This window comes from Cajanus cajan, chromosome 11 (assembly GCF_000230855.2).
Source record: "Cajanus cajan strain Asha chromosome 11, NIPB_CcT2T_4, whole genome shotgun sequence".
NCBI lineage: Eukaryota > Viridiplantae > Streptophyta > Magnoliopsida > Fabales > Fabaceae > Cajanus > Cajanus cajan.
In genome coordinates this window covers 20,669,476-20,741,564 of record NC_138527.1, presented here as the reverse complement: position 1 = coordinate 20,741,564, position 72,089 = coordinate 20,669,476, and the positions used below count along the sequence as shown (strand labels likewise).

Below are 72,089 nucleotides of genomic sequence, written 5' to 3'. Positions count from 1 at the left end.
GGTGTGACAACACTAGTGCAATAAATTTGACCAAGAATCTAATTTCGCACTCTAGGACAAAACATATTGAGATAAGACACCATTTTTTGAGAGATCATGTTCAAAGGAATGATTGTGTTGTAGAGTTTGTAGAGACTAGCAAGCAACTAGCTGATATTTTTACAAAACCTCTACCAAGGAAAAGATTCAACCAATTGAGAATTGAATTAGGAATAATCAATGAATCATGCTTGAATTGATTATGCTTTGAGAGTGAAAGTTAGAGATGTGTAGAAGTGAGTGTTCAAGTGACAAATTAGACTTGGTGTAATTTGAAGTGTTAAAAGCAAAACCTCTCTAGAATAATCGATTATTTTTAAAATATAATCGATTATCTTAAGTAAACCTATGAAAATAATCGATTATTTGGGTAATAGTCGATTATCTAGAACATGAAGAATTCAAAGAGCCACTGGAATAATCGATTATTTGGGGAATAATTGATTATCTGGTAAGAAGAATCTAAAGTGTCACTGTAATAATCAATTATCTTGGGAAATAATCGATTATCTGAGTAGTGGAATCTGAAAGGCCACTGGAATAATCGATTATCCTATAAATAATCGATTATCTGGGCAACGTTAGGAGAAATTACCTTCTGTAATAATCGATTATCCTGAAAATAATCGATTATCCATATCAGATTGCGTTTTTAAGGGTATTTTGCTGATGCAAATAATCGATTATTTGCATAAATAATCGATTATCTGGGCGGCTTTTGAAATTCCTGAAACATTTAAACGGTTAAATACGCGCCAAACCCTTGGAACCTCCTATAACTCCCACTCAGAAGGTGTTTAGGGCATAAACCTTCTCCTCTCTCATTTTCTCTCATTCTCTCTCAAACCCACAAACCCTAACTCTCTTAAACCCTCTCAAATCTCTCATTTTCTTCATCTTCTTCAATACCCATCCATGGAATCTTCATCAAAGAGACCAAAGAAGCTTGAAGTGAGGGGGAGCAAACATCCTCTACCCTCTGGGCAGCTGATTATGAAATGGTTTGCTGATGAGAAAGCTCAAGAGTACTATTTTACGTGGTACGCCGGGCAGAGAATCATTCCTCCAAAGACCCTTAAACTTGAATGGTTTAAGAATGAGGGCTTTAGTTTTCCAACCCTGCTGGAGCACCAAGAACTGGGCAAGTTTTTGGAAATGGATGGTCCATACTATCCTGAGTTAATCAGGTTATTTCTTTGTTTCGCCTCGAGCAATGAAGGTATCATGCAATCGGTGGTGAAAGGAAAGCTGATTAGGTTGGACGGACCAACTTTGAAGGCTTCTGCGGGACTGAGCGGCACTGGACGGGAGAAACCCCAACCTTTCAATTTTGGGGATTTTGAAGAGCTGACTACCTTCTGGGATTGTCAGAGAAATCCGGTGAACACCAACTATGAGAAGTTCCTGGCAGGAGGTATGAAAAAGAATTCCCGATTAATTTCCTTCATTATTGCTTGGATGTTGAAACCTAGGTTGCATAATCATGCTCAAATGTCAAGAGACGACATTCTATTGATGCATGTTATTAAGAAGAAAATCAAGATTGATTGGGTATCAGTTGTAAATGATTGTATTTGGAAGGCAAGGCGGAAGGAAGATGGACCAATTCCATATGCTCTTTTGTTATCCAAGATTTTTGAGAATGCTGGTGTTGATTTATCTGGGGAAAGAAAAATAATTTTGCATGCTTCGAACAAAATAGAGAAGTCTTCTTTGCATCACATGGGGATGCTTAAACAAGAAGACAAATGGGTGTTCAAAGGAGATGTACCTCCTACCCCTGAGCCGGCAACTGATGAAGACGGTGTTCCGTCCCATGATGAGGATCAGCCACCACAGGTGGAAGCTGAACCTGGAGGGGAGCCTGAAGCGGAGCCGAAACCGTTTTCACCTTTTGAGCAAATAATGATCAACAAGATTGATGCGGTAATGGAAATATCGAGGAGACATGAATCTTTGTTTTCTGGTATTCTTGACAGGTTTGATGATCTTGATCATGAAGTGAAGCTGCTCAAGACTCATCTTGGCATACCAGAGGATGAAGATTGATCTTTATTCTGTTTCTATGCTTAGTTTTAATTAGGAGTTTAAATTCTATTGGTGAACAATTATTTTCGATTTGGTTGTAATAGTTTAAGTTTGGAACAATTTATCTGCTTTATGGTGTTGAACAATTAATTTATGGTGAAATTTGGAGTTTATTTTGCTGATTTGTTGTTTTGGATGTGGCACCAAATTCTGTTTTGCTTGGCTGATGCTGCAATGTTTTGTTTCTGAGAGCATGTGTGAATGTTATGTTTTTGAAATTTGATGTCTTATGAGCAAATTGAGTCATGGTTGATTGATGCTTATAATACTCTGTTTTGAGTATTGATAGTTTTTATTTTGCTGGTCGGTTTGACATTGTGTTAATGTTTTCTTGGCTTGACTTGTTAATGGATTGTGGTTTATTGGTGCGCAATTCTTTTCTAACAATTTTTGGATTGCTGAACCAAAAATTTTGACTTGGACATGGCTTATATTGTATGAAACATAACTAAATTTGTTTTTGATAATGCCAAAGGGGGAGAAAAGGTTGTGTGTGTATAGTTGTTGTTTTTGCAGGTATTGTGCTTGTGTGTGCATTGTGCAGGTTTTGTATTATGATGGAATTCAAGGCACAATAGTTGGAAAGGTTGAAGCACAATAACTTGGATTGACATGATTTGAGTCATGGGTTGTCATCATCAAAAAGGGGGAGATTGTTGAGCTTAGGAGAGCTTGAAGCTTAAAAGAGTTTTGATGATCACAACATGTGTGTACAACAACGACTTGGAAGCACAAAAACAAAGTCAGAGAAAGTCAAGAAAATGTTATGTAATAGAGCTATGTAATAGAGTTTAGAAAATAAATTATTTTGAATGAGTTTTTATGTTGTGTGTGCTTAGTATGCTTTGTGCATAAGTAAATTCTTTATCTGAGCTAAGTAGAGAGTGTATGATGATGAGCTAAAAAGGTTAGAAAGTTATTTTGAGGCTTAAAACGAAGTTTTAAAAACTAACTCAAAATAATCGATTATCGTTAAATATAATCGATTATTCCAGCAATAGGCAAAATGGGATGCCTTGTTGCAATAATCGATTATTTTCCAAAATAATCGATTATCCCAGGAACAACTCTCTGGAATAATCGATTATCCAGCAAAATAATCGATTATATTGTTCTTGGTCGGTTTCCAGAAAACCTGAAGAACAAAATAATCGATTATTCTTTAAAATAATCGATTATCTGTGTCTGAGACTTTTATAAATAGTTTAAACTTTGAGAAACTTCAGACATGAGTTAGAACTGATAATCAAATTGAGAAAAACGTTTTTGTGGAGTCTTTGTGACATCTTGGAGAGTTTTCTTTGTGAATCCAAGAAGAGAAACGTTTATGAAAAACTTTGAAAGAAGATCATCATTATCATATCATTCTTAAAAGGGGAAGATTAAGATTTGCTTCAAGAATTCCAGGTGAATTCGTTCCTTTATTCTTTGTGAATACTTGTAAATCTTGAGAAGGGTTTCTCAAGTGGTAAGGTTTCTTGTAGTGGGTTTCTACAAGGGGTGCTTTCTTGGAGTCAAGAAAGTGATTATCTTTAGTGTTGAAGTATATGCATGTGGGTGTGCTTGTAAACCTTCTTACTTAAGATAGTGGAACAAATCTTAATCAGGTGTTGATTAAGGACTAGATGTAGGTCAAATGTGTGTCGCCACCGGCCCAAACGGGCCTCGGCGGTCGCGAAGACGGTCGAGCTCGCTTTTTATTTTAGTTTTGAAAATGTATTGGATTATTGGAACGACTTGTTCTCAAACTGAGACCTTGTCGATCTTATCCAATTTATTTATTAAAATGTCTCACCAATCCATATTAATCCCAAGCGGGACCCTCCATGGATTAGTGGTTTTCGTAAAAGGAGGGTTCGTGGAGTCGCCACCAATGTTTTACTCAAAACATTGGAAAAAGGGATAAGGCAATTGATTTTATAAATCAACTTTGGCCATTACAACCAGAGTTGGGTAAGGGAGTCGGTTACGCGTGGGGAAGGTGTTAGCACCCCACAGCGCCCCTTTCGGGTTCCCTATGACAGATTATTTTCTAAAATAACAACGTAAAATTACTAAATTACCCCTATTTATTATAAGCGATTATAAATTAAATATCTACATGATGACAGTTTAAATATGCACACAGAAAGCAGTAAAAGGAAGGATTTAAGAAGAAACCTCTTGAAGCGTGCTTTTATATATTGAGTAAAACTGGGAAGCTTTTTGGCGTTCCCTCGCTCTACAAGCTCGCTCGCTCCTTCCTAAAACTTTTAACTATGGAAATCCGGAGGATTTCCCTTCGACTAGGTTCGATCCTCAAGCAAAAAGGCTCGGGGCTCAAGAACTTTGTCGGATCAACTCTCCGAGTGATTTCTAGGGCAGAACACTGCTCAAAAACCCCAGAATACTCAAGGAGAGGGTTGAAACTATCTGAAAAAGTGTGGAATGACGTCCAATTGACGTCATATTTATAGGGAATAGGCGCAATACGGCCTACAGAAGCAATACGGCCGTATTGAATTTTTTGAACTTCAATACGGCCGTATTGAGTTCAATACGGCCGTATTGAAATTCAGAAATTTCAATACGGCCGTATTAAGTTCAATACGGCTGTATTGAAGCTTCAATACGGCCGTATTGATTTCAGTACGGCCGTATTGAAGTTTTAGAAACTTCAATACGCCGTATTGAGTTCACGGCGGCCGTATTGAAGCTTCAATACGGCCGTATTAAGTTCAGTACGGCCGTATTGGGCTTCATTCCCTCCACTTCCTTATTTTGAGCTATTCTAAGACCTCTAGACCTACAGAGAACCCTCCTAGGGCCTTCCAGGAGTCCTTCTGGCTGATCTTCCTTCAGTCTTCGAGAGTCTTCAAGCTTTATTTCCGACCCGGACAATTTTAGGGGTCTACAGCTGCCCCCCCTTTACTTAGTCGGACGGCCTTTTGGTGTACCGGCTGACAAGTAAAGGAGTTGACCCAATTGTCCGGGTGATGCGCCGACCTTCTGACTTGTAGCGTCTTCCGGTGGAAAATTGTCGAGTAGCCTCTCCAGGTTTTACTTTGCTTGCTGCCCAAGCTGGAAGCTGTGAATACCGCCTCTCCAGGCTTAGCTTCACTCTTTGTTCGAGCCGGAAGCTAAGTACCCTTGTGACAACGGTAGCAGTGTGAGTTTCGCCTCTCCAGGCTTAGTCTCGCTCTTTGTTCGAGCCGGAAACTAAGCACCTTTGTGACGACGGTGAGCAGTGAGAGTTTTGCCTCTCCAGGCTTAGTCTTGCTCTTTGTTCGAGCCGGAAACTAAGCACCTTTGTGACGACGGTGAGCAGTGTGAGTTTCGCCTCTCCAGGCTTTGCTTTGCTTGCTGCCCAAGCTGGAAGCTGTGAGTACCGCCTCTCCAGGCTTAGCTTCACTCTTTGTTCGAGCCGGAAGCTAAGTACCCTTGTGACAACGGTAAGCAGTGAGTACCCCCTTTCCAGAGATAGCTTCGCTCATTGCTCGAGCCGGAAGCTGCATACCTCCGTGTTTGTGACGACGGGGGTAGCGTGAATATCTCCTTTCCAGGGATTTGTGATGATTTTGTCTCCACAGTCCACGATGCTGCTTCGACGGTTGTTTTTTTTGATTTTGTGCCACTAAGGGCTGGATAACGCAGGGATCCGTCTAGGGGATGTGCAGTCATTCACAGGTTCCTGTGCCCCAACTTGCATTGCATTGTTGGTACCCTTGGGGAATTTCTGACTCCTTGGGGTATAGACACAGATGCTCTTTCTCTCTGAGTTGAGCGATGCCTTATGTTTGGCTGACGTCCTTTTGACGTTGGTGGAGTATCCCGGTTATCCTTATTCGGGTAACTCTTTTTAACTCTTGGATTTTGTTGCCTCTGTGTAGGCTGTTATCCGCCAGGGGATTTTGTCATTGGTTGTGATTGGCCTCTTCTGTTAGGCAGATCATCTTGATATTCAATGATAGGCTGAGAGCCGGATTCCGCTTGGGGAATGATTATTGATCTTTTTATGATTTTTCCTTTTGAAGGAGTGCCTCTTAGTAGGCGATTGGGGAATGAGGGATCTTATGTATCCCAGAGTATTATTTAGGAAGCCTCTGCAGGCTTAGCCTCACTCAGCGCTTTGAGTCGGAGAGCTATCTTCCACTGAGGAAGTGTTAAGTCCTTTGACTTGTATATACTGTTTGGATGATCGCACTTCCATTGGGGATTGCGTCGGTTTTGCTTTGATAGCTCTTGCTGGGGATTTTGAATCCAAGAGCATGAGTTGAGGTTTTCTCTGGGGAGTATTATTTCTGCGAGCCTCTCCAGGCTCAGTTATTCTGAGAGTATTTTTTCGGCAAGCCTCTCCAGGCTCAGTTATTCTGTACAAATTGTTTGTTGGATTTTCTGTATCCTTGCATTTTTGCTTGCTACTGTCATACACAAGCAATTTTCTATTTTTCTATTTTATGCGGTTGCCTCATGATAAGGTCTTTGAATGTGCGACTAATGTGTGTGTGATGCACAAATACAATTTTTTATTTTTGTTCATTTATTTAGAAAAGTGAGTGGCTCTCCCTATCCTCTTCTTCTTGGAGGACTTTCTGTCATTGACGCGAGGGAGTATTTTTGTGAGCCTTTATGCAGGAGATTATGGATTTTACAGGAACCCCTCCAATTTTCTTTTATTGACCGATTATTAATGGAATTTCGTACAATTTTTATGAAAAACCAATTCAGAGGCATAATCACATGGTCAAGAAAGAAAAGAAACAAATGGATATTTTTATTGATATTCACAAGTGTTTTTACAGAAAGGTTTACAAAGGGAAATTTCTGAAGAATGGCTGGCCAGGGTAGGCTATATACATTGGGCTTAACAATTATATCTGTAATTGCTGCCCTTCCCGTTCCCTAGTTGCTTCGGGTGAGATGCCTGAGCCAGGAGTGTAGATGCTGCAAGACGCTTGCTTCTAGAAGATTATCACTTGAACCGCCTTTCGGTTTTCGATTCAAGTGATCGTTGCTTGCTTTACTTTTTGCATCTTATTCTTTTGCCCCTAATTTTTGCCTAGGACATGTCCTAGCGGGGATAATTTTGCCTTTGTTTTGCCTAGTACCCTTGTACTGGCGGGCTTTTTGTTTTGCCCTAACTTTTGCCTAGGATGCCCTTTTTGGGTTTTCATCCTAACGGGCTGATGCAAGCAACGTCTTCAAGCATAATACTTCTTTACCACGTCAGCGTTGACTGGGTATCGAAGTTCTTCTCCGTCCATGTCTGTGAGAATCAATGCTCCTCCGGAGAAGGCTCGCTTCACCACGTATGGTCCTTCGTAATTTGGGGCCCACTTTCCGATCTTGTCCTTTTGAGCTGGTAGCAATTTCTTCATCACCAGCTCTCCCTCATGGTAAATTCGAGGATGGACTTTCTTGTCAAAAGCCTTTTTGATCTTCCTTTGGTAGGCTTGACCATGGCATATGGCGTTCAGTCGTTTTTCTTCGATAAGGTTCAATTGGTCGTGTCGACTTTGAACCCATTCTGCCTCGGAAAGTTTTGCTTCCATGATTACTCTCAGAGACGGTATCTCGACTTCAACCGGCAGAACTGCCTCCATTCCATAAACAAGGGAGAATGGAGTAGCTCCCGTGGATGTACGTACTGAAGTCCTATAACCATGGAGAGCGAAGGGTAGCATCTCATGCCAGTCTTTGAATGAGACAACCATCTTTTGTATTATCTTCTTGATATTCTTATTGGCTGCCTCGACTGCCCCATTCATCTTTGGTCGATATGGGGAATAGTTATGGTGCTGAATTTTGAACTCTTTGCACAGTTCTTCCACCATCTTATTGTTCAAATTGGATCCATTATCAGTGATGATTTTGTCGGGAATACCGTATCTGCATATGATATTCTTTCTGATGAAGGATGTTACCACCTTTCGGGTCACATGAGCATACGATGCCGCTTCTACCCATTTGGTGAAATAGTCAATGGCCACAAGGATGAACCTATGTCCATTGGATGCCTTTGGCTCGATGGGTCCAATAACATCCATGCCCCACATTACGAATGGCCATGGTGAAGCCAACACATTGAGTGGCGTTGGTGGGACATGAATGTTGTCGGCGTATGCTTGACACTTGTGGCATTTCCGGACGTATTGGTAACAATCCTTTTCAATGGTCGACCAATAATATCCTGCTCTGAGGATTTTCTTAGCCATTGCAGGCCCGGGGATATGGGTACCGAAAACCCCCTCATGTATTTCTTTGATTACATTTTGAGCTTCGACTTGGTCTATGCACCTCAACAAGACCGAGTCATAATTCTTTTTGTAGAGGGTTTCTCCAATCAACAGAAATCCCATGGCCCTTCTTCGGATATGCTTTTTATCATTATCGCTAGCCATATCAGGATATTCCCCTTTTGACAGATATTGTTTGATGTCATGGAACCATGGATGATCGTCAACAGCTTCATCTATCAGTAGGCAGAACGCTTGCTTATCGTGCCGCCGGATATTGATGATGGGCATTTCATGCTCCTTATCCAAGGCGAACATCGATGATAGTGTAGCAAGGGCGTCAGCGAACTGATTTTCCTCCCTTGGGATATATTCAAAGACGACATTTTGAAAGAATTGTATCAGGTCTTTGATATGTTCAACATATGGTATCAGCTTAGGATTTCGGACTTCCCATTCACCTCGCAGTTGGTGGATGACTAAAGCCGAATCTCCGAATACTTTGAGCTTTAGGATACCATTGTTGATTGCTGCTTGGATTCCTAACGCGCAAGCCTCGTATTCGGCCATGTTATTTGTACAGTCGAAGTTGAGTCTTGCCGTTAAGGGGATATGCTTTCCTTGTGGGGAGATTAATACTTGTAGACCCCTAAAATTGTCCGGGTCGGAAATAAAGCTTGAAGACTCTCGAAGACTGAAGAAGGATCAGCCAGAAGGACTTCCAGAAGGCCCAAGGAGGGTTCTCTATAGGTCTAAGAGGTCTTAGGATAGCTAAAAATAGAAAATAGGAGGAATTGGGACCAATACGGGCTGCTTGGGGACCAGTACGGCCTGTATTGAAGTTTTGAACTTCAATGCGGCCGTACTGGACTCAATACGGCCGTATTGAAGATTTGTGAACTTCAATACGGCCGTATTGAGTTCAATACGGCCGTATTGAAGAACAAATTCTCAATACGGGCCGTATTGACCCCAGCGCCCGTATTGCTCCTATTTCCTATAAATATGGCGTCATTTGACGTCAATACACACTTTGGAACCATTTCTTGACTCTCTTATTGAGTGTTCTGGGGTTTTTGAGCAGTGCTCTGCCTTAGGAACCTCTCTAGGAGTCGATCCGACGAAGTTTTGGAATTCCGAGCACTTAGCTTGGAGATTCGAACCTAGTCGAAGGGAAATCCTCCGGATTTCCATAGTCAAAAGTTTTTAGGAAGGAGCGAGCGAGCTTGTAGAGCGAGGGAACGCCAAAAAGCTTCCCAGTTTTACTCAATATATAAAAGCACGCTTCAAGAGGTTTCTTCTTAAATCCTTCCTTTTACTGCTTTCTGTGTGCATATTTAAACTGTCATCATGTAGATAGTTAATTTATAATCGCTTATAATAAATAGGGGTAATTTAGTAATTTTACGCTATTATTTTAGAAATAATCTGTCATAGGGAACCCGAAAGGGGCGCTGTGGGGTGCTAACACCTTCCCCACGCGTAACCGACTCCCTTACCCAACTCTGGTTGTAATGGCCAAAGTTGATTTATAAAATCAATTGCCTTATCCCTTTTTCCAATGTTTTGAGTAAAACATTGGTGGCGACTCCACGAACCCTCCTTTTGCGAAAACCACTAATCCATGGAGGGTCCCGCTTGGGATTAATATGGATTGGTGAGCCTTTTAATAAAATTGCTCGTTTGACGAGGTCTCAGTTTGAGAATAAGTCATTCTAGCAATCCACATTTTCAAACAAATAAAACGAGTCCGACCGTCTTCGCGAATGCTGAAAGCCCGTTTCGGGCCGGTGGCGACAGATGGCGACTCTGCTGGGGAAGCCTTGAGAGTCAGTCCCATTTAGTGACAGATTATTTTTAACAAATAATAGTTAAAATTACTTCATTACCCCTCGCTTGTATTATAACATGCTTTATTACATGGCTTTAATAACTGTTGTTTGTTTAAATTCCGCAATTGTTTGAAATACAAACTGTACACAAACCTTTGCACACAACAGTTCCCTCTATACCCGGGGGCATGAGTGGTAATCCATAGGGAGTGGATGTTAGTACGGCCGGTTGATGGGTTTATAGGAGCCTATGAGACCGTTGTCGGAAAAACATCACTCAAGGTGATAACCATGAACTCGAGTCCGACAGTGCGTTGGAACTTTCCATCGACTTACGACGAGAGGAATTGGGTCCCTATAATGGGGGCACCTTGGGGGCCTTTGACCAAGTGAGAACAGTTAGATCCTCCTTGAATATGCACTTTTCTGCAGGAGACCCCCACCTCGTGATTCGCTCGTGACTGTTCGTGGATGAGTGAATTGTTTGTGTAAATGCTTATGTGCAATTGTTTGTGCATTAATAAATAACCTCGTGATAAGGTCTAAGAATAATCCCCATGCATGAAAATACCATGACATGAGAGGAAAAATCATGTGTGAAAATATAATAAAAGTGAGGAGCATGTACATCATTATCAATAATACCTCATGCATCCTCATCATCATTTATAGGTTCACTAATACCCTCTCGATGTGAGTGAAAGAGACCCGTGACTATTAAGATTCTCCGTTGTGGAGAGATAATAGCCTAGGGAGGGTGATAAACTTTCATCTTAAAAAGGCAGCGCCTCAAAGATGAAAGATTATCAAGCTCACATCAAGAGTGTATTCATATCATAAATAAGCTAATTAGAATAAACATTCATTTTAGAAAGTGGCTGGTCATCTCTCTGTCCTTACGCGCGCACAGAGAATCAAGAAAATGGAAGCGCTAGAGGAACAAAACAAGAAGCTCACGACCGAGCTTTCACAGCTCAAAGAGCAGATGGCGCAAATGTTGGAACTCATGCGTCACCATAACATTCATGGATCTCATCACAGTGACCATGGGTCCCATCATGAGGGAGAGGAGGAGGAGCATGAAAAAGATCCTCCACATGCCATACCTCTTGGGGCTGGAATCATGATTAAAGAGCCCGAGGTTTCAAAAGAACAATTCCACGCCCTAGAGGATCGGTTGAGGGCTATGGAGGGGCATGACTTCGATATTAAAGATGCCGCCGACATGTGTTTAGTAAGGGATATTCAATTCCCTCCCAAATTTAAAGTGCCAGATTTCCCGAGATACGTGGGATCGACTTGCCCCAAGAGTCATCTCACCATGTACTGCCGAAAGATGGCTGCATATGCCACAAACGAAAAGCTCTTGATCCACTGCTTCCAAGAGAGCTTGGCTGATACCGCGCTCAACTGGTATATGCAGCTAGATGGAAATCTAGTACACACATGGAGGCAATTGGCTGACGCCTTTCTCAAGCGCTACAAATACAACATCGACCTAACACCCGATAGGTCAGATCTTCAAGCCTTGAGAAAGAATAATGATGAATCTTTCAAGGCGTACGCCCAACGTTGGAGGGAGTTGGCGGCACAGATAGAGCCCCCGCTGTCAGATAAGGAGACGGTGTCCCTATTCATAAACTCGTTGACCGGTCCCTATTATGACAAGATGATAGGGAACACGACAACACTCTTCTCGGACATCATCACCATTGGCGAAAGAGTGGAACAAGGGCTGAAAAGTGGGAAGCTAGCTGGGCTTTCCCAATCATTTGAAGCCAAGAAGACCTACGGGAAGAAGAAGGAAGGAGGAGTCAATGCCGTAAATATTTCTTCATCTTCTTCCACTTCGAAGTCAGGAAAGTCGCAATTCACCCCTGTGAAGAAGTTTGATAAACTTCCGACCACCTACAGCGATCTCCTGCCGAAGCTAGTAGAAGCCAAACTTCTAGCTTACGTTCCACTAAAGAAGATTGATCCACCTCACCCCTATTGGTACAAACCGCAAGACAAATGTCTATACCATTCGGGGGCATCGGGGCATTCAACGGAGAATTGTAGAGCTCTCAAAAATAAGGTCCAAGACCTTATCGATGCAGGGTGGATCACTTTTGATTCAACAGCGCCCGACGCGAGCAAAAATTCTCTACCAAAGCAGGAGTAGAGAGAAGAACAAGCCACGATAGGGCCCCTTCATATTTCTCTTTTAGGGACTCATGATCAGTACCCGAGATCATGAGAACCTTTTCATGTAAATAAGGGTTTTGTACAGTTTTATATACATACATCAATAAAGAGGCATTTTCACATTACTCTTTTTTTGTTCTTTTCTCTCTTTCCTCATTAACATTAATAATTCTAAACCTAAATAGAACCAATAAAATAATTATGTCTGTAATTGTTCGCTCTGACCGGGATCCGAAGGTGAAAGGGTTGAGTTGGACAGTGATGAGGAGACCATTTCTCCGGATCTGCAAAGATTGCTAGATTAGGAAGCTCGTCAAGAGAAATTGGAAATTGTGAATTTGGGGCATGGCCGAAAGATATAAGAGGTCAACATGGGGACCCATATCAGTGATGAAATAAGGACACATGTTTCCGCTATGATTATAATAAAATCATTCTTCATTGCTTCTTTTCTTGCTTATAATAAAATTCTAAACCACATTATTTTTAACCCTGTTTGAATAAACATGAATGAGGTTAAAATCATCTTAATGATAATAAACCCACATCATTTTTATGTGGATGTGTGTGTGACAACTTGGAGCACCTTTTCTTGGCATCAATAAGTGCCATCATGGATAAAAGAAATCCTAAAGATAATAAGCTCGGCAGGAAACCCAAAAAGGGGACTGCGCAAAAATAAGAGCAAAAGACCCGCTAGGAATCCCACGAAAGGGTGACCTAGGCAAAAGATAGGGTTACAAAAATAAACAAAAACAAAGGTCCGCTAAAACGCCACAAAAGGGTGTTTTAGGCAAAAATAAGGACAATCAAAAAACAAAAGAAATCCATGATGGTACCATGAACCAAATTCAAAAAGAAAGGTTCAAGGGAAGCTATCCAAGTTGTCGAATCACAACACGATTTTTTAACTTCATAAGTGTTTAATCAAACAAGCCTAAACACTTAAGCCTACCTTGGCCACCCATTCTTACAAAAACCATTTTTGAAAAAATAAATCCCCTCTAAAACACAAACTTCAGAATAAAAATATCTTTCTTTTCTTTTCTCTCTTGTCCCAAAAGGATTTTAGGATAATCTAGTGGAAGCACGGAGAAATAAATCATCACTGATAATGGATCTAATCTGAATAATAAAATGGTGGAAGAACTGTGCCAAGAATTCAAGATCCAACACCACAACTCTTCCCCATATCGGCCAAAGATGAATGGGGCAGTCGAGGCAACCAATAAGAACATCAAAAAAAAATATAATGCAAAAGACGGTTGTCTCATTTAAAGACTGACACGAGATGTTACCCTTCGCTCCTCATGGCTATAGGACTTCAGTACGTCCATTTACAGGAGCTACTCCATTCTCACTCGTTTATGGGGTGGAGGCAGTTCTACCCATCGAAGTCGAGATATTCTATCTAAGGGTAATCATGGAAACAAAACTTTCCGAGGCAGAATGGGTTCAAAGCCAATATGACCAGTTGAACCCTATCAAAAAGAAACGGCTGAACACCATATGCCATGTTCAAGCCTATCAGAGGAAGATCAAAAAGGCTTTTGACAAGAAAGTCCACCCTCGAGTCTACCATGAGGGAGAGTTGGTAATGAAGAAATTGCTACCAACTCAAAAGGACAAAATCGGAAAGTGCGCCCCAAATCACGGAGGACCATACGTGGTAAAACGAGCCTTCTCAGGAGGAGCATTGATCCTCACAGACATGGATGGAGAAGAACTTCGATACCCAGTCAACATTGACGTGGTAAAGAAGTACTATGCTTGAAGACGTTGCTTGCATAGGCCCGCTAGGATGAAAACCCAAAAAGGGCGTCCTAGGCAAAAGTTAGGGCAAAATAAAAAGCCTGCCAGTACAAGGGTACTAGGCAAAACAAAGGCAAATTTACCCCGTTAGGATACGTCCTAAGCAAAAGTTAGGGGTAAAAGAATAAGATATAAAAACAAAGCCAGCAACGATCACTTGAACCGAAAACCGAAAGGCGGTTCAAGTGATAATCTTCTAGAAGCAAGCGTCTTGCAGTATCTACACTCCTGGCTCAGGCATCTCACCCGAAACAACTAGGGAAACGGGAAGAGCAGCAATTACAGATATAATTGTTTAAGCCAAAAATGTATAGCCCACCTCGGCCAGCCATTCTTCAGAAATTCCCTTTGTAAATCTTTCTGTATAAACATTTGTGAATATCAATAAAATATCCATTTGTTTCTTTTCTTTCTTGACCTTGTGATTATGCCTTTAAATTGATGTTTCTAAAAATTGTACGAAACTCTTAATAATCGGTCAATAAAAGAAAATTGGAGGGGTTCCTGTAAAATCCATAATCTCCTGCATAAAGGCTCACAAAAAATACTCCCTCGCGTCAAGAGAAAGTCCTCCAAGAAGAAGAGGATAGGGAGAGCCACTCACTTTTCTAAATAAATGAACAAAAATAAAAAATTGTATTGCATTTGTGCATCACACACACATTAGTTGCACATTCAAAGACCTTATCATGAGGCAACCCCATAAAATAGAAAAATAGAAAATTGCTTGTGTATGACAGCAGCAAGCAAAATACAAAGATTCAGAAAATCAACAGCATCATACAGAATAACTGAGCCTGGAGAGGCTTGCCGAAAGAATACTCTCAAAATAACTGAGCCTGGAGAGGCTTGCCGAAAAAATACTCTCAGAATAATTGAGCCTGGAGAGGCTTGCCGAAAGAATACTCTCACAGAATAACTGAGCCTGGAGAGGCTTGCCGAAAAAATACTCTCAGAATAATTGAGCCTGGAGAGGCTTGCCGAAACAATACTCCCACAGAATAATTGAGCCTGGAGAGGCTCGCCGAAATAATACTCCTACAAAATAACTGAGCCTGGAGAGGCTTGCCGAAATAATACTCTCTCATAATAACTGAATTTAATTTCTTTAGCACTTTTAATTTCTGTACAGCAAAAGCCAAAAACATAAAAAAGGCAAAATACAGAAAAAGCCAAATCAGAAGAAAAGGCAAAATACAGAAAAAGCCGAAAATAAAAAAGGCAAGGATATAGAAAATCCAACAAACAATTTGTACCGAATAACTAAGCCTGGAGAGGCTTACCAAAATAATACTCCACATCCTCCACAGTATGCAGAATAACTGAGCCTGGAGAGGCTCGCAGAAATAATACTCCCCAGAGGGAACCTCAGCTCAAGCTCACGGGAAAATCCCCAGCGAGAGCTATCAAAGCAAGATCGACGCAATCCCCAATGGAAGTGCGATCATCCAAACAGTATATACAAGTCAAAGGACTTAACACTTCCTCAGTGGAAGATAGCTCTCCGACTCAAAGCGCTGAGCGAGGCTAAGCCTGTAGAGGCTTCCTAAATAATACTCTGGGATACAATAAGATCCCCAAATCCCCAATCGCCTACTCAAGAGGCATCCCTGCAAAAAGGAGAAGAAAATCAAAAATATCAATAAGTATTCCCCAAGTGGAATCCGGCTCTTAGCCAAACATCGAACGTCAAGCCGATACGCCTAACAGAAGAGGCTAATCAAAATCAACGACGAAATCCCCCAGCGGATAACAGCCTACACAGAGGCAACAAAATCCAAAAATTAAAAAGAGATACCCGAATAAGGATGAACCGGGATACTCCACCAACGTCAAAGGACGTCAGCCAAACATAAGGCATCGCTCAATTCAAGAAGAGCATCTGTGTCTACACCCCAAGGAAACAGAAATTCCTCAATGGGTACCAACAATGCAATGCAAGTTGGGGCACAGGAACCTATGAATGACTGCACATCCCCTAGACGGATCCCTGCGTTATCCAGCCCTCAGTGGCACCAAAATCAAAATCAAACCGTCAAAGCAGCATCGTGGACTGTGGAGACAAAAATCATCTCAAAACCCTGGAGAGGGCAAACTCACATTGCCAATGTCGTCAAGAACACGGAGGCAGACCCTGGAGAGGGCAAACTCACCCTGGAGAGGGCAAGACTCACGCACAAGTCTGGAGAGGCGACGACTAATACTCACCCCGGAGAGGGCAAACTCACCCTGGAGAGGGCAAACTCACCCTGGAGAGGGCAAGACTCACGCACAAGTCTGGAGAGGCGACGACTAATACTCACCCTGGAGAGGGCAAACTCACCCTGGAGAGGGCAAGACTCACGCACAAGTCTGGAGAGGCGACGACTAATACTCACCCTGGAGAGGGCAAACTCACCCTGGAGAGGGCAAGACTCACGCACAAGTCTGGAGAGGCGACGACTAATACTCACCCTGGAGAGGGCAAACTCACCCTGGAGAGGGCAAGACTCACGCACAAGTCTGGAGAGGCGACGACTAATACTCACCCCGGAGAGGGCAAACTCACCCTGGAGAGGGCAAACTCACCCTGGAGAGGGCAAGACTCACGCACAAGTCTGGAGAGGCGACGACTAATACTCACCCTGGAGAGGGCAAACTCACCCTGGAGAGGGCAAGACTCACGCACAAGTCTGGAGAGGCGACGACTAATACTCACCCCGGAGAGGGCAAACTCACCCTGGAGAGGGCAAACTCACCCTGGAGAGGGCAAGACTCACGCACAAGTCTGGAGAGGCGACGATTAATACTCACCCTGGAGAGGGCAAGACTCACGCTACCAAAGTGACTAGAAGCGCGGAGGTATGCACCAACCTGGAGAGGCTACTCAACAATTTTCCCACCTGAAGACACTACAAGTCGGAAGGATGGCACATCACCCGGACAATTGGGTCAACTCCTTTACTTGTCAGCCGGTACACCAAAAGACCGTTTGACTAAGTAAAGGGGGGGCAGCTGTAGACCCCTAAAATTGTCCGGGTCGGAAATAAAGCTTGAAGACTCTCGAAGACTGAAGAAGGATCAGCCAGAAGGACTTCCAGAAGGCCCAAGGAGGGTTCTCTATAGGTCTAAGAGGTCTTAGGATAGCTAAAAATAGAAAATAGGAGGAATTGGGACCAATACGGGCTGCTTGGGGACCAGTACGGCCTGTATTGAAGTTTTGAACTTCAATGCGGCCGTACTGGACTCAATACGGCCGTATTGAAGATTTGTGAACTTCAATACGGCCGTATTGAGTTCAATACGGCCGTATTGAAGAACAAATTCTCAATACGGGCCGTATTGACCCCAGCGCCCGTATTGCTCCTATTTCCTATAAATATGGCGTCATTTGACGTCAATACACACTTTGGAACCATTTCTTGACTCTCTTATTGAGTGTTCTGGGGTTTTTGAGCAGTGCTCTGCCTTAGGAACCTCTCTAGGAGTCGATCCGACGAAGTTTTGGAATTCCGAGCACTTAGCTTGGAGATTCGAACCTAGTCGAAGGGAAATCCTCCGGATTTCCATAGTCAAAAGTTTTTAGGAAGGAGCGAGCGAGCTTGTAGAGCGAGGGAACGCCAAAAAGCTTCCCAGTTTTACTCAATATATAAAAGCACGCTTCAAGAGGTTTCTTCTTAAATCCTTCCTTTTACTGCTTTCTGTGTGCATATTTAAACTGTCATCATGTAGATAGTTAATTTATAATCGCTTATAATAAATAGGGGTAATTTAGTAATTTTACGCTATTATTTTAGAAATAATCTGTCATAGGGAACCCGAAAGGGGCGCTGTGGGGTGCTAACACCTTCCCCACGCGTAACCGACTCCCTTACCCAACTCTGGTTGTAATGGCCAAAGTTGATTTATAAAATCAATTGCCTTATCCCTTTTTCCAATGTTTTGAGTAAAACATTGGTGGCGACTCCACGAACCCTCCTTTTGCGAAAACCACTAATCCATGGAGGGTCCCGCTTGGGATTAATATGGATTGGTGAGCCTTTTAATAAAATTGCTCGTTTGACGAGGTCTCAGTTTGAGAATAAGTCATTCTAGCAATCCACATTTTCAAACAAATAAAACGAGTCCGACCGTCTTCGCGAATGCTGAAAGCCCGTTTCGGGCCGGTGGCGACAATACTATTCCAATCCCCTGTCCAAGCATGTTGGAGGCTCCATCAAAATACATGGTCCACGCATCATCTTTTGGTTCTTCATGTTGTATACTCATTATATGCTCATCGGGGAAATCATCCTGAAGGGATTGGTAATCATTGGTCGGCCCGTGTGCTAGGTAATCAGCTAGGGTACTACCCTTGATGGCTTTTTGTGTGACATGTATAATGTCGAATTCTGATAATTGTACTTGCCATCGGGCGATCTTCCCAGTGATTATTGGCTTGTCGAACACATACTTAATTGGATCCATTTTGGAAACCAACCAAGTAGTATGCCTTATCATATACTGCCTGAGCCTTTGTGTTGCCCATGCTAACGCACAGCAAGTCTTTTCTAATGGCGTGTAGCGGGTTTCATAATCTAGAAATTTCTTGCTCAAGTAGTAGATGGCTCGTTCTTTCTTTCCAGTTTCGTCCTGTTGCCCTAGCACGGCTCCCATGGACTCATCAAGCACTGTTAGATAGAGGATTAATGGCCTTCCTTCGACAGGTGGCACCAATACTGGTGGATTGGCCAAGCACTGTTTGACCTTGTCAAAAGCTCGTTGACAATTCTCATCCCAAGTTTCGGAATGATTCTTGCGCAATAGCTTGAATATTGGCTTGCACGTGTCAGTCAACTGTGCGATGAACCTTGCAATGTAGTTCACCCTGCCAAGGAATCCTCTTATCTCCTTCTCGGTTTTAGGAGGAGGCATTTCCATTATTGCCTTTACTTTATCGGGGTCCACCTCTATGCCTTTTTCACTAACGATGAACCCGAGAAGCTTACCCGACCGGACTCCGAAAGTACACTTAGCCGGATTTAGCTTAAGCTGATACTTGCGAAGCCGATTGAATAATTTTCTCAAATATTGAATATGGTTCATCTCGTCTTTTGACTTCGCGATCATGTCATCCACGTATACTTCAATTTCTTTGTGGATCATATCGTGGAATAGCGTCACCATCGCTCGTTGGTAGGTGGCACCCGCATTTTTAAGTCCAAAAGGCATCACCCTGTAGCAGAAAGTTCCCCAGGGTGTAATGAAAGAAGTTTTCTCGCGGTCTTCTATATTCATCTTGATTTGATTATACCCCGAGTATCCATCCATAAAGGAATAGAGTGTGTTTGTGGCGGTGTGATCCACAAGTGTATCGATGTGGGGCAAGGGAAAATCGTCCTTTGGACTGGCACGATTCAAATCCCTATAATCAACACACACTCTAACCTTCCCATTCTTTTTGACGACTGGCACAATGTTAGCCAGCCATTCAGGATACTGGGATACAACCAAGAATCCCGCGTCCAATTGTTTTTCTACCTCCTCCTTAATCTTTAAGGACCATTCGGGCTTGATTCGTCGAAGCTTTTGCTTAATGGGTCGAAACCCCTCTTTTAAGGGCAACTTGTGTTCGACAATGTTGGAGTCCAAACCGGGCATATCATGGTACGACCATGCAAATACGTCCTTGTATTCCCTCAATAATTGAATCAATTGTGTTTTTATTCCATCACTGATACGGGTCCCAATGTTGACCTCTTTCAATTCTCGATCCTGCCCCAAATTCACGGTCTCCAATTCTTCTTGATTCGGTTGGAGTAGACGAGCTTCTTGATCTAGCAGTCTTTGCAGATCCGGAGAGATGGTCTCCTCATCACTGTCCAACTCAACCCATTCACCCTCGGCTTTCGGATCCCGGTCAGAGCGAGCAATCACAGACATAATTATTTATTGGTTCTGTTTAGGTTTAGAGTTTATTAATATTAATGAGAGAGAGAGAATAGAACAAAATGAGAGAATAATGTGTGAAAAAAATGCCTCTTTATTGATATATGAGTGTAAAACTGTACAAAACCCTTTATTTACATGAAAAGGTCCTCATGATCTCGGGTACTGATCATGAGTCCCTAAAAGAAAAAATATGGAGGGGCCCTATCATGGCTTGCCTTTCTCTCTACTCCTGCTGCGGTAGAGGATTCTTGCTCACGTCGGGCGCCGTCGAATCGAAAGTGACCCACCCAGCATCGATAAGGTCTTGGACCTTATACTTGAGAGCTCTGCAGTTCTCCGTTGAATGTCCCGGTGCCCCCGAATGGTATAGACATTTGTCTTGTGGATTGTACCAATCGGGGTAAGGTGGATTCACTTTCTTTGGTGGAATGTAAGCTATAAGACGCGCCTCCACTAGCTTCGGCAGGAGATCGCTATAAGTGGTCGGAAGTTTGTCAAACTTCTTCACAGAGTTGTATTGCGATTTGCCTGACTTCGAAGTGGAAGAAGATGGGGAAATGGTTACAGTGTTGACTCCTCCTTCTTTCTTCTTCCCGAAGGCCTTCTTAGCTTCATATGGTTGGGAAGGCTTAGCCAGCTTCCCACTTTTAAGTCCTTGTTCCACCCTTTCTCCAATGGTGATGATGTCCGAGAAGAGTGTCGTTGTGTTCCCTATCATTTTATCGTAATAGGGACCAGTTAACGAGTTGATGAATAAGGACACCGTCTCCTTATCCGACAGCGGGGGCTCTATCTGTGCCGCCAACTCCCTCCAACGTTGGGCGTACGCCTTGAAGGATTCATCATTCTTTTTACTCAAGGCTTGAAGATCTGACCTATCGGGTGTTAGGTCGATGTTGTATTTATAGCGCTTGAGAAAGGCGTCGGCCAACTGCCTCCATGTATGTACTAGATTTCCATCTAGTTGCATATACCAGTTGAGTGCAGTTTCAGCTAAGCTCTCTTGAAAGCAGTGGATCAAGAGCTTTTCATTTGTGGCATATGCAGCCATCTTGCGACAGTACATGGTGAGATGACTTTTGGGGCAAGTCGATCCCACATACTTTGGGAAATCCGGCACTTTAAATTTAGGAGGGAATTGAATGTCCCTCACTAAGCACATGTCGGCGGCATCTTTGATGTCAAAATCATGCCCCTCCATAGCCCTTAGCCGATCTTCGAGGGCGTGGAATTGTTCCTTTGATACTTCGGGCTCTTTAACCATAATTCCAGCCCCAAGGTGTACGGCGTGTGGAGGATCTTTTTCATGCTCTTCCTCCTCTCCCTCATGATGGGACCCATGATCACTGTGATGAGATTCATGGACGTTGTGATGACGCATGAGTTCCATCATTTGCGCCATTTGGTCTTTAAGTTGTGAAAGCTCGGTTGTGAGCTTTTTGTTTTGCTCCTCCAATGCTTCCATTTTCTTGATCTTCTTTGCGCGTGTGAGGACAGAGAGATGACCAGCCACTTTCTAAAAATGAATATTTAATCTAATTAATTTATGGAATGAATACGCTCTTGACATGAGCTTGATAACCCTCCATTTTTAAGGCGCTGCCTTTTTAAAATAGAGTGTTACCACCCTCCTTGACTTATGATCTCTCCTCAACGGAGAATCTCGATAATTATGGGTCACTTTTACTCATGTCAAGAGGTATTGGTGAACCTAAAATGCATGGTTTATGAGGATGCATGATATCTTTATTGGTAATGATGCACATGCTCCTCATTTTTATTATATTTTTACACATGGTCTTTCCTCTCATGTCATGGTTTTTTCATGCATGGGGATTATTCTTCAGACCTTATCACGAGGTTATTTATTAATGCACAAACAATTACACATAACGAATGCACAAACAATTCACTCATCCACGAACAGTCACGAGCGAATCACGAGGTAGGGGTATCCTGCAGAAAGGTGCATATTCAAGGTAGGTTCTAACTGTTCTCACCAGTCCAAGGCCCCCAAGGTGCCCCCATTATAGGGACCCAATTCCTCTCATCGTAGGTCGATGGAAAGCTCCAACGCACCGTCGGACTCAAGTTCATGGTTATCACCTTGAGTGATGTTTTCCGACAACGGTCTACGGGCACCTATAGACCCATTCGACAACCGGCCGTACTAACATCCACTCCCTATGGTTAATCACTCATGCCCCCGGGTATAGAGGGAACTGTTGTGTGCAAAGGTTTGTGTGCAGTTTTTATTTCAAACAATTGCGGAATTTAAACATACAACAGTTATTTAAAAGCCACATAGATAAACATGTTATCATACAAGCAAGGGGTAACGAAGTAATTTTAACTATTATTTGTTAAAAATAATCTGTCACTAAATGGGACTGACTCTCGAGGCTTCCCCAGCAGAGTCGCCATCTGTCGCCACCGGCCCAAACGGGCCTCGGCGGTCGCGAAGACGGTCGAGCTCGCTTTTTATTTTAGTTTTGAAAATGTATTGGATTATTGGAACGACTTGTTCTCAAACTGAGACCTTGTCGATCTTATCCAATTTATTTATTAAAATGTCTCACCAATCCATATTAATCCCAAGCGGGACCCTCCATGGATTAGTGGTTTTCGTAAAAGGAGGGTTCGTGGAGTCGCCACCAATGTTTTACTCAAAACATTGGAAAAAGGGATAAGGCAATTGATTTTATAAATCAACTTTGGCCATTACAACCAGAGTTGGGTAAGGGAGTCGGTTACGCGTGGGGAAGGTGTTAGCACCCCACAGCGCCCCTTTCGGGTTCCCTATGACAGATTATTTTCTAAAATAACAACGTAAAATTACTAAATTACCCCTATTTATTATAAGCGATTATAAATTAAATATCTACATGATGACAGTTTAAATATGCACACAGAAAGCAGTAAAAGGAAGGATTTAAGAAGAAACCTCTTGAAGCGTGCTTTTATATATTGAGTAAAACTGGGAAGCTTTTTGGCGTTCCCTCGCTCTACAAGCTCGCTCGCTCCTTCCTAAAACTTTTAACTATGGAAATCCGGAGGATTTCCCTTCGACTAGGTTCGATCCTCAAGCAAAAAGGCTCGGGGCTCAAGAACTTTGTCGGATCAACTCTCCGAGTGATTTCTAGGGCAGAACACTGCTCAAAAACCCCAGAATACTCAAGGAGAGGGTTGAAACTATCTGAAAAAGTGTGGAATGACGTCCAATTGACGTCATATTTATAGGGAATAGGCGCAATACGGCCTACAGAAGCAATACGGCCGTATTGAATTTTTTGAACTTCAATACGGCCGTATTGAGTTCAATACGGCCGTATTGAAATTCAGAAATTTCAATACGGCCGTATTAAGTTCAATACGGCTGTATTGAAGCTTCAATACGGCCGTATTGATTTCAGTACGGCCGTATTGAAGTTTCAGAAACTTCAATACGCCGTATTGAGTTCACGGCGGCCGTATTGAAGCTTCAATACGGCCGTATTAAGTTCAGTACGGCCGTATTGGGCTTCATTCCCTCCACTTCCTTATTTTGAGCTATTCTAAGACCTCTAGACCTACAGAGAACCCTCCTAGGGCCTTCCAGGAGTCCTTCTGGCTGATCTTCCTTCAGTCTTCGAGAGTCTTCAAGCTTTATTTCCGACCCGGACAATTTTAGGGGTCTACAATGTGGAGTGGCTAAACCAGTATAAAAGACTTGTGCAATCTTCTTCTACCTTATCTTTTGCTTTGAGTAATTTCTTGGTTTAATGTTAAAGAAGATAATTCTTGATTAACAAGTGTGTGTGAATATTGATGGTTTAAATCTGAATTAAATCATTACACTTGAACCTCATTATTTTGTAATCAAGAGAGCATATTACATTCATACTTCCATAACAAGTCTTTAAAGGAGCTTCATTTGAGAATTCAGTCTTAGAAAAGTTTAAGTGAAATAAAGATCTTAAATACTCTGATAAATTTTTAAAGGGTCATAGAATCCAATTCACCCCCCTCTTGGGTTGTGCCATTCTTTTCTAACACACCAATGATGAAAATAAAGAGCAAAAAACATGAGAAAAAAGCAAGCTTCATAAATGTTGAAAAAGTTAAAGCATTTTTAAAAAAAAATATAGCAAAAAAAGGCAACCTTGAATCATGAAAAAGCCAAAGCTAAGAAAATAAAGTTCAAAAAAATATTTCTACCACAAGATCAGCGCCTGGAGAGGCATCACAATACTCACGTGGCAGGGGCAACACTGGAATCCTCACCAGCCATCCACTTCTCTACCCACCAACACAGGGGCATATCAAACATCTCCTGCCTATCCACTTGGGGGCAATCTTCCATCCCACAACGCCAATAAGAAGACATCAAGTATAAGCCCAGAAAGGGTTGCTAGCTCCCAAAAACTAGTACAAGATCAAAGAGGGTTACGTGACCTTAGCAGTGGGCCGGCTGAAGCCTTAAAATATCAGTCCAGCTTGGAGAGGCTAAGCTACGAAACTACTTCAACAACAAAGAGGGTTACCTAACCTTAGCAGCGGGTCGGATGAAGCCTTAAAATATCAGTCCTGCTTGGAGAGGATGAGCTACGAAACTACTTCAACAACAAAGAGGGTTACCTAACCTTAGTAATGGGCCGGCTGAAGCCTTAAAATATCAGTCCAACATGGAGAGGCTGTACGAAACTACTTCAACAACAAAGAGGGTTACTTGACCTTAGCAGTAGGCCGGTTGAAGCCTTAAAATATCAATCCAGCTTGGAAAGGCTGAGCTACGAAACTACTTCAACAAAAAAAAGGGTTACCTGACCTTAGTAGTGGGCCAACTGAAGCCTTAAAATATCAGTCCAGCTTGGAGAGGCTTGTAGACACCCAATTTCGTTTGAGGGCATACAAACAAGGAAATGGACCTCTATTATGAAGGGAAGGAGCTCCCGAAGCATGCAAACAATAAGATAGGACATCAGAAGGCCTAAAGCTCAAATAAATTGGTTTTAGTGGCCTGGAATAGGCTGTTCCAAAATCAAAACGGGCCGTTCCAAGCCACAAAAAAGGCCTAAAAACCTAGGCCAAAACGAACTGTTCCAAAATCAGAACGGGCTGTTCCAAGCCACAAAAAAGGCCTAAAAACCTAGTCTGGAATGGGCCATTCCAAAAATAGAATGGGCCGTTCCAAACCAGGAAGAAGGCCTAAAAATCTTAGGCTGGAACGGGCCATTCCAAAGCTAGAACGGGCCGTTCCAAACTGCTAAAAAAGCCTAAAAACCTAGTTTTGAAACGGGCCGTTCTAGCACTCTAGAATGGGCCATTGTAATTTCAGAACGGGCCGTTCCAGGGTAAGTATTTTACAGATAACATTCAAATCCAGAACGGGCCGTTCCGGATTTGGAACAGGCCGTTCTGGCACCCTTTCTGATGCTTATAAATAGACAGCTTGGGCACAGTTCTCAAGGCTCCAAAATTTTGTCCAGACTCTTTAGAGCTTAAAATTTCTCTCTTTTTCTCTCTCTCTCTTTTGTATTTCTTGAGATTTTGTGAGGCATTGTAGTGTGAAAGGTTGCCACAAAGCACCTAAAATCTTCCGGTTTTGAAGATTCAATAGAGCTCATTCAAGAGGTATTTTAGTTAATCTATTTCTCTCTTTTTTATTTCTTATCTATAATAAATATTGTTATATTAAAAATAATCATGTAGACATTTTAGGGTTAATTGTATAATTTAAATTTCATGCATGTAAATAATTATTAATAAAAGAGAATTTAATATTTCTATTATTATCATTTATAATGCTAACTTCACCAAAGGGTACCAATTAAGGGCATTGTAGGGGTGCTTAATACATTCCCTACACGTAACCGACCCCCAAACCGAATTCTGGTTATCAAGGCAATTATTGGATTTTTAAAAACCTTTTCTTTTTCTAATGTTTTGAGTAAAACATTAGTGGCAACTCCATTAAATCATTTTTTCAAAACCATTAATTAAGGATTAGTCTGGTGTCCAGGCATTTCATAATTGATAAGACTTTTAAAAGGATGTCTAAACCATAGGTCGCGAGATCGGAAATTTTCGGGTTGCGACAGATGGCGACTCCACTGGGGACGTTTTAAGAGGGTCACGCCCAATAAATGATGAAGTTAGTAAAATACGAATAATAATTTAAATATTTTTCTCCTTTACTTTATTTTTTTATTTGTTTGGCTTTCATATCTGTTTGCTTGTTTAAGTTCTGCACCTATTTGAATAAAATTGTACACAAACCTTTGCACACAACAAATCCCCCTACACCCGGGGGCATGAAGGTATTAAACATAGGGAGTGGTTGACGTACGACCGGCCCAAGTTTGGCCTTGGAGCCTGCGAGCCTTGTCGGAAATCACACTCAAGCTGATAACCAGTTACTCTAGCCCGAAATACTGCGACAGACCTTAGAGTTTGGCAGATGAAGGCTACAGAGATACTGAGTCCCTATAATGGGGGCACCTTGGGGGCTTAAAACCAGTGAGATTAGAACCGTCCTATACAATGCACTTTTCTTGCAGGGACCACAAACCAAGGATTTAAACGTGGTTGTTTACGGGTGTACATTTGTTTGAGTATATGTTTGTTGTAATTATTTGTGTTTATTTATTTCAAATGGATAAGAATTACAAACAAATAGATATTAATAAAAAAAAAATATGATAAAAAATTTAACTCCCTTCTATATACCTAAACCTCAAAGCATCATATACGATAGTTTATTTAAAAAAAAAAAACAACAAAAACAAATAAATATATAGCAAAAATCATGCATCTTTTAGTTTAGCATATACACTCATTAGAAATCGAAGGCACATAGTATGCAAAGATTTTGGAGAAAGGAGAACATTCTAAAGTACAAGAATCGTGTGCCCTTATGCTGAGAGTGAGAGGCCTACTAGACTTTGGACTCTCGTCATCCTTTCAGCAGAAGGCAAAGTCTACATTTTCTCAGACTTCTTGCAATCTAGAAAGATGTCATTCCTCAACTCAAATAGGAGATTATTTGAAATTTCAAAAAAGAGGCACACAAAAAAAAAAAAGGAAATTGAAGCAAAAAAAAGAGAGAAAAGAATTTGCTTAAAAAAAATAGTTTGGGAAGCTAAAGAAAACTCCGCTGCTGAACGAGAAATCATGAACTTAGGGAGTTTGAAAAAATTGATAATAAGCACCCTTACACCTCCAATTCATTATCAAATCACTCCAAACCACATCTTTCTTCTCTGACTCATCAACCTCCTCAATAAAGATGAAAATTTTGGCAATCACCAAAATAGTGGAGAACCTGAAGATCCTATTGACGGTTACTTTTGATGGGAATAACGAGAAGAGAATCTAAGAAGAAATGAAGACTAATTACAAGTCAACGAACGGGCAAGCGTGTATATAGGGACATCATTCAAGCATGAGCTTCTGTAGCCTGTGACAACATCATCAAAGTGCACCGAAAGATCTTGTACAAAGAATGTTCTCTAAACAAACAAATCAATGAGAATGATATTTGTTGAATTTCTCAATCATCTTTGCATCCTATTTTGCACCTCATATAGATAACATGTCTTCCTGGTAAATAATAAATAAGAACAAAAAGGGAAACCTATCCTGTGCATGTTAATCAAATAATGAGATCACTGGTAATCAAATGCGAACTCGACACATCAAATCGGGAAACACTTATCAGTAATTAGGGGCATCACAGACCCAAATCGACGATTCAAACAACGAGATTTTCCCATGACGAAATGACAATTGTTGGGATAGGAGGAATGATCAAGAATGGAAGAATCCTTGCTTCTAGGGAATTACAAGACAAAACCTAATTGAGAAATAAAGGCATTGCATGACAAAAACCCGCTAAGATAAAAACCCGTAAAGGGCATGCTAGGAAAAAATTAGGGTGAAAAAAAAGAGAATCAAAATCCCGATAGGATACCTCCTATGCAAAAGTTAGGGATATATAAAAATAAGAAATATCTACCTGAGTTGGAATCGAAAGGCGGCTCGAGTATTTCCTTCGAAAGCAAGAATTCACAAAGGTTTCACTCCAAATGCAAAACATCGACGTTCAAGCAAGTGGAAAGGTTTTCTTTTGAAATTATCAAATCATTCATGACTCTCTAGGGGGCAACCTCTGTCTATCTCTTTGTGTATGAATCACGAACTCGAGGCATGCCCGGGCCTTCAAGCTTTGTTAAAGGGGCACATGTAAATTGAAAGTACTATTTTAAATGCCATAGCACTCTTTCGTTTCTCTTCCCCCTCTAAATATTCACTCTAGGCCTCATCCAAACAAAATGTATTTGCAAAAAAGATGTTACTCGATAATAGCATGGAAAGAATAACAAGGGAACAATCAGGAATCTAAACATGACTAGGGTTTAATAAAAATAGGGTGTCCCACACAAATGCTGCAAAAATGAAGGCCCGACAGGAAACATACTAAGGGGGCTGCGCAAAATTAGGGAAAGATCCGCTATGGGGCCCATAATCAAAAAGGGTAACCTAGGCAAAAGTAAGGATCAAAAGAAAAATGTCTGCTAGGAAACACATCTCAAGTGACCTAGGCAAAAGTTAGGACGTTAAAGCAGCAACTTGAGTTGAAAACTGAAAGGCAGCTTAGGGTAATCATTCAATCAGAGCGCGACCCCAAGTCATCACCCTACTTTCCAAAAAGGCTAAAACACAATGATAGCTTTCTTGCAGCAAATATGTTTTGTTTAATAACCCTAAACACCAAAGCCTACCTTGGCCAGCCCTTCTTCTAAAAAACTCTTTTTGAAAAATCCCTTCTAACAACCCTTTCGAAAAAAACAAAATAATAATAATAACATTCCTTCCTTCTTTTCTCTTGACCCTTATGGCATTAAAATGGTACCAAAAAGATACATGGAAAATGCACAGTGAACACTCACAAAGAGAAGACAGAGATGTCCCTGAACAGAGTTTGGAGACGCTTGACTACACATCGACTAGATAGTCAAGAAGCTACTTAAACCTTGGGTTTAAAGGAGTATATCCTAGCAATAATCACAAACGACATGGATAAATAGGAATCGTCAACATTAACCTTAACGCGCACAGGTTAATTTCCCAACAAAAATTGAATTGCATGTTTAGGACTAAACACATGAGCATAAACTACATCGCATGCATATGAGGTAGGGACATATGAAAGGGCGTTACATAAAAAAATGGAAGAAATAATGAAATCATTCATGTCTTGCATTTTCATTGCATCCATACATCCATGCATTCTACTGGGTCAAAGGAGTCATCAGCATAAGGCACTCGTAAAAGCTAAATAGCTAAGCATGAGCCGAATGGTGTCCAATGGCAACCCTAAGTGATTCTATGTGCGCACTAAGCAAAGACATATCAACAGTGGAATAGAATAGAATCAACCAAATAAACAAGCCCATAAGCATGAAGAGGCTATCGCGCCCTACTCCTCAATTGAATGAAGGATGATCTAAGAGAATGCCAAGACCAGGAACAACTTCCTAACCAAAGACAGGAGTGGCTTCCAAAATAATACTCATCAATAAAGATTCAACAAATAACATCATGGGAATAGATCCCTCCACCAATGATGACAATAAAAAAGAAAAAACAACATGAGAAAAGGCAAGCTTCGTAAATGTTGAAAAAGCCGAAGCATTTAAAAAAAAAAGCAAAAAAAGGCAAGCTTCAAACATGAAAGAGTCGAAGCTAAACAAAAATGAAATTAAGAAAAAATCTACCAAAAGCAGACGCTTGGAGAGGCATCACAATACTCAAGTGGCAGGGGCAACATTGGAATCCCTGCCAGCCATCCACTTCTCTGCCCACCAACACAGGGACACATCAAACATCTCCTACCCATCCACCAAGGGGCAGTCTTTCATCCCAAAACACCAACAAGAAGACATCAAGTGCAAGATCGAAAAGGGTTGCTAGATCCCAAAAACTAGTACAAGAACGATAAAAGTTACTAGATCCTCAAAACTAGTACAAGATCGGTAAAGGTTGCTAGATCCTCAAAACTAGTACAAGATCGATAAGGGTTGCTAGATCCCCAAAACTAGTACAAGATCGGTAAGAGTTTCTATATCCCTAAAACTAGTACAAGATTGGTAAGGGATGCTAGATCCCCAAAACTAGTACAAGATCGGTAAGGGTTGCTAGATCCCTAAAACTAGTTCAAGATTGGTAAGGGTTGCTAGATCCCCAAAACTAGTACAAGATCGATAAAGGTTGCTAGATCCCCAAAACTAGTACAAGATCGGTAAGGGTTGCTAGACCCCAAAACTAGCATTTGGCCGGCTAAAGCCCTAAATATCAGTCCAGCATGGAGAGGCTGAGCTCAGAATATACTCCCTCTTTAACAAGCTACAAATAAAGGAACACACTATCATGAAGCAAGCAGAAGTAGTAGGATGCATCGACATCAAAGCCAGAAGCCTAGATGGTACAAGTTTACCATCCTTATCACCCGACAGAGCATATAAACCAACACTTAGCTGCTCTTAGGGACAAGGATATAGGTAAACACCATCTACCCGAAGGAATTGGTGTGGGGGCATCTACATTATTGAAGTAAAGGAGAAGATTCAGACACAACAAGCGACATGGGGCATTCACATGGATCTTGAAGCCTAGATGTTTTGGTTTACCATTCTTGAAACCCAACAGAGCATACAACCCAACACTCAGTTGCTCCAAGGGGCAAGGATATAGGGAACACTGTCTACCCGAAGAAGACAACGTGAAGGCATTTATTGTCAAAACAAGAGTGAAGATCTGAGTTTTCACCTCACTATCACAAGAGAAACAATGAAGCTTCTACTCGAAGACTGAAGATCAGGTGTACAATTTGTCAACCTTGTTACCTAATAGAGTACGCAACCAATGCTCAACTGCTCTAAAGGCTGAGGATACGAGCAAATACACCTATCCAAGGGAAACAACGTAGAAGCACCAAAGAGATAAAGATAAGACCCGAACAAAATGTCTACGTCTTTACTTGCCTTTGGAAAAGTAACACATTACTATTCCAAAGGACAAGTAAAGAGGGGTAGCTGTAGACACCCAATTTCGTTCGGGGCATACAAACAAGGAAATGGACCTCTGTTATGAAGGGAAGGAGCTCCCGAAGCATGCAAACAACATGATAGAACATCAGAAGGCCTAAAGCCCAAATAAATTGGTTTTAGTGGCCTGGAACGGGCTGTTCCAAAATCAGATTGGGCCAGTCCAAGCCACAAAAAAGGCCTAAAAACCTAGGTCGGAACCAACTGTTCCAAAATCGGAACGGGCCGTTCCAAGCCATAAAAAAGGCCTAAAAACCTAGTCTGGAACGGGCCGTTCCAAAAATAGAACGGGCCGTTCCAAAGCCAGAACGGGCCATTCCAAACTGCTAAAAAAGCCTAAAAAATTAGTTTGGAACGGGCCGTTCTAGCACTCCGAAACGGGCTGTTCTAGGGTAAGTATTTTACACATAACGTTCAAATCCAGAACGAGTTGTTCTGAATTTGGAACGGGCCGTTCTGGCACCCTTTCTGATGCGTATAAATAGACAGCTTGGGCACCATTCTCAAGGCTCCAAAATTTTGTCCAGACTCCTTAGAGCTTGAAATTTCTCTCTTTTTCTCTCACTCTCTCTCTTTTGTATTTCTTGAGATTTTGTGAGGCATTGTTGTGTGAAAGGTTGCCACAAAACACCTAAAATCTTCCTGTTTTGAAGATTTAATAGAGCTCATTCAAGAAGTTATTTTAGTTAATCTATTTCTCTCTTTTTTATTTCTTATCTATAATAAATATTGTTATAATAAAAATAATAATGTAGACATTTTAGGGTTAATTGTATAATTTAAATTTCAAGCATGTAAATAATTATTAATAAAATGGGATTTAATATTTCTATTATTATCATTTATAATGCTAACTTCACCGTAGGATACCAATTAAGAGCGTTGTAGGGGTGCTTAATACCTTCCCTACACGCAACCGACCCCCGAACCCAATTCTGGTTATCAAGGCCATCATTATTAGATTTTTAAAAACCTTTTCTTTTTCCAATGTTTTGAGTAAAACATTGGAGGCGACTCCATGAACTCATTTTTTCAAAACTATTAATTAAGGATTAGTCTGGTGTCCGGGCATTCCTTAATTGATGAGACTTTTAAAAGGATGTCTAAACCATAGGTCGCGAGATCAGAAATTTTCGGGTTGCGACAAGGTTGAGCTACGAAACTACTTCAAAAACAAAGAGGATTACCTGACCTTAAAGTGGGCCGACTGAAGCGTTGAAATATCAGTCCAGCCTAGAGAGGCTGAGCTACAAAACTACTTCAACAACAACGAGGGTTACCTAACCTTAGTAGTGGGTCGGCTGAAGCCTAAATATCAGTCCAGCTTGGAGAGGCTGAGCTACGAAACTACTTCAACAACAAAGAGGGTAAGGATGGCAATGGGGTGGGTCGGGTACGGGTTTCATGATAACCGTCCCCGTCCCCGCTAGTCAAATCCATCCCTATCCCTGTACCCGTACCTGTCAAGTATATGATTTTCATCCCCATCCCCGTCCCTGCGGGTATCGGGTATACCCGTACTCGTACCCGTCAATTTTTTTTATATATTTCTTTTTTATTTATAAAAAATATGATATTTTTAAATTATTTTTTATTATATTATAATTATAATTAGGTTATTTCTCTATCTCACATTATAATAAATAATCACACATAAAAAATATTAAAATTCTTTAATATAATTAAATTAAAAGTGGGTATTAAATTAAAAATGGGAACGGGGACGAGTACGGGTACAAGTATTGGGCGGGTAAGTTCATACCCGTACCCGTACCTGATGTAATATATCAGGTTTTTCCCGTAGCTGTACCCGTACCCAGTCAAACCGGGTATTCCCTGTCAAAGTCGGGAAGGGTTCGGGTATTACCTGCGGGTACGGGTATATTTGCCATCCCTAAAAGAGGGTTACCTAACCTTAGTAGTGGGCCGGCTGAAGCCTTAAAATATCAGTCCAACTTGGAGGGACTAAGCTACGAAAATACCTGAACAACAAAAAGGGTTACCTGACCTTAGAAGTGGGCCGGTTGAAGCCTTAAAATATCAGTCCAGCTTGGAGAGGTTGAGCTACGAAATTACTTGAACAACAAAGAGGGTTACCTGACCTTAGTAGTGGGCCGGCTGAAGCCTTAAAATATTAGTCCAGCTTGGAGAGGATGAGCTACGAAACTACTTGAACAACAAAGAGGGTTACCTGACCTTAGCAGTGGGCCGGCTGAAGCCTTAAGATATCAGTCCAGCTTGGAGAGGTTGAGCTGCGAAACTATTTCAACAACAAAGAAGGTTACCTGACCTTAAAGTGGGTCGGCTGAAGCCTTGAAATATCAATCTAGCCTGGAGAGGCTGAGCTACGAAATAACTACAACAAAGAGGGTTACCTGACCTTAGAGTGAAAGGGTTGCTAGATCCCCAAAACTAGTACAAAGAGGGTTACTTGACCTTAGAGTAAAAGGGTTGCTAGATCCCCAAAACTAGTACAAAGAGGGTTACCTGACCTTAGAGTAAAAGGGTTTCTAGATCCCAAAAACGAGTACAAGATTGAAGAGGGTTACCTGACCTTAGAGTGAAACAAGCTACAAATAAAGGAACACATTATCACAAGAGAAACAATGGAGCTTCTACTCGAAGATTGAAGATCAGGTGTACAGTTTGTCAACCTTGTTATCCAATAGAGTACACAACCAATACTCAACTGCTCTAAAGGGTGAGGATACGAGAAAATACACCTATCCAAGGGAAACAACCACTACAAAAAATTCGTCATTTTGCGGCAGTTTTTTTTTTCATTTTGCGGCGGTTTTCGCCCCCCTCAAAATAATTAATGGCATTTTACAAAAACGCTGCAGTTACGTTCGCCACTAGCATTATGCGGCGATTTTTACCAACCTCCGCTACCTTTTTCATTCTGCGGCTTTTTGTTTAGCAGGGGTTTTTGACCTCCTCAATTTGAATGATTTTTTTTAATTTCACAATATATTTTATTTTTTTTAATCTAAATTACATTTAACCTGTATACAAAATAATAAGGAGGTACTTATAACATAATCCAAATTCCATTGTTTAGTGGGGTTTTTGACCTCCTCAATCTGAATGATGTTTTATTTATTTCACAATATATTTTATTTTTTTAATCTAAATTATATTTAACCTGTATACAAAAAAATAAGGAGGTACTCATAACATAATCCAAATTCCATTGGATAATATTAAGTTTTTTATAAGAAAAAAAATTAATGGGAATACAAACTATCAATAGAAACCCATAATATAGACAACAAGATTCAAATAAAAAAGACAATAACAACATAAAAAATAATGGGAATCAAACATTTGATATCTGTGGCAACAAGATCACATTGAGTAGACAATTTAAATTCAAATTTTTGCTCCATCCATAATAGTAATGGACAATGGATTGATAGTAAGGAAAGTTACATAACTACAAAAGAGTAACAACAATCAAAGCTAATTCATAAGTCCAAGTTGACAGCAAATACAACACCACAATATATAACCAAAAGAAACTACGTTTTTACAACACTATAAATTCAAAAACCATGATAACCTAAAGCAGTCTACAATATAAGAAACTAGGTCTAAATATTAGACTGGCTATTCAAGTTGCTACCCCTAGATGATCCTCTAGCATCTAACGGCGATTCAGGTTCACTTCCAACGTCACTAGGCTGAAATAAGAAAAATAAATTAGTATCAGTACAATTTAGAGGTAAAGGAAGTGTAATTTGGTCCTAATATATAATTCCATAATTCAAGTGCAATCTCCAAGATCAAACTAATAAAAATCTTAAGAAATAAAATGAATAAAATTGTCACTTGTTGAAGCAACAAATAAGAGAAAGAAAAAACAAGTAACCTAAGCCTATGCAATCACATCCAATGTTACATTCAATCACCAAATAATAAGTCATAATACTTACCTGTGAATGAAAGAAACTAGCCAATTCATCAGGAATTTTTCCTTCCTTCATTATTGTATAGGCCTTAAGGGCATTCAATGTTCCTTGTAGTTGGGATTCCAAAAGATTGAACTTTTGTTTGCACTGGTTAGAACATGATGATGATGAAGCAATATTGGATGAAGAGAGGCTCAAATCACTAATTCGAAGTCTAGTATTACGGAATGTATTAGTAGGAGCTGCCCCCATACCCATGCATCTCACTCTCCTAGAGTGTTCTGGCCCAAACACTCTACCAACAACATCATTAGGAGAAATTTCAGATTCATCTGTAGTGCTTTGGGTCAGACCAACTTCAATTTGTTCCTTTAATATGCATGCAAATCAATAACAAAGTTAAGAATATTGAAATGTGAAATTTATGAAAACAACAAACAAAGGTTATACTTACCCCTATTGTCTTTGTTGCATCATTTACATAAGATCCATCCTTTCTCTTATGAGTTTCAATAAATAGTTTTCCATGACTAGGATTTTGACCAGTTTCCAAAAACTAATATGGGAAAAGAAAAGGTAAAAATGGGTATTTAATTTTGTAAAGTAGTAAAAAGTTTCAGCTTTAGTGTGATTACCATCTCATGCCTTCTTCTTGCATTGGACTTAGAACCACCTGTATGTGGAATTTTTTGCTTGCCTCAAATTTCTTTATTCCTTCTACAAAGCTCCTATGAACAATGTTAATCTCATGGTAAGGATCAAATATTTAGGGATATTAACAAAACACCAAGAAAAGTATCAAACTCTTACTAATGTCGATGGTTTCATACGATAATTAACAAAATGAGCCCATTGATCCTTATCTATACCTACTGGCACATTACTTATAATTTCATCTCTAGTCTTGGTAGGATCATTGAACTCATTCCATAAACTTTGCCTGAAGGCAGCCCACTTCTTTCCAATACTAAGCTTACAATATTGTATTGCAGTAGCTTCAATGGTCCTAAAACAATATTTTGGCTTAAAAATAAAATAGTCAGTTTTTATGTCATTTACATGTATCAGTAAAATAAGTAGCAATAAAAAGTAATATATGCATAATATTACATACCTTTAAGATTGTTAAATAACAATCATCAAAGTAACATTTAGGCATGCCTGTTTTCCCTGACCACCTTTCAAAATTGATTGGAAACAAGTTACAATCAGTTGCTAAGATTCCACAAAATCCAGCAAGTAGGCCTTGTGCTTGTCCAAATGCTTGGCCTTGGTCATCAAACTCCACAACGATGCGTTCCCCACTAGGTAAGTTATTAACTTCCCTAACCTTTATCTTAATCTTCTTTATAACTCCTTCTGAGTCTTTAACAAAAAACCAATTGACTTAATCACAAGAAAATAATTAAAAACAAAATATCAATCAATTACAAATATATGTAATGTATATACCTATGGCATCAACATTCCAATGTTGTGAAGACTCACGATCAGTACGTCTAGATGTTGGAGCTTGTTGTGGGAACTCTTCTTGTGGGGTTTCTTCTTGTGAAACCTCATTTGTTGGTGAGGAATCTATTGGTGGTGAAACATTTGATGGGACTTCAACAGATGGTGAAGGTTCTCTAAGATTTATTGTTGGTGAAGAATGTGCTTGAGCTTGTGTTACAGGATTAATATCTCGTTGTGGTTGAGGTGCTGACTTTAGTGGATTCTGAAAGCGTTTAACCTTTGGCATGGCTGCATGTTATATGATAAAAAAAAAAGATAAGAGGTAAGATATATAACAAATTTGTAAATGTAACTTAAACATGTTATAATAATGAAACAACATTTTCAATTATAAAATATGAAACCATTACCATTAAATAAAGCACCATATTAACCTTGCTTTTAATTCAAATGTGTGCTGCTAAGTTTGTAGCAATATTTGTCTCAATTATATCATCATCTAAGTGGTTTGTAGCCAATTGTAAAAATTCATCATTAAGGCCAAAAAATTGGTCAAGCTCTTTTTGTTGGTATGGCTCATTCTCATATATTTCATCTTTTACATCTTCTCCCATTACATATAAGTCTCTTGGCTTTAGATGTACAGCAACACTCCATCCTTCATTAACCACATCATCAACATAATACACCATTTGTGCTTGAGATGCTTCAATATAGGGTTCATGTTCTTCACGATCACCAACATGAATCAATCTATTAAAATTAACACAATTGAAATTCCAGTCATCCTTCTTATATCCTCTATGATGAGTAGCATTAGCCCATTTACATTTTAGAAGAATAACCTTGAATCGACCATAATAGTTAATCTCAATGATGTCTTCTAATTTCCCATAATATGGTAAGTCTGCTTGCCTTAAGTTTCTATCAACACTACTTGCAACACAAGATGTGTTAGAGGTTAAGAAAACTCCACTTGTGTTTTCAACCCTTCTTCCCGAGCTAAAGTTCGAAATTTGAACCCGTTGATATTGTAACCGGTAAATCTTCTTGCATTATCTAATGGGCCTCGTGCTAGAAACTTTATATCAGCAGACATTGTGTTTATTGAATCTGGATTCATAATCTAGAAAGAAAAGGAAGTAATAATGTTTTCGATTTGATAGTAAATATGAAAAGTAGAAAGAAAACTACTTATTTACTACGCACCCTTTTTTGAAACCAATCAACAAACTCCCTATTGACTCTTTTTTCTATATCTGTATTTGAAGGTCTTCTTCCCCTTGTACTCCTCTTTATGAATTGTCTAAATTCACTACATAAACAAATATGCTTATAATTAATGAGCATGGCTAGAATATTACAAATAATATAATGAAAATTAATTTAATGTTAACCTCATTTACTTACTCCACAAAGGGCATGACAATTGCATAATTTAAAAGCACATATCTATGAGCTTGTAATTTTTCCATTTGAGTTAAAGTGAACATTGAGGAAGCTCCTACTGGTTTACCCATTCGAGGGAAGATAGAGGACATTTCATGTGTCTCATTCTCATTTGGGTCATCACAAACACGTCTAGGCCTATTAAACCTTGTCTCTATATCTTCTATGTATCGTGAACAAAAAGCAAGAAACTCTTCAGCTAAGTAACCCTCAGCTATAGAACCTTCTGGTTGTGCCTTATTTCGTACAAAAGACTTTAAATGACCTAATTCCCTATAAAAAAAAGAATGGATAATATAATTAGGCTAAAGAAGTGGAACTTATTTGAAAAAATACCTCAAAAAGTATTTTTTGTTTACCTTTCCACAGGATACATATATCGATAATGCACAGGTCCTCCCAGCTTTGCTTCATCTATTAGATGGACAGTTAAATGAATCATAACTGTGAAGAATGATGGAGGGAATAACATTTCTAGGTGACAAAGTGTAACAACAATCCGATCTTGGAGCTTATCAAGGTCTGAAATGTTCAAGCATTTATCACAAAGAACTCTAAAACATGAGCAAAATTCCACCAAAACTACAGTCACATGGGTTGGCAATAAATTACGAATAGATAATGGCAACAATTGCTCTATAATAATATGGCAGTCATGACTTTTTAACCCAAAGATCTTTTTTTGCACATCATCAACACATCTTGAGATATTACTCGAGTACCCATCTGGTACTGTAACATTTTTCAGATTTGCAAGAAACAACTTTTTGGCTTCACCTGTCAGTGAATATAAAGCAAGGTGATATGATCCTTTATCATCTGGCCAAAGGTCAGGCTTTATGCCCATATCTTTTAGATCTTTTCGAGCATTAAGATTATCTTTTGATTTTGACTTATCGTGGAGCAAAGTATATATGATATTGTCACATACATTTTTTTCTATATGCATAAAATCTAGATTATGATGCAACAAGTTGGACTTTCAATACGGAAGTTCAAAGAATATACTCCTTTTATTCCATTGCTTAGTTGCTTGTCTAGGTCTTTTTACTCTACCATGTTGCATTGCTCCTCTCCCAAATGTAACATTAAGACTTTCCACTTGCCTTAAAAGGTCAACCCCTGATAATTTTAATGGTGGATTTCGTTCCTCTGTGCTTCCATCAAATCGAACACGATTCAATCTAAATCTATGATTTGTGCTCAAAAATCGACGATGACCCATAAAACACCATTTTTTACTGTGAGGAAGTCGACAAGGTTCTGCGTCAAAGTTACAAGTTGGGCAAGCCAAACCTATATGTGTATTCCAACCAGATAGAATACCTAACCCAGGAAAGTCACTAATTGTCCACATAAGAGCTACTCTCATTTTAAAAGTTTCATTTAATGATGAATCAAATGTTTCCACACCATTATCCCATAACTCAATTAACTCTTTAACCAAGGGTTGTAAGTAAAATCTATATTATTTCCAGGCATCTGTTTGCCTGGAATGATCATTGATAAAATGAAAGAAGTGTGTTTCATACATATCCAAGGAGGAAGATTATATGGAATCAAGAACACTAGCCAAATGCTATATGCAGAACTCATGGTTCCAAAAGGATTGAAACCATCACTAGCAAGGCCTAAGCGAACATTTCTAGGATCTAAAGAAAACTCAGGGTGTGTCAAATCAAATGTCTTCCATGCCTCGCCATCCCTTGGATGCCTTAACAACCCATCTTTGTTGCCCCCCAAAACATGCCATCTCATATGCTCAGCAGTCTTACAACACATTGTAGACCCCTAAAATTGTCCGGGTCGGAAATAAGACTCGAAGACTCTCAAAGATCGAAGGGAAGTCAGCCAGAAGGACTCCTAGAAGACCATAGGATGACTATCTGTAGGTTTAGAGGTCTTAGAGTAGCTAAAAATAAGGAAGTGGGAAGATTGGAGCTCAATACGGCCTCCTTGGAGTTCAGTACGGCCGTACTGCACATTTTGAACTACAATACGGCCGTACTGAAACCAATACGGCCGTATTGAAGTTTTTGAACTTCAATACGGCCGTACTGAATTCAATACGACCGTATTGAAGTTCAAAAACTCAATACGGGCCGTATTGACTCCAGAGGCCGTACTGCGCCTCATCCCTATATATAGGACGTCATTTGGACGTCATTCCACACTTTTTTGACACTTCCCACAGTGTTTTGACTCTCTCCTTGAGTGTTCTGGGGTTTTTGAGCAGTGTTCTGCCCTAGAAATCGCTCTAAGAGTCAATCCGACAAAGTTCTTGAGTCACGAGCCATTTGCTTGAGTCTCGAACCGAGTCGAAGGGAAATCCTTTGGATTTCCATAGTCAAAAATTATTTTTAGGAAGGAGCGAGCGAACTTGTAGAGGGAGGGAGCGCCAAAAAGCCTCCTAAACTTCATTGAAATATATAAAAGCACGCTTCAAAGGTTTCTTTCTTAAAATCCCTTCTTTTACTGCTTTCTGATTGTTGCATATTTAAAATTGTCATCATGTAGATATTTAATTTATAATCGCTTATAATAAATAGGGGTAATTTAGTAATTTTACATTGTTATTTATAAAATAATCCGTCATAGGGAACCCTAATGGGGCGTTGTGGGGTGCTAACACCTTCCCCGCACGTAACCGACTCCCTTACCCAACTCTGGTTGTAATGGCCAAGGTTGATTTATAAAAATCAATTGCCTTAAATCTTTTTCCAATGTTTTGAGTAAAACATTGGTGGCGACTCCAAGAACCCTACCTTTTGCGAAAACCACTAATCCATGGAGGGTCCCGCTTGGGGTTAACATGGATTGGTGAACCATTTTAATAAAATTGTTAGTTCGACAAGGTCTCAGTTTGAGAATAAGTCGTTCTAACAATCCACTTTTTTCAAATCTAAAAAGAGTCCAACCATCGTCGCGAATGCCAAGGTCCGTTTCGGCGGGTGGCGACAGATGGCGACTCCACTGGGGAAGTCTCGAGAGTCAGTCCCATTTAGTGATGGATTATTTTTAAATAATAGTTTAAAATTACTTCATTACCCCTTACTTGTATGATAACATGCTTTATCTATTTGGCTTTAATAATTGTTGTATGTTTAATTTTCCGCAATTGTTTGAAATACAAATTGCACACGAACCTTTGCACACAACAGTTCCCTCTATACCCGGGGGCATGAGTGGCAAGCCATAGGGAGTGGATGTTAGTACGGCCGGTTGTCGAATGGGTCTATAGGTGCCCGTAGACCGTTGTCGGAAAGCATCACTCAAGGTGATAACCATAAACTCGAGTCCGACAGTGCGTTGGAGCTTTCCATCGGCTTACGACGAGAGGAATTGGGTCCCTATAATGGGGGCACCTTGGGGGCCTCAGACTGGTGAGAACAGTTAGATCCACCTTGAATATGCACTTTTCTGCAGGATACCCCTACCTCGTGATTCGCTCGTGACTGTTCGTGGATGAGTGAATTGTTTGTGCATTGATTATGTGAAATTGTTTGAGCATACATTGCATTTCTTTAAACATACAACATCCCTTTTTAAAATAAGAATAAATAGAAATAAGAATCTTCCATTACATGGTGTTAACATCTACCTTCATCACATTCATATAGGTAGTTTCCCTTTTCACCCAAAAAAAAACAAAATACCCAAAGAAAAATATTATTTCTCCAAACCAAGCAAAATCATGCATCATCTTAGGAACATCCCAAAAACATGATAATGCTTAGTTGAATAAACACAATGCATGCATATTCAATGCCATCATCTCATATCATGCATTCTTATTGTAGATCATGGAGGGATCTAGGGGAATGCAAGGGCAGTTGAAGAAAGTGGACTTCTTATTGTATCGTGCCGAGAGGTTGGATCACCTCTGTTCCTTGATGCCACGAGAGGCTCGTGTGGAGTTCGAGAAATCTTATGGACGAATTCTCGATTTGATGAAGATTTGTGTGGATCCAGCTTTTCTGAGAACATTGGTCCATTTTTGGAGTCTCGATCTGCATTGCTTCGAGTTCCCCCAGTTTGACTTAGTTCCTACTCTCGAGGAGTATGAGCTCATGCTACGATGGCCCAAATCAGCCGGGGTCTATATCTTTCATGGCAATCATGTGGCTGTGGAGAGGGTCGCAACTCAAGTCAAACTGCCATCACGATTATCTGCCTTAGTGGGGAACGGCAGTATCAAGGGTTGGAAACTCGCGATGATTGAAGACCACCTTTCTTCCTTGGCTGGTGAGGGAGATTGGTTAGCTTTCAACAAGACTCTAGCATTAGCCGTGTTTGGGACGATCCTATTCCCCTTTCACGCTAACATAGTGGACCATGCTGCTATGGACGCTTTCTTCGCTTGGGACGTACACATGAAGAGTCCCGTGCTTGCCATTCTTGCCGACACCTTGCTTTCTGTCAACCTATCTCAGCAGAAGCAAGGGAAGACTATCCGATGCTGCACCTCCTTGTTGTATGTGTGGGGCATCACACACTTCTATGCCTCTAGTCACATGGGGGCCTTGCCCGATCCATTGAGGAGTTTTTCGAAGATCCCCGTACGCCGCCGCTATGCTTCCGAATGGAAGGAGGAGATGGAACAGTGGAGTATTGAGCACTTCATGTGGGTTTGTCCTTGGTTCCGTCCAAGTAATGTATTGACGAAATGCGGTAGTTATCCAAGCATACCATTGATGGGTCTCAGAGGTTGCATAGCTTATTCACCAAGATTGGTTATGAGGCAACTCATGAGGACTCAAATTGTTCCTACTAAAGAGGAGCTTGGAGGGTTGTGTTTCTCCTTTGATTCCGAGCATCAGAGGGATATGCACGCTGTCATTAGAGCGTGGGAGAAACCAATCTATGAGGGAGATCGAGAGCTTGGAAAGCCTCGGGTATCCGCCTCCACCGACTACGAGATATGGAGGAGCGAGAGAGGGGTGTCCCAACCATCCACCTCTTGCGCAACCACAACTAAAAGGAGGTTAATACAAGAACAAGTCGACGCCTTGACCAAGAAACTGGAAATCATGGGAGCTCAGATGAGAGTTCTTGAAGAGAAAAATGAAGAATCCAGTTTCATCATTGATGGTCTACAAAGGCAATGCAAGAAGAAAGATCACGAGATAGAGCGGCTCAAGGATGAATGTGCTAACCTCAATGAGGAGGCTACTCGGGCATCCAAAATGCCAAAGGTTGAACCGAGTAGTCAACTCCAAGAAGTCAACGCAAAGATAGCACGCCTTGAAGCCGAGCATGCAAGGCAGGCACAGTTGATCAAGGACATGCAAGACGATCTGCTCTTGACTCGATCCGACGCACAACAATGGCGGGAAGTTGCTCAACAACAAACCGCAAGCCTTTCCAACTTCCGCAAGAGGGAAAGGGAAGGACTAGCACAAATGGCTAGACTCCGAGAGGAGAAGGATCGAGCCGAAGACGAGCTCAATGAGCTGCAGGCCATGATCAACTATCACATTCAAAAAGCGAAGGACGCTCAGAAGATCAGTGATGATATGAGCCAAGCGGTCCATACGCAAGTTGAAGCAATGGCACGCCATGTAGAGGAAGCCGAAGACGAATGGAGAAGAAATATGAACCCGCCTGTGGGTTTTTACCGGCGTTTCTCATATTGTAAAAAATTGCTTCAAAGCATTGTATGATAAGTTGTACACTTTCTTTGATGAATAAAATCGAATTTTTGAGATTTATTGCCTCTGCATTTCATAGTCATTCATTTGCATATATCTCTCCCGGTAATTTAATAATAAACATTAATAAAAAGAAAGAATTAATCGATGCGTATGTTCAGAATGGATCGCACGCCATTGGTTATCAAGTGTAAGCCAACAACCACGCCAAGCGAGCACACGACAACTCCGTTGTTGGTAATCAAAACAAACAAAGGGGAAGGTCCGACATCGTTAAGGATCATTGCTCCAAGGCCTTTTCCCTACGAATCAAATAAGGCTGTGCCATGGATATACGACATCCATTCTTCTGCTGACAGCGATATTTCCAACATCGCTGGAGTTGGGGGCATGACTAGGAGTGGCAGGATCTACACTCCCGAGGATCTTCATAACAAAGCTCCCAAGAGTAAAGAAAAAGAAAAAGATAAAACCGAGGAAAAAGAATCCGAGGAGGAGACAGACGAGCTGTTAAAGTTTATCCGACAGAGCGAGTACTCCATCGTGGATCAACTTCATAAGACGCCAGCAAAGATTACGCTGTTGTCTTTGATCCTAAGCTCCGAACCGCATCGGCAAGCTCTGTTGAAAGTCTTGAACGAGGCATATGTATCGCATACTATCTCCCAAGACAAGTTTGAGGGGATCGTTAGTCACATCACGGCTAATGATCACCTCACTTTCACCGATGAAGAGATCCCCGCTGAGGGACCAAATCACAACAAGCCCTTGCACATCTCTGTAAAGTGCAAGGAATATCACATCGCAAAAGTCTTGGTGGATAATGGATCTTCCTTGAATGTGATGCCTAAAAGAACTCTTGATCAAGTGGCAATCAAGGGAGTCCAAATGCGCCCGAGCAACATGATTGTTCGAGCCTTCGATGGTTCTAAAAGAGAAGTGGTGGGAGAGATCAATCTTCCAATCCAAATTGGACCCACTATCTTTAATGTCGAATTCCAAGTGATGGACATTACTCCCGCATACAGCTGTCTCCTCGGCCGACCTTGGATTCATGATGCAAGAGCTGTTCCTTCTACGCTCCACCAGAAAGTCAAGTTCATAGTGGGTGACAAGCTGGTGACTGTACAAGCTGAAGATGACATACTCATCAGCAAGCCATCCGCCATACCTTACGTGGATGCAGCAGAGGAAGCTCTAGAGACCGCCTTCCAAGCATTGGAAATCGCCAATGTCGAAACGTTTCCCCGAGAAATGAAGAAGGTAGCCTACATGCTTACCAAGAACGGATACTTGCCCGGACAAGGACTTGGCAAGGACTCCCAAGGGACTCCAGAGCTACCCATTATCAAAGATAATCCGGGAAAACAAGGGTTAGGATATGACCCTAATAAAGATCAAAGAACGAAGAGGAACAAAGATCCTTCTCGACGTTCTTTAAGCCAGATCTTTAGGAAGGCCGGTTCACAAGCGTCAAGGCCGGTCGTCGTCATCAAGTGCTCTTTTCCTTCCGATAGGGATGTATAGGCCTGATGACTATTAGAGATTACTCCTCGGGGATAGCCCGACCCCCGAGCCTCGATAGGGCACATGTTTCCATTATGATTATAATAAAATCATTCTTTATTCATTTCTTATTGCTTCTTTTCTCGCTTACAATAAACTTCTAGGCCGCATTATTTAACCCTGTTTGAATAAGCATAAATGAGGTTAAAATTGTCTTAATAATAATAAACCCGCATCATTTTTATGTGGAAGTGTGCGACAACTTAGAGCACCTTTCCTTGGCCTCGACAAATGGCATCATGGATAAAAAAGGAAATCCTAAAAACAAAAAGCTCAGCAGGAAACCCAAAAGAGGGACTGCGCAAAAATAAGAGCAGAGAACCCGTTAGAGATCCCACAAAAGGGTGACCTAGGCAAAAATTAGGGTTGCAAAATAAACAAAAACAAAAGTCCGCTAAAACGCCACCAAGGGGTGTTTTAGGAAAAAATAAGGACAATCAAAAGAAATCCATGATGGTACCGTGAGCTGAATTCAAAAAGAAAAGTTCAAGGAAAGCTATCTAAGTTGACAGATCACAACGTCAATAACAAGATTTGATTAACTTCATAAATGCTTAAACAAACAAGCCTAAACACATAAGCCTACCTTGGCCAGCCATTCTTACAAAAACCATTTTTCAAAATAAAAATAAATCCCCTCTAAAACACAAACTTTCGAAAAACTATATCTTTCCTTTCTTTTCTCTCTTGTCCCAAACGATTTTAGGATAATCTAGTGGAAACATGGAGATATAGTGGTCAATAGGAGGGTTGACATATCTTCTAAAGGAAGGGAAGGATTACTTGGTTGATGACACAAAATCACGATATAATACACATCATTCCTCGGTTATAGAAGTCGGCGGCGCACAGTCCGTTTTGAGGAATGGCAGAATCCAAACAAAAGACGCATCGGTTAATTCTTTTGAAAGATAAATCAAATAGAATTAGGTGCATCATACATCACATACATGCATACAGATGATAGGTGTACTGGAAGATCACTTATTCTCTGTTTATCTAAAAAAAAAAAAAAAAAAAGAAAAAAAAAAAATACATATATATATATATATATATATATATATATATATATATATATTCAATACGGCCCGTATTCCTTTCAATACGGGCGTATTGAAGCTAGGGTTAAGGCAACCCTTCAGCTTCAATACGGGCGTATTGAGCCCAAAACGCCCGTATTGACCTTAACGGTCACACCAATACGGGCGTATTGAGTTCAATACGACCCGTATTGGTTCCCAAATTTGCACAAAAACGGCCATGTCAGTACGGCCGTATTGAATTCAATACGGGCCGTACTGACGTGAGATCTTCTATAAATAGCCATTTCCCTTTCTCATTTCTGCACAGCATTCTTCACTCCTTTGCATATCTTCTTTGTGAGTGAGTCCAAGGTCTTCCAAAGTTCAGAGAAATGGCCGAGTCGTCTAGAAAGAGGCAAAGGGTCCCCGCCCAACGAGAAATGACTGCGAAGCATCTAGAGAGGCTAGAGCTTTTTGAATCGTTTGTCTTCAAGCCATCAAGGGTGCTCGACGTGAACATCCTCCAAGCGATGGAGTGGGAAGACGAGGTCCTAGGCTATATCAACGCCATAGGATGGGGGTTCCTCCTTAGCCCTCATTCCAAGATCTTCCCGACAGCGACAAAGGAGTTCTTGGCTACCGTCGGCGTCACACAGTCGACAAACAACTTCGGAGAGACAGTCTACTCGGTAGACTTTTGGATGATCGGGGGGTACCGTTCTTTGTCATTGGACGAGTTCAACGTCCAAGCCGGCTTTTTCACACGAGCTGCTCAACTGGAGTATAGGGATGCCATTTGCGAGTATCCGGATGGTCTGACCCAAAATGAGATATGGAGAGAGATCACAGGTCAGACGGACTACCACGCCGGAGTGAAGGGTACTCGGCTCCCTACCGCACTCCGAATCTGCCACAAGCTAATCACAGGCTCCATTCATGCAAGGCAGAAGAGCCCAGAGTCGGTGACACGGCAGGACTTGCTGGCTCTATATTGCATGGTCACTAGTCAGAAGGCCAACCCCGGATTCTTCTTCCTTGAGCACATAAAGAATCTGGGGGCAAGAGAGGGAAGCGAAGCCCGGCGAGGATACATTCTGGTTTCCACGCTCCTCTCGACACTCGCCGAGGCTTGGGGATGTCCCGACGGCATAGATGCGGCGGATTTGGCGCCTAAACCCATTGGTGCTCCCACCTTACTCAACATGAAGATGATTGTCAAGGTAGGGAGGCAATACGTGCGGGCCACCGACGACTTCAGCGAGCTCTTCGCAGATATTGAGCTCCCGGGTGACGAAGACCCGCAGCCAGAGGCCGGCACCTCGCAGCAGGATAGGGCCTACTTCGATGCCCGCTTCGACGCCTTACAGCGGAGCATCGATAGTCGATTCGATACCGCTCAGCATAGCATCGGCGCCTTGCAGCAGAGTTTCGACACTCGATTTGATGCTGCTCAGCATGGTATCGATGCCCTCAGACAGGAGTTTGATAGCCTGTCGGTCTGGCTACACCACCGCTTCCCCGACCCTCCACAGGACCCGCCGGCAGAGGAGTGAAGACCGGCTACCTTTTTCTCGCTTTTTGTGTATTTGCTTGATTGGGCTTTGCCCCACTTTTTAATCATCTTTGTACAAATTCATTCTATTAATGAAATTTGTCATTTTGAATTCAAATTCTTTAGCACCTTTAATTTCTGTATAGAAAAAGCCAAAATCAATAAAAAAGGCAAAATACTGAAAAAGCCAAAAACGACAAAAAAGGCGAAAATTCAGAAAATCAATCACATCATAACAGAATAATTGAGCCTGGAGAGGCTTGCCGAAATAATACTCTCTCATCATAACAGAATAATTGAGCCTGGAGAGGCTTGCCGAAATAATACTCTCTCATCATACAGAATAACTGAGCCTGGAGAGGCTCGCCGAAATAATACTCTCTCATCATAACCGAGCCTGGAGAGGCTTGCCGAAATAATACTCTCCAAAATAACTGAGCCTGGAGAGGCTCGCCGAAATAATACTCCCCAGAGATATCTCAGCTTCCACTCTCGGACTAAATTCCCCAGTGAAAGCTATCAAAGCAAGATCAGCAAGATTCCCCAAGGGAGGCTTGATCATCCAAACAGAATATCTAAGTCAAAGGACTTTGACTTCCTCAGTGAAAGATAGCTTTCCAACTCAAGCGATGAGTGAAGCTAAGCCTGAAGAGGCTTTCTAAATAATACTCTGGGATACATAAGATTCTTAAAACCCCAGTCGCCTACTCAGAGGCATCCCTACAAAAAGCAAAAATCCAAAAGATCAATAATCATTCCCCAAGCGGAATCCGGCTTTCAGCCAATCACTGAACATCAAGATGATACGCCTAACAGAAGAGGCTAATCAAAATCAACGACAAAATCCTCCAGCGGATAACAGCCTACACAGAGGCAACAAAATCAGAAAATCAAAAAGAGTCACCCGAATAAGGATAACTGGGATACTCCACCAACGTCGAAAGGACGTCAGCCAATCATAAGGCACCGCTCATCTCAGAAAGAGCATCTTCGTGTCTACACCCCAAGGAATCAGAAATTCCCCAATGGGCACCAACTACGCAATGGAAAGTTGGGACACGAGAACCTATGAGTAACTGCACATCCCATAGACGGATCCCTGCGTTATCCAGCCCTCAGCGGCATCAAAATCGAAAACAAACTGTCGAAGCAGCATCGTGGACTGTGGAGACAAAACCATCACAGATCCCTGGAGAGGGCAAACTCACATTTCCAACGTCGTCAAGAACACGGAGGCAGACCCTGGGGAGGGCAAACCGCAGACCCTGGAGAGGGCAAACTTAACTGCCTAGGTTGTCAGAAACACCGAAGCAGAGCCTGGAGAGGCTGTACTCACGTTACCAAAGTGTTCAGAAACACGGAGGTATGCAACTTCCAGCTCGGGCGGCGAGCGAAGTTAAGCCTGGAGAGGCGGTACTCACACTACCGAAGTGTTCAGAAACACGGAGGTATGCAACTTCCAGCTCGGGCGGTGAGCGAAGTTGAGCCTGGAGAGGCGGTACTCACGTTACCGAAGTGTTCAGAAACACGGAGGTATGCAACTTCCAGCTCGGGCGGCGAGCGAAGTTGAGCCTGGAGAGGCGGTACTCACGCTACCGAAGTGATCAGAAACACGGAGGTATGCAGCTTCCAGCTCGGGCGGCGAGCGAAGTTAAGCCTGGAGAGGCGGTACTCACGCTACTGAGGTTGTCAGAAACACCAAGGTAGAGCCTGGAGAGGCGGTACTCACGTTACCGAAGTGTTCAGAAGCACGGAGGTATGCAACTTCCAGCTCGGGCGGCGAGCGAAGTTGAGCCTAGAGAGGCGGTACTCACGCTACCGAAGTGATCAGAAACACGGAGGTATGCAGCTTCCAGCTCGGGCGTCGAGTGAAGCTAAGCCTGGAGAGGCGGTACTCAGCCACTAACGTCGTCAAAAACAACGGAGGTGTGTAACTGCTAACGTCATTAGAAGCAACGGAAGCAGAGCCTGGAGAGGCGGTACTCAACCTGGAGAGGCTACTCAACAATTTTCCACCGGAAGACACTACAAGTCAGAAGGATGGCTTATTCCCCGGACAATTGGGTCAACTCCTTTACTTGTCAACCGGTACACTAAAAGGTCGTTTGACTAAGTAAAGGGGGGCAGCTGTAGACCCCTAAAATTGTCCGGGTCGGAAATAAGACTCGAAGACTCTCAAAGATCGAAGGGAAGTCAGCCAGAAGGACTCCTAGAAGACCATAGGATGACTATCTATAGGTTTAGAGGTCTTAGAGTAGCTAAAAATAAGGAAGTGGGAAGATTGGAGCTCAATACGGCCTCCTTGGAGTTCAGTACAGCCGTACTGCACATTTTGAACTACAATACGGCCGTACTGAAACCAATACGGCCGTATTGAAGTTTTTGAACTTCAATACGGCCGTACTGAATTCAATACGGCCGTATTGAAGTTCAAAAACTCAATACGGGCCGTATTGACTCCAGAGGCCGTACTGCGCCTTATCCCTATATATAGGACGTCATTTGGACGTCATTCCACACTTTTTTGACACTTCCCGCAGTGTTTTGACTCAAATGGCTCAATACGGCCGTACTGAACCTTTGGGAGGGCGTATTGAGCTCCAATCCTCACACACCCTTATTCTAAGCTACTCTAAGACTTCTAGACCTACAAAGAATCATCCTAGGGTCTTCCAGGAGTCCTTCCGGCTGACTTTCCTTCGGTCTTTGAGAGTCTTTGAGCTTTATTTCCGACCCGGAAAATTTTAGGGGTCTACAGCTGCCCCTCCTTTACTTAGTCGAACGACTTTTTTGGTGTACCGGTTGACAAGTAAAGGAGTTGACCCAATTGTCCGGGGAGCAAGCCACCCTTCCGACTTGTAGTGTCTTCAGGTGGGAAAACTGTTGAGTAGCCTCTCCAGGTTGAGTATTAGTCGTCGCCTCTCCAGGCTCGTGCATACCTCGGTGTTTCTGACAACCTTGGTAGCGTGAGTTTGCCCTCTCCAGGGTCTGCATGCCTCCGTGTTTCTGACGATGTTGGCAGCTGCGTACCTCCGTGTTTCTGACGACGTCGGTAGCTTGAGTATTAGTCGTCGCCTCTCCAGGCTCGTGCATACCTCGGTGTTTCTGACAACCTCGGTAGCTGCATACCTCCGTGTTTCTGACGACGGGGTAGCTGAGTATTAGTCGTCGCCTCTCCAGGCTCGTGCATACCTCGGAGTTTCTGACAACCTCGATAGCTGCATACCTCCGTGTTTCTGACGACGGGGTAGCTGAGTATTAGTCGTCACCTCTCCAGGCTCGTGCATATCTCGGTGTTTCTAACAACCTCGGTAGCTGCATACCTCCGTGTTTCTGACGACGGGGTAGCTGAGTATTAGTCGTCGCCTCTCCAGGCTCGTGCATACCTCGGTGTTTCTGACAACCTCGGTAGCTGCATACCTCCGTGTTTCTGATGACGGGGTAGCTGAGTATTAGTCGTCGCCTCTCCAGGCTCGTGCATACCTCGGTGTTTCTGACAACCTCGGTAGCGTGAGTTTGCCCTCTCCAGGGTCTGCGGTTTGCCCTCCCCAGGGTTGCATACCTCCGTGCTTCTGGTCACTTTGGTAGCGTAAGTTTGCCCTCTCCAGGGGTTTGTGATGATTTTGTCTCCACAGTCCACGATGCTGCTTCGGCGGTTGTTTTTGATTTTAGTGCCGCTGAGGGCTGGATAACGCAGGGATCCGTCTAGGGGATGTGCAGTTACTCATAGGTTCTTGTGTCCCAACTTTCCATTGCGTAGTTGGTGCCCACTGGGGAAATTCTGATTCCTTGGGGATGCAGACACAAAGATGCTCTTTCTGAGGTGAGCGGTGCCTTATGATTGGCTGACGTCCTTTCGACGTTGGTGGAGTATCTCGGTTATCCTTATTCGGGTGACTTTTTGATTTTTGATTTTGTTGCCTCTACGTAGGCTGTTATCTGCTAGGGGATTCTGTCGTATTGATCTTGATTGGCCTCTTCTGTTAGGCGGATTATCTTGACGTTCGGTGTTTGGTTGAATACCGAATTCCGCTTGGGGAATGGGTATTGATCTTTTTGGATTTTCTCTTTTTTTTGAAGGAGTGCCTCTGAGTAGGCGAATGGGGATTGAGGATTTTGTGTATCCCAGAGTATTATTTAGAAAGCCTCTTCAGGCTTAGCTTCACTCGTCGCCCGAGTTGGAAAACTATCTTCCACTGAGGAAGTCTAAATCCTTTGGCTTGGATATTTTATTTGGATTGTAGACCCCTAAAATTGTCCGGGTCGGAAATAAGACTCGAAGACTCTCGAAGACTCTCGAAGACCGAAGGAAAGTCAGCCATAAGGACTCCTGGAAGACCTTAGGATGATTATCTATAGGTTTAGAGGCCTTAGAGTAGCTTGAAATAAGGAAGTGGGAGGATTGGAGCTCAATACGGCCTCCTAAAAGTTCAGTACGGCCGTACTGAACATTTTGAACTACAATACGGCCGTACTGAACCCAATACGGCCGTACTGAAGTTTTTGAACTTCAGTACGGCCGTACTGAATTCAATACGGCCGTACTGTAGTTCAAAACTTCAGTACGGGCCGTATTGACCCCAGAGGCCGTACTGCGCCTCACTCCTATATATAGGACGTCATTTGGACGTCATTCCACACTTTTCCACACTTTTGGACACCTTTTTGACTCCTTCCTTGAGTATTCTGGGGTTTTTGAGTAGTGTTCTACCCTAGAAATTGCTCTGAGAGTCGATCCGACGAAGTTCTTGAGTCACGAGCCATTTGCTTGAGTCTCGAACCGAGTCGAAGGGAAATCCTTTGGATTTCCATAGTCAAAAATTATTTTTAGGAAGGAGCGAGCGAGCTTGTAGAGGGAGGGAGCGCCAAAAAGCCTCCTAAACTTCATTGAAATATATAAAAACACGCTTCAAAGGTTTCTTTCTTAAAATCCCTTCTTTTACTGCTTTCTGATTGTTGCATATTTAAAATTGTCATCATGTAGATATTTAATTTATAATCGCTTATAATAAATAGGGGTAATTTAGTAATTTTACACTGTTATTTATAAAATAATCCGTCATAGGGAACCCTAATGGGGCGTTGTGGGGTGCTAACACCTTCCCCGCACGTAACCGACTCCCTTACCCAACTCTGGTTGTAATGGCCAAGGTTGATTTATAAAAATCAATTGCCTTAAATCTTTTTCCAATGTTTTGAGTAAAACATTGGTGGCGACTCCAAGAACCCTACCTTTTGCGAAAACCACTAATCCATGGAGGGTCCCGCTTGGGGTTAACATGGATTGGTGAACCATTTTAATAAAATTGTTAGTTCGACAAGGTCTCAGTTTGAGAATAAGTCGTTCTAACAATCCACTTTTTTCAAATCTAAAAAGAGTCCAACCATCATCGCGAATGCCAAGGTCCGTTTCGGCGGGTGGCGACACACATAAACAATCTTTGCAACCTTGGTTTTAATGGAAAGTAACGCAAAACCTTTGCAGCTTGCTTTTTTTTCTTCTTTGGGTTCCATCTCGATGTACCACAATGCTTGCATGTTTGCAAGTCTTTATCATCGTCTTCCAAATATAACATACAATAATTTGGACATGCATCTATCTTGGTGTAGTTAAGGCCAAGTTTGGTAATGATTTTCTTGGCCTCATAAAAGGAAGGAGGTAATTTTGCTTCATGAAATGCATCTCTCAACAAATCTAGTATCATAGTCATTGCCTTGTCACTTAGTCCACTCAAAACTTTGATATGATATAATTTTATTATAAATTCTAGCTTTTGTGCTTGCTCCCTTCATACAATGCCTGGTTTGCATCATTGAGAAACTCACTAAAGCCATTATGATTTTCTCTAGGCTGCTCATGTAATCTTTCATTTCCACCTGATGCTTGCGATGTCGTTGCATTAACGATTTCTTCCTCCCAGTGCCCAAATGCATCATTAACCATTGTTTCCATTGGATTTGCAAAGTTGAATGACTCTTGTGGACCATCTTCATCTGTAAAAGGATCTAATATTTGTTTCTCACCATGAAGATTCCATAACACATAATTTTCAGGAAATGGTCAACAAATCAAATGATCTTGTACCACATGTCTAGTTTGCCATTTCATAAACCCACACTTTGGACATGGACAACGTATAGTATCCCCAACAGCTCCATTTTCAAATGCAAAGTCTAAGAATTTACTCAAACCAATTGAGTATTCAATTGTATTTCGTGACTTAGAAATCCAAGATTTATCCATTGGTCAATATGAATTTGATGCACAATATGAGATAAATAAGAAAATTCTTGGCCGGATGACGAGCAGATTTTTACACAAACATGCTGTCATCAATAACAAGAAGATTTTTACACATTGTCAAATAATAATTCCAAATCCATAACATTAAATTCACAAAGTATATTCCTAACTTTTTAGTTTATCTAAAATTACATTCTCTCAAATCATAACAAATATATATTAATAAATAAGCTAAATTTGATATGAGACAAGTTAAAACACATGAAATAAAATAAATAAGCATGATAGGGCATTGATGGAAAAAGAATATCACAAACTTAAAAGGAAAAAAAATTAAACCAAGATTAAAGTAAAAGAAGAGATGAGATTTGACTTACTTCAAAGTAATTTAAGAATCTTTACACTTTTACGTGGTGGTGCAATCTTGAAATCCAATTCTTAGAAGGATCTTAAATTCCTATATGACAATTCAAATAAAATATTACAACATTTTAAATCAAATACTGTAAAGGTATGCACTTTCATAGAATCAAATATATTAATATTGCCTATTCCTATTTCAATTCATTATGTTGCCTATATGAAATATTAATTCCTTATATATTGTCTTTCCTATTTTTATTGCTTTGTTTTGTTCTCTTCATTTTAAGTATTAACTTTGCTGATACCTAAATTAAACCCAACAATATAAACAAACTTGCATCGGATCATATAGATATTATTATACTAATAAATTTTTCAATAGATTTTTTTTCAAAAAGAAAAATTTAGCATATGAAGAAATACCTTTTCGCCTTAATCAACTTTGTGTTTGGGTGCCCACTTCTCGCAAGGGAAGAAGGATGATTCAGGGAAGACAAATTCCAAAATCTCGCTTTTATATGTTTTCACTTTTCAAACTATTTATAAGAAGAAAGTACACAAAGTTATTCATGCTCTGAAATTCACTAGGTTAATATAATATAAGAACCATAAAAATCAACGATATATAATAAAAAAACCATTTTCAAGAACCATATGCTCAAATATAATTTATTAAAATAATAAATCATATAAAGTATATAGTCTGGAATGCTTCTGAATACATGCAGTGCATAAAGAAAAATATATAATGAGACAAAATTAGGCTTCTCATAATAAAGATTAGGAACCGTATTACAGTTGAAGGAATTGGTTTTGTCAAGGTCAAATATAAATGATATAGGACTTGAATGACACCCGTTTCTACGGAGACTTGAACTTTTGAGCTTACAATGGTGCCACAATTTGAGCATTTTAGCTCCTCCCTCGGTATCATTGACTTACTTGACATATTTGGAAGTAAAGTCTTGTCATAGATTAAGGAATTTAATGGCATCCTCAACGGCAAAAAGCTTGGTTCAACTTAAGACCATGAAGGTAATCCATTGTGATCAAATAAAGGAAATAATAAGCAATGAGGGAAATGAAAAAGAAAACATCGAAATTGTATTTAGCAATTTGATTACTATAGAACAGGATAAGGATGCGGTCACGGATCCAACCTCTAAGCAGACCAACCTTCTAGGTCCCGACAGAACGTCAACAGGGCAAGACAGACCGAGGTAAACCAAGATACAGAAACACCTCCTTTATGAGGAGTAATTAATACCATTGCAGGTGGATTTACTGGAGGCGGTCCGAGCAACTCGGCACGCAAAAAGCACCTACATAGTATCAATAATGTCCATGCCAACACCTCGAAGCCACCACACAACACGCCTCCAATCACTTTCATAAATGACGATTACGTCGGCATCTATCCAAATCAAGATGACCCCATGGTCATCACGGTGGAAGTAGCTAACTGGGAAGTTCACAAGACATTGATTGACCAAGGAAGCTCGACTGACATCTTATACTGGCCAACGTTCCTAAGGTTAGACATTCCCCATGCTCTTATCCAACCTCATGCAGAACCCTTAGTTGGTTTTTTAGGTGAACGAGTCCACACTCGTGTCTATATAGAGTTGATGACAACCTTCGAAGCATCTCCCAATTCAAAAAGAATAATGGTCAGATATCTCCTCGTCGATGGCAACACATCATACAATATAATCATAGGCAGACCAACGTTTAACCAACTTGGAGCAGTAGTATCCACCCCGCATTTAACAATGAAGTTCCTAGGGAACGATGGAAAAATAATCTCCATCAGGGCCAATCAAAGAATAGCTCGGCAGTGCTATGCCAAAATTCTGAAAGTGTCACCGTCCCTAGCCGAGGTGCCATGCCAAGGTGACACCCCAATTATGGCCCACATAGCCCAAGCTGAGATCACCGATCTCGATCCAAGGTCGAATTCCAATGACAACCGCCCCAGCCTTATTGATGATGTCATTGATTTCCAAATTGGAAAATTAACAGGCAATGCACGAAGATAAGCCAATAGCTAAGTTCGGAGCTACGAAAGAAACTCATGGCCGAGATCTCTAAAAATGCTGACCTCTTTGCATGGTCGAGTGCTGTCATGCCAAGTATAGATCCTAATCTCATCTGTCACAAGTTGGCGATTCACAAAGAAGCCAAGCCAGTGGCTCAAAGAAAGTGAAAGGTTGGAGGAGAAAGATGAGAAGCCATCGTGGCTGAGACTCAGAAACTGATAAATGCAGGCTTCATCCGAGAAGTGCGTTATACCACATGGCTGGCCAATGTGGTTTTGGTCAAAAAGAACTCAGGCAAGTGGCGTGTGTGTGTCGACTATATTGATCTGAATAAGGCTTGCCTGAAAGATACATATCCTTTACCAAGCATTGATAGGTTGGTAGATGGGGCCTCTGGCCATGCTCTTCTCAGCTTCCTTGACGCCTACTCCAGTTATAATCAGATCATTATGTACCCACCAGATGAGGAGAACACAACCTTTATTACTGATCAAGCTAACTTCTGTTACCTTGTGATGCCTTTCAGCCTCAAAAATGCAGGAGCCACCTACCAACCATTGATGGATAAGGTCTTTCATCAACAAATTGGAAAAAACATGGAAGTCTATATGGATGACATGATCGTGAAAACCACATCGGCCGAGTCACACATAGCCGACCTTGTCGAAGTGTTTGGCCAAATACGGAAACACAACATGCGCTTAAACCCCAAGAAATGCGTCTTCAGAATTTAAGGAGGAAGGTTTCTGGGGTTTATGATTACAAATAGGGGAATTGAGGCCAACCATGAAAAATGTGATGCTATCATACAAATGCAAAGACACCAAACTGTTAAAGACGTATAGAGGTTGGTAGGTAGATTGGCCTCTCTCTCACGTTTCATCCCTAAGCTACCAGAAAAAGCAGGACCCATCTTTACCCTACTATGCAAGCCAAAGGATTTTGAGTGGACTGACCAATGTGAAGAAGCTTTTAAAGGCTTTAAAAGTTTTCTTGCTACTCCATCAATTCTACAAAGGTAGGATAATCACTTCGACCTCCTTTTGTATTTGGCAGTCAACGAAAATGCAATCATCGCTGTGATGACACAAGAGCACAACAAGAAGAAAATTCATATATATTACATTAGCCAAGTTCTCCAAGACACGTATAAGAGGTACCAAACGATTGAGAAGTTGGCCTTAGGATTGGTCGCCTCAGCCCGATGTCTCCGACCCTATTTCCAAAGTCATCAAGTCATGGTAAAAATAGATTATCCGATCAAACAAATACTGAGAAAACCAGAACTCGCGGGGCGCATAATTGCGTGGTCAGTAAAGTTGTCCAAGTTCGAAATTCGATATGAAAATTGGGGCCCTTTGAAAGCTCAATGCTTAGTAGATTTCGTGGTCGAGCTCACCCCAATCTTAGTAGAAGAAGAGCAGGTATGGACTTTATATGTCGATGGATCTTCTAACACTAAAGGTGGTGGTGCAGGTATCATTTTGGAAGGACCCAACAACGTCATCATAGAACAATATCCAAAATTCGGATTCAAAACTACCAACAACCAAGCCGAATAGGAAGCATTGTTGGCAGGGCTGAGGTTGGCACAGGACATTGGTGTGCGAAAGGTAAAATGTAACAGTGATTCAAAACTCATGGTGGAACAGCTCAGTGGCGTCTATCAAACCAAGGAACCATTGCTGCAAAAATACTACCATGAAACCTCACAATGGATGACATCCTTCGAAAAATTCACGATACACCACGTTCCCCAGGAGCAGAATGTTAGGGTCGACTCTTGTCTAAGCTCGCTAGCACGAAGCACCCTGGACAACATCGGACCATCATTTAAGAAACCATCAACTCTCCTAGCCTAGATGCCAAGGTCATCAATGTCAATAAAGTTGAAGATAAGGAGTGGATGGTCGACATCTGGAACTACTTGCAGGACGGGACACTACCTGAAGACAAGGTTGAAGCCCGGAGAACCAAGGTAAGGTTGTCCCAATTCATTATTGTAATAGGAGAGCTCTTCAAAAGAAGCATCACAACCCCTTTGCTTAAGTGCCTAATGAAGTCTCAAGCGAGCTACGTCATTGACAAATTTCATAGAGGCATATGTGGCATGCACTCGGGCGCACGCTCTATGGCAGCTCAGGTAATCCGAGTTGGATATTATTGGCCTACAATGAAGTCAGACTGCAAAGACTATGTTTAAAACTATGCAGTATGTCAGCAATTCGTCAACATACATCGACTCTCTCCAGAAGCCCTCCACCAGATGACGTCCCCATGGCCATTCGCCAAATGGGGAATAAACATTCTCGGACCTTTTCCCCTCCAAGAGGCCAACTTAAATTCCTAGTCGTCACAGTAGACTACTTCACCAAATGGATTAAAGCATGTGCACTTGCCAAGATCACCACCGAGAACATCCAAAAATTTACCTGGAAGAACATCATATGCTGATATGGCCTGCCAAACTCCCTCATCACCGACAATGGGAGGCAATTCATCTGCAAAAATTTCAAAAGCTTCCTTCAAGAACTTGGCATCAAACACCAAGTCACCTCGGTTGAACACCCACAGACCAACGGCTAAGCTGAAGCCGTAAACAAAGTTATACTTGGAAAACTCAAAAAGAGGTTAGAACGAGGTAAGGGACAATGGGTAGATGAACTCCTAAGCATCCTCTGGGTGTACTATTGTACCCCACAATCAACAATGCAAGAAACACCTTACAGGTTGACATATGGATCAGACACCATGATTCCAGTAGAGGTCAGATAAAGGTCCCATCGACAACTCACCTTCTATACTGAATAAAACAATGAACAAATGATGACCAACCTCAATTTGATCGATGAAGTCAGGGAAGCAGCTCGAGTTAGAGAAGAAGCTTGTAAAATTCGAGCTTCCAAGAGGTATAATACCAAGGTTAAACCAAGAACATTTAGAGTTGGGGACCTTGTCTATTGACTGCAGGGTGAAGAAAGGACAGATCATTCTGACGGAAAATTTGTAGCCAACTAGGAAAGACCATTCAGAGTCACCGAGAACCTTGACAACGATGCATATCGACTAGAGGAACTTGAAGGCAAAGCTCTCCCAAGAACTTGGAATGCCACCCATCTCAAGTTTTATTTTTGTTAAAATTGTAACTTCAAGTGTTGTACATTTTTTCCTCCTCAGCCTTTTTTTCCCACTAAAAGAAAGAAAAAGGTTTTTGGCCGAGGAGCTTTTAACGAGGCACACCTCAAAAATAAAAAAACAAAGAAACTTTATTCCCATATATTTTCGGTATTGGTGCATTAATCTTGCCAAGGTCGAGTTTGAACCTTGGTGCAAAGGTCGAGTTTGAGCCTTCAAAATAAAAATTACGATGCCAAGGTCGCATTCGAACCTTGATGCAAAGGTCGAGTCTAAACCTTGATGCAAAGGTTGAATTTGAAACTTCAAGAATTACGATGCCAAGGTCGAGTTCGAACCTTGGTGCAAAGGTCGAGTCCGAACCTTAACAAATTACGTTGCAAAGGTCGAGTTTGAACCTTCAAAATAAAAATTACAATGTCAAGGTCGAGTTTGAACCTTGATGCAAAGGTCGAATTCGAACCTTCAAGAATTACGATGTCAAGGTCGAGTTCGAACCTTGGTTCAAAGGTCAAGTCCGAACCTTCACAATTACGTTGCAAAGGTCGAGTTCAAACCTTTAGAATAAAAATTACGATGTCAAGGTCGAGTTTGAACCTTGATGCAAAGGTCGGATTCGAACCTTCAAAAATTACGATGTCAAGGTCGAGTTAGAACCTTGGTGCAAAGGTTGAGTCCAAACCTTCACAAATTACGTTGCAAAGGTCGAGTTCGAACCTTCAGAATAAAAATTACGATGTCAAGGTCGAGTTTGAACTTTGATGCAAAGGTCAAATCCGAACCTTCAAAAATTACACTGCCAAGGTCGAGTTTCAACCTTGATGCAAAGGTCGAATTTGAACCTTCAAGAATTACGTTGCTGTAGACCCCTAAAATTGTCCGGGTCGGAAATAAGACTCGAAGACTCTCAAAGATCAATGGAAAGTCAGCCAGAAGGACTCCCAGAAGACCATAGGATGACTATCTGTAGGTTTAGAGGTCTTAGAGTAGCTAAAAATAAGAAAGTGAGAGGAGTGGAGCTCAATACGGCCTCTTTGGAGCTCAGTACGGCCCGTATTGCATTTTTGAACTGCAATACGGCCGTACTGAAACCAATACGGCGGTATTGATGTTTTTGAACCTCAAAACGGCCGTATTGAATTCAATACGGCCGTATTGAAGTTCAAAACTTCAATACGGGCCGTATTGACACCAGGGGCCGTATTGACACCCCTATAAATAAGACGTCATTTGGACGTCATTTGACACTTTTTCACACTTCTTGGACTCTCTTCTTGAGTATTCTGGGGTTTTTGAGCAGTGTTCTGCCCTAGAATTCTCTCCGAGAGCCGATCCGACGAAGTTCTTGAGTTCTAAGCATTTAGCTTGAGAATTCGAACTAGTCGAAGGGAAATCTTTTTGATTTCCATAGTAAAGATTAATTTTTAGGGAAGGAGCGAGCGAGCGTGTAGTGGGAGGGAGCGCCAAAAAGCCTCCTAACATCTGTTTGGATATATAAAAGCACGCTTCAAAGGTTTCTTCTTCAAAATCCTTCCTTTTACTGCTTTCTGATTGTTGCATCGCATGTTTAATTTATTCATCATGTAAATATCTTATTCATAATCGTTTATAATAAATAGGGGTAATTTAGTAATTTTACACTGTTATTTATGAAATAATCCGTCATAGGGAACCCGAAAGGGGCGATGTGGGGTGCTAACACCTTCCCCGCACGTAACCGACTCCCTTACCCGACTCTGGTTGTAATGACCAAGGTTGATTTATGAAATCAATTGCCTTATCCCTTTTTCCAATGTTTTGAGTAAAACATTGGTGGCGACTCCAAGAACCCTTCTTTTGCGAAAACCACTAATCCATGGAGGGTCTCGCTTGAGATTAACATGGATTGGTGACTCATTCAATAAAATTGTTAGTTCGACGAGGTCTCAGTTTTGGGAATAAGTCGTTCTAACAATCCACCACTTTTCAAACCTTTAAAACGAGTCCGACCATCGTCGCGAATGCCAATGTCCGTTTCGGCGGGTGGCGACAGTTGCTAAGGTCGAGTTCGAACCTTGGTGCAAAGGTCGTGTCCGAACCTTAAAAAATTACGTTGCCAAGGTTGAGTTCAACCCTTGATGCTAAGATCGAGTTCGCACCTTCGTCAAAATTCTAAGTCCTAAGGGAAAAACGTTGAGAAAAGGCTAAGTAACGCATCGAAAAATTAACCAGATACAAAACCCGCATTCTTTGGGCAAAGCATATAAATAAATCAAGCTAGCAATATCTACAAGCTCCCCTCGCTCGTACCATCAGAAAGGTCGTCCTTATCAACCATCTCCCCATCATGGGCATCTTTGTTAATGTCGAGCCAGGAAACATCAACATTAGGAGCTATCACCTTCATCTGTCGGGCTGCCTTGAAAAAACCCCTCTTGTGCTCAACAATGATTTGGCGCTGGGTGTCCAATAGCTCTTTATCTGCACCTGCTTTGGCCACACTCAGCACCTTTGCATCCATCTTCAAATCAACAATTTTCTTGGCATGGGTAGCGAGAAACTCCTCATCACTCTGATGCCTCTCCTTGGCCCTTTTCAGCCTCTCCTCCAGCACCCCAATTTTCTCTTCACACAGACAAACTTGGGCCTGCGGATCCCCAACCTCCAGTTCAGTAGCCTTCACCTTCACCAGAAGATCGTCGACCTTGTCCGCATAAGCTTCATTTGCCTTAATAGTGGCAAAAAAAGACTTTTTGGTTCTCTCCAAGTCCTTCCTCACCTCATCCATCTCGGCTCTTTCCTTCCTGGCCCTCTCAAGGTCAGCCAAATTCCTCTACCACTTTCTTTTCCAATGATCCACTATAACAATGGATCTCTGTAAGAAGACCTTAGCAGAATCAAGCCCCTCAATCGGACCAACCTTCTCAATTATGGCCTTATCTGCAATGAAGGTGGGATCCTCCCGATAAAAGCTCCCCGCCACAAGGTTGGGATTCTAGAGAGAAAGAACATCAGGAGACATACTAACACGGTCCAATCTGGCCAAAGTTCAACTCTTGTCAAACCTTTGGTGGAGTAGCTAGGTCGGGTTACCGAGCTTGTTGGCTGATGGAGGACCATCCTTGAGACATCATATAGGGCCTATCACAAGGTCCATGGCTAGGAGAGTAGAGGAAGATGAAGAACACACCACACCAAAAGCCATGATCATCATGTGTGTGGATTTTGGGCCCTCTCCTTAGCTTGTTGCTTTCCTTTCCTATTTTGCCCTTGTATTTTGGGGTACATTAGCTATTAGGATTTTATTGTGTATTTTTATTTAGCCTTTGTATTATGGGGCAAAAATAGGCTTAGGATTTATTTAGGGACTTAACCTTGACTAGTAAGGTCAAAAGTCCATTTCTTTCATTTTCTAGGACTAAGGGTACTTTAGTCTTTTTGGAGAGATGAGAGCCATTTCATTTGGGCTGCATCTAGGGTTCATTTAGGGTGCATTTGGGCTTGAAATTTTTGGCCAAATGCTCCCAAGAAACCCTAGGATGCTCTCCTCTCTCTATAAGTACTCTAGTCCCTCCACCTTGTACCCACTTTGGAATATATGCATTTTGAGTGAGCCTTTGTGCCTCAAAATCCTTCCTTAGTCTCCTAGGGTCCTCATGCCCAACCTCCTCTCCTCTCTACCCTAAAGAGAGTTTGAGTTTCCCTTGAGTGGCCTCCACCAACCCTTGGTGGAGAGAGCTAGCCAAGAGCACCAAAAACACCTTCCACCTTCTCACCTCCATTTTCGTCCACCTTCACCTCCACCCTTGAATATTGTTTTTCCACCACCCTTGAGGAACATCCAGCCATCATCTTTCTTCCTAGACCATGGAGAAAGAGGGAGCTCCTACTTGGAAGCCAAAGAACACACCATGAAAGGAAGGAGCCCATCATATGGTATCAAGAGCCATGGTTGTCTTCAAGGGTGACTTGTTTCCTTCTCTTGTGTCTTTAAATTTTTTCCTTGTCATGTCTATGTCTTCTTACATGTCTTGATGTTATCTTTGATGTTGTCTTCTCAAATATTTCTTGAAATATTGTGTTCTTGTTGAGTGGTTCATTACTTGTTCATAAGCCTCCTTGTTCTCCTTTAGGATTCTCTTAAAATAGGTTCTTTTGTGCTTTTCTCTATTTTGTCTTGGCTGGACATTTTTGTTTCAAGAACATGATGAACATGTTGAACACTACATAAACTCTATTTTGATCTTTTCTCATCCAAGTTTTGTCAAAGTTATGTTTCCCTCTCTTTTTCTTTCTCCTTAAAATTCAAAAGCTATGCATGACACACCTTGGTTTGCATGACACCTCTTTCTTTGTGGCTGGCTGAACCATATATGTCCATCTTATAAGTCAATCTTGCATGATAATTAGTCCTTAACATGCTCCAAGATTTTGAGTTTCTATGTGTAACTTGTATCTTGCACATTTATGGTTAGCCACTCTTGCATGCCACCATCACCCCCTTGTCTTGTTGCCCATTTTATGAGTCAACCAACTGAGATGTAAGTCTGAAATATTGCTGAACATACTGCAAAAATATGCACCTAACAAGAAGACAAAAGTACCAAATACACTTCACCCAAAACTTGCCATTTACATGCTACTAGTCCTTTTTGTCCCCTTCCTTTTTTTGTGTAACCTTGTAAACCACCACAAGTGTAAAAACCAAGCAACATAACAAGAAAAATAGTATAAAAATCTGATCCCATGGGCTGGCCAAAAAGCTGGTACGAAAATTGAGTGGAAAAGAAAAGAAAAAAAAATTAAAAGGAATTGTTGCTAAACTTGTGGACTTGGACCTTTTTACCCTACACATTTGGACTTGGACTTGGACTATCTTTGGACATATTTGAGACCAAAATCTTGGCTGAACTTGGACAAATACCTTGGCTGGACTTGGGAGGATGGACATGAAATTATAAAGACAAGAAATACTAAACACTTAATTCTACTCTAGAACCATTCTAGGATTTCCTTTGAGTGCTTTCCTTTTTAAATGTGCCTTAATTTTTTCTTGTCTTTCTTGGAATTCTTTGTGTTTTGTCTCATCAATATTCCCTTTGAGTTTAGCCTTTCTAATTGAGCATTTTTAGTTTTCATTTCCTTGGCCTCCTTCTTGCTCTTGGTTTGTTTACTTGGTGTAGATAAAGTACACTACAATTTTCCCTTCCAACTTTTGGGAGATTGAGTGGGAGGAGTTGTTCGTGTAGCCCAAAGTACTTTGGAAGGATTACTAAAAGTATTAGAGTGTAGACACCTTGGGAGAGGACTAACCAAGTTTGCTCATTGTGAAGGAACCACCATTGGAGGCTTGAAGACTTTAATTTCTTGTTTTCTCTTTTGTGCCTTTTCTTTCCCTTTCTTGTTGTTTTTGTTGGGCCACTTGTGTATCGGTCCCTATTCATTTGTTGGGTTGTAATTGGCCTTTTAACTAATTAATTTTTGTAATAATTTTGTTTAGTACTTGTGGAAGGATCTTGAATACCCTCAAGGTCACTTCAAGCTTCCACCCTAGGGCTTCCGACTAGCCTATGTTTTATTGCTTTCATTTACTTTTTGTTATTGTTAGTATGATGCTTTAGGTTATCTTGTGTGTTTAGAAGGCTCTAAATTTTCCTACTAAGGGTCCGTGCACACACTAACACTTTTGTGACAAATTTGAATTTTGTGAGAAAAGTGAAAAGGGGCTTAGTGATTTCTACTTGAAAAGGCTTGGTTTTTAAGAGACCCCTAGTGGTCCACCTCCCTTGATAGTTCACTTTGTACACTTAGGCCTCCTATCACTATTCTTTCCCTCAAAATTATTTTGTGAAAACCGTTTATCACTCACTCTTTGTGAAAACATTTCCAAAAACTTCTTTGTGAAAACCTTTATTGATCAAAGATGAGTGATCATTCAAGTGTGAGGGGTCAAAATACTCATAGTAGTAGACATAGGGATGAGATTAGAGAACTTAGGGAGTATATAAAAAGAAAAGAAAAATCAGATGCAAAAAGAGAGGAAGAATATAAGAGAAAAGAGAGAGAAAATGAGAAAAATAATAAGTAAATAAAAGAGATGTTAGCAAAACTAGTCATGGGAGGGGGAGTTAGGGGATCCAACCCAAGGGTAAGCATCCCTAGAAGTGAAAGTGAGGGTAGTCAACACCCTATAAACCCCCAAAGTGATAGCCATTATAGTAGTCATTGTCGCCACCCGCCGAAACGGACATTGGCATTCGCGACGATGGTTGGACTCTTGTTAAGTTTGAAAAATGATGGATTGTTAGAACGACTTGTTCTCAAACTGAGACCTCATCGAACTAACAATATTGTTAAATAATTCTCACCAATCCATGTTAATCCCAAGCGGGACCCTCCATGGATTAGTGGTTTTCGTAAAAGGGGGTTCTTGGAGTCGCCACCAATGTTTTACTCAAAACATTGGAAAAAGATACAAGGCAATTGATTTTCACAAATCAACTTCGGCCATTACAACCAGAGTTGGGTAAGGGAGTCGGTTACGTGCGAGGAAGGTGTTAGCACCCCACAACGCCCCTTTCGGGTTCCCTATGACGGATTATTTTATAAATAATAGTGTAAAGTTACTAAATTACCCCTATTTATTAGAAACGATTATAGATAAAATATTTACATGATGAAAGCTCTAAACGTGCAATGCAACAATCAAAAAGCAATAAATAAAAGTGGTAAAAGAAAGGATTTTAAAAGAAACCTTCGAAGCGGGCTTTTATATATATCAGAATAGCGTTAGGAGGCTTTTTGGCGCTCCTTCCCACTACACGTCCACTCGCTCCTTTCCCCTAAAGATAATATTTACTATGGAAATCAAAGAGATTTCCCTTCGACTTGTTCGGGTCTCAAGCTAATGGCTCATGACTCAAGAACTTCGTCGGATCGGCTCTCGGAAAGACTTCTAGGGCAGAGAATAGCTCAAAAACCCAAGAATACTCAGCACGAGGGTCAAAGAGTGTGGGAAAAGTGTGGAATGACGTGCCAATGACGTCCTATTTATAGGATTGAGGCGCAATACGGCCTGGGAGATCAATACGGCCCGTATTGAGTTTTTGAACTACAATACGGCCGTATTGAATTCAATACGACCGTATTGAAGTTCAAAAACTTCAGTACGGCCGTATTGGTTTCAGTATGGTCGTATTGTAGTTCAAATGGCTCAATACGGCCGTACTGAACCTTTGGGAGGGCGTATTGAGCTCCAATCCTCACACACCCTTATTCTAAGCTACTCTAAGACTTCTAGACCTACAAAGAATCATCCTAGGGTCTTCCAGGAGTCCTTCCGGCTGACTTTCCTTCGGTCTTTGAGAGTCTTTGAGCTTTATTTCCGACCCGGAAAATTTTAGGGGTCTACAGCTGCCCCTCCTTTACTTAGTCGAACGACTTTTTTGGTGTACCGGTTGACAAGTAAAGGAGTTGACCCAATTGTCCGGGGAGCAAGCCACCCTTCCGACTTGTAGTGTCTTCAGGTGGGAAAACTGTTGAGTAGCCTCTCCAGGTTGAGTATTAGTCGTCGCCTCTCCAGGCTCGTGCATACCTCGGTGTTTCTGACAACCTTGGTAGCGTGAGTTTGCCCTCTCCAGGGTCTGCATGCCTCCGTGTTTCTGACGATGTTGGCAGCTGCGTACCTCCGTGTTTCTGACGACGTCGGTAGCTTGAGTATTAGTCGTCGCCTCTCCAGGCTCGTGCATACCTCGGTGTTTCTGACAACCTCGGTAGCTGCATACCTCCGTGTTTCTGACGACGGGGTAGCTGAGTATTAGTCGTCGCCTCTCCAGGCTCGTGCATACCTCGGAGTTTCTGACAACCTCGATAGCTGCATACCTCCGTGTTTCTGACGACGGGGTAGCTGAGTATTAGTCGTCACCTCTCCAGGCTCGTGCATATCTCGGTGTTTCTGACAACCTAGGTAGCTGCATACCTCCGTGTTTCTGACGACGGGGTAGCTGAGTATTAGTCGTCACCTCTCCAGGCTCGTGCATACCTCGGTGTTTCTGACAACCTCGGTAGCGTGAGTTTGCCCTCTCCAGGGTCTGCGGTTTGCCCTCCCCAGGGTTGCATACCTCCGTGCTTCTGGTCACTTTGGTAGCGTAAGTTTGCCCTCTCCAGGGGTTTGTGATGATTTTGTCTCCACAGTCCACGATGCTGCTTCGGCGGTTGTTTTTGATTTTAGTGCCGCTGAGGGCTGGATAACGCAGGGATCCGTCTAGGGGATGTGCAGTTACTCATAGGTTCTTGTGTCCCAACTTTCCATTGCGTAGTTGGTGCCCACTGGGGAAATTCTGATTCCTTGGGGATGCAGACACAAAGATGCTCTTTCTGAGGTGAGCGGTGCCTTATGATTGGCTGACGTCCTTTCGACGTTGGTGGAGTATCTCGGTTATCCTTATTCGGGTGACTTTTTGATTTTTGATTTTGTTGCCTCTACGTAGGCTGTTATCTGCTAGGGGATTCTGTCGTATTGATCTTGATTGGCCTCTTCTGTTAGGCGGATTATCTTGACGTTCGGTGTTTGGTTGAATACCGAATTCCGCTTGGGGAATGGGTATTGATCTTTTTGGATTTTCTCTTTTTTTTGAAGGAGTGCCTCTGAGTAGGCGAATGGGGATTGAGGATTTTGTGTATCCCAGAGTATTATTTAGAAAGCCTCTTCAGGCTTAGCTTCACTCGTCGCCCGAGTTGGAAAACTATCTTCCACTGAGGAAGTCTAAATCCTTTGGCTTGGATATTTTATTTGGATTGTAGACCCCTAAAATTGTCCGGGTCGGAAATAAGACTCGAAGACTCTCGAAGACTCTCGAAGACCGAAGGAAAGTCAGCCAGAAGGACTCCTGGAAGACCTTAGGATGATTATCTATAGGTTTAGAGGCCTTAGAGTAGCTTGAAATAAGGAAGTGGGAGGATTGGAGCTCAATACGGCCTCCTAAAAGTTCAGTACGGCCGTACTGAACATTTTGAACTACAATACGGCCGTACTGAACCCAATACGGCCGTACTGAAGTTTTTGAACTTCAGTACGGCCGTACTGAATTCAATACGGCCGTACTGTAGTTCAAAACTTCAGTACGGGCCGTATTGACCCCAGAGGCCGTACTGCGCCTCACTCCTATATATAGGACGTCATTTGGACGTCATTCCACACTTTTCCACACTTTTGGACACCTTTTTGACTCCTTCCTTGAGTATTCTGGGGTTTTTGAGTAGTGTTCTACCCTAGAAATTGCTCTGAGAGTCGATCCGACGAAGTTCTTGAGTCACGAGCCATTTGCTTGAGTCTCGAACCCAGTCGAAGGGAAATCTCTTGGATTTCCATAGTAAAAATTTATTTTTTAGGAAGGAGCGAGCGAGCGTGTAGTGGGAAGGAGTGCCAAAAAGCCTCCTAGATTTCGTTGGAATATATAAAAGCACGCTTCAAAGGTTTCTTTTCTAAAATCCCTTCTTTTACTGCTTTCTGATTGTTGCATATTTAGTTTTGTCATCATGTAGATATCTCGTTAATAATCGTTTCTAATAAATAGGGGTAATTTGGTAATTTTACATTGTTATTTATGAAATAATCCGTCATAGGGAACCCGAAAGGGGCGTTGTGAGGTGCTAACACCTTCCTCGCACGTAACCGACTCCCTTACCCAACTCTAGTTGTAATGGCCGAAGTTGATTTACGAAAATCAATTGCCTTAAATCTTTTTCCAATGTTTGAGTAAAACATTGGTGGCGACTCCAAGAACCCTCCTTTTTGCGAAAACCACTAATCCATGGAGGGTCCCGCTTGGGATTAACATGGATTGGTGAATCATTTAATAAAATTGTTAGTTCGACAAGGTCTCAGTTTGAGAATAAGTCGTTCTAACAATCCACCACTTTTAAAAAATTAAAAAGAGTCCAACCATCGTCGCGAATGCCAAGGTCTGTTTCGGCGGGTGGCGACAGATGGCGACTCTGCTGGGGAAGCCTCGAGAGTCAGTCCCATTTAGTGATGGATTATTTCTAAAAATAATAGTTTAAAATTACTTCATTACCCCTCACTTGTATGATAACATGTTTTATCTATTTGGCTTTAATAACTGTTGTATGTTTAAATTTCCGCAATTGTTTGAAATATAAACTGCACAGAAACCTTTGCACACAACAGTTCCCTCTATACCCGGGGGCATGAGTGGAAAGCCATAGGGAGTGGATGTTAGTACGTCAGGTTGTCGAATGGGTCTATAGGTGCCCGTAGACCGTTGTCGGAAAGCATCATTCAAGGTGATAACCATGAACTCGAGTCCGACAGTGCGTAGGAGCTTTCCATCGACTTACGACGAGAGGAATTGGGTCCCTATAATGGGGGCACCTTGGGGGCCTTGGACCAGTGAGAACAGTTAGAACCTCCTTGAATACGCACTTTTCTGCAGGATACCCCTACCTCGTGATTCGCTCGTGACTGTTCGTGGATGAGTGAATTGTTTGTGCATTATTTATGTGACATTGTATGAGCATACATTGCATTATTTAAACATACAACATTCCTTTTTAAATAACAATAAATAGAAATAAGAATCTTCCATTACATGGTGTTTACATCTACCTTCATCACATTCATATAGGTAGTTTCCCTTTTCACCCAAAAAATACAAAACAAACAAAATACCCAAAGAAAAAAAAAATTATTTATCCAAACCAAGCAATATCATGCATCATCTTAGGAACATCCCAAAAACATGATAATGCTTAGATAAATAAACACAATGCATGCATATTCAACGCCATCATCTCATATCATGCATTCTTATCGAAGATCATGGAGGGATCTAGGTGCATTTCATAGTCATACATCTCTCCTAGTAATTCATTAATAATAGTAATAAAAAGAAAGAATTAATCGATGCGTATGTTCAGAATGGATCGCACGCCATTTGTAATTAAATGCAAACCAACAACCACGCCAAGCGAGCACACGTCAGCTCCGTTGTTGGTAATCAAGATTAATAAAGGGGAAGGTCCAACACCGTTAAGGATCATTGCTCCAAGGCCTTTCCCCTACGAATCGAATAAGGCTGTGCCATGGATATACGACATCCATTCTTCTGCCGACAGCGATATCTCTAACATCGCTGGACTTGGGGGCATGACTAGGAGTGGTAGGATCTACACTCCCGAAGACCTTCATAACAAAGCTCCCAAGAATAAAGGAAAAGAAAAAGAGAAAACCGAGGAAAATAAAGAATCCGAGGTGGAGACTGATGAGTTATTAAAGTATATTCGACAGAGTGAGTACTCCATCGTGGATCAACTTCATAGGACGCCAGCGAAGATTACTCGTCGTTGATCCTAAGCTCCGAACCGCATCGGCAAGCTCTGTTGAAAGTCTTGAACGAAGCATATGAGTCGCATACCATCTCCCAAGACAAATTTGAGGGGATTGTTAGTCACATCACGGCTAATGATCACCTCACTTTCACCGATGAAGAAATCCCCGCTGAGGGACCGAATCACAACAAGCCCTTGCACATCTCTGTAAAGTGCAAGGAGTATCACATCGCTAAAGTCTTGGTGGATAATGGATCTTCCTTGAACGTGATGCCAAAAAGAACGCTTGATCAAGTGGCAATCAAGGGAGTCCAAATGCGCCCGAGCAACATGATCGTTCGAGCTTTCGACGGTTCTAAAAGAGAAGTGGTGGGAGAGATCAATCTTCCAATCCAAATTGGACCCACTATCTTTAACGTCGAATTCCAAGTAATGGACATTACTCCCGCATACAGCTGTCTCCTCGGCCGACCTTGGATTCATGATGCGAAAGCTGTTCCCTCTACGCTCCACCAGAAAGTCAAGTTCATAGTGGGTGACAAGCTGGTGACCGTACAAGCTGAAGATGACATACTCATCAGCAAGCCATCCACCATACCTTATGTGGATGCAGCAGAGGAAGCTCTAGAGACCGCTTTCCAAGCATTGGAGATTGCCAATGTCGAAACGTTTCCCCGAGAAATGAAGAAGGTTGCCTACATGCTTACCAAGAACGGATACTTGCCTGGACAAGGACTTGGCAAGGATTCTCAAGGGATTCCCGAGCTACCCATTATCAAAGATAATCCGGGGAAACAAGGGTTAGGATACAACCCTAATAAAGATCAAAGAACGAAGAGGAACCAAGATCCTTCTCGACGTTCTTTAAGCCAGATCTTTAGGAAGGCCGGTTCACAAGCGTCAAGGCCGGTCGTCATCATCAAGTGCTCTTTTCCTTCCGATAGGGATGTATAGACCTGATGACTATTAGAGATTACTCCTCGGGGACAGCCCGACCCCCGAGCCTCGATAGGGCACATGTTTCCATTATGATTATAATAAAATCATTCTTTATTATTTCTTATTGCTTCTTTTCTTGCTTACAATAAACTTCTAGGCCGCATTATTTAACCCTGTTTGAATAAGCATGAATGAAGTTAAAATTGTCTTAATAACAATAAACCCGCATCATTTTTGTGTGGAAGTGTGCATGGCAACTTGGAACACC

General features: G+C 41.6%; 3 protein-coding genes across 3 annotated transcripts; 1 reads left to right on the top strand and 2 right to left on the bottom strand.

The window, feature by feature from the left end:
• Positions 1–34,763: 34,763 nt before the first annotated feature.
• On the bottom strand, positions 34,764–36,953 carry LOC109793555 (uncharacterized). Its single transcript, XM_083067381.1, has 6 exons — positions 36,534–36,953; positions 36,196–36,446; positions 35,892–36,104; positions 35,536–35,637; positions 35,106–35,450; positions 34,764–34,853 (listed from the first exon to the last, which is right to left on the bottom strand). The coding sequence occupies exons 1-6, from the start codon at positions 36,817–36,819 to the stop codon at positions 34,764–34,766; spliced, it is 1,287 nt and encodes a 428-aa protein (XP_082923507.1). The 5' UTR covers positions 36,820–36,953.
• Positions 36,954–36,979: 26 nt separating this feature from the next.
• LOC145953427 (uncharacterized) lies at positions 36,980–39,764 on the bottom strand. The gene is made up of 7 exons (XM_083067380.1): positions 39,515–39,764; positions 39,039–39,278; positions 38,342–38,921; positions 37,944–38,255; positions 37,743–37,848; positions 37,556–37,659; positions 36,980–37,466 (listed from the first exon to the last, which is right to left on the bottom strand). The coding sequence occupies exons 1-7, from the start codon at positions 39,762–39,764 to the stop codon at positions 36,980–36,982; spliced, it is 2,079 nt and encodes a 692-aa protein (XP_082923506.1).
• Positions 39,765–57,501: 17,737 nt separating this feature from the next.
• On the top strand, positions 57,502–57,981 carry LOC145953426 (uncharacterized). The gene has a single exon (XM_083067379.1). The coding sequence runs from the start codon at positions 57,502–57,504 to the stop codon at positions 57,979–57,981; it is 480 nt and encodes a 159-aa protein (XP_082923505.1).
• Positions 57,982–72,089: the final 14,108 nt, after the last annotated feature.

What these genes read in the sequence shown, in the direction of transcription:
- LOC145953427 (XM_083067380.1), bottom strand. Translation starts at nt 39,764, where the DNA reads ATGTGTTGTAAGACTGCTGAGCATATGAGATGGCATGTTTTGGGGGGC. An exon ending in ATTGTCATGCCCTTTGTGGA is followed by an intron (nt 37,849 to 37,943) that starts GTAAGTAAATGA and finishes TTGTTTATGTAG; the next exon opens with TGAATTTAGACAATTCATAA. An exon ending in ACCGGTTACAATATCAACGG is followed by an intron (nt 37,467 to 37,555) that starts GTTCAAATTTCG and finishes TGTTGCAAGTAG; the next exon opens with TGTTGATAGAAACTTAAGGC.
- LOC109793555 (XM_083067381.1), bottom strand. Translation starts at nt 36,819, where the DNA reads ATGCCAAAGGTTAAACGCTTTCAGAATCCACTAAAGTCAGCACCTCAA. An exon ending in TTGGAATGTTGATGCCATAG is followed by an intron (nt 36,447 to 36,533) that starts GTATATACATTA and finishes TTTTTGTTAAAG; the next exon opens with ACTCAGAAGGAGTTATAAAG. An exon ending in GTATGAAACCATCGACATTA is followed by an intron (nt 35,638 to 35,891) that starts GTAAGAGTTTGA and finishes TTCCCATATTAG; the next exon opens with TTTTTGGAAACTGGTCAAAA.
- LOC145953426 (XM_083067379.1), top strand. Translation starts at nt 57,502, where the DNA reads ATGACACAAGAGCACAACAAGAAGAAAATTCATATATATTACATTAGC.